Here is a 71777-nt window from a genome sequence, read left to right on the forward strand (position 1 = left end):
ATCCCAGAGCGGGTCGCGCATGCGCGATGGCGACTCCGCTTTCCATAGAGCGGAGCGGGAAACCGAAAACGGTCTACTAAAACTCTCTAATGCTTGGACAACTCGGATACCGCTTGCCCGCCGGAACTTCCCGATGCACTCAACACTCATACTGTGCTTGTGCGTGCTGTGTGTGTATTCCGCGCATCGTGTTTGGTGACGACGCCTGGACGACCGTGTGCGCCACCGGAATTACCGCTGCGCTCACCACTGGACTCTACAAAGTATCTCGCGCGATGTCCTTAGCCGTTACAAGCGAGAGATCGTCGCTATTTCAGACCCAGTCCGCCTGGGTGTGAAGTCGCGACTATCTCTCGGTTGTAACGGCAAAGGGCATAGCACGAAATTCTTTTTTATAGTCCAGTGGTTAGCGCAACAAGAATTCCGGCGGTGCACCGCCTGGGTCTAAAATTGGGGATGGGACTGCGCGGTTCCAGGCTGGATACAAACTGGTGCCCAAATTTTGGGTCTAGTCGGAACCGGAATTTTTCATTCCTGCTTATACCTGACATTTTCGTACGGGGACGTTTGCTGCGAGTGACCAGATTAAGAAATGAATAGAAAAATAAATATAGTTAATATCAAAATGCTCTACCGGAATATAATAATAGGCAAAAAGAGGTACGTGATAGGAGAACAATGAATCTTGTCAGACGATTTGTGCGGCCTCCTGGGCGAGGGGCAACTGCTCAAAAAAAGGTTCGGACTTAGATTACACAGCGATGAGAGCCGACCCACACGAAAATGTGAGATCGGAGCGGTTCCAGTTCGGATGCGCGCGGTTCTAAACTTCTGGGCAGCTCCGACCCGCGCGATTTTGTTTGTGACCAGTCAGATCCAGCGAGACGAAAAGCACTGGAATCGCTCAATGACGGGTGGATCCGATCCGCTCCCTCCTTCCAGTAGGGTCGGCTCCCAGTTAGCGGGCGAGCACCGGCATGACTGGAGGAGGGGAGGGAGTGGTGTGTGTGTGTGTGGGGGGGGGGGGGGGGGGGGGGTCGGCTGGGAACTTCCGCGGTCTCTCGGAGGTCACGTGTTCGAGACAGGCGCATCCGCTACGCAGGCGCTGCGAGCGGGTGTTCTCCGCGCGCGTACCTGGCTTTTATCAGTTGCAGTCGGCGGCAGCGCTCCAAGAATTTAGGTACTTCTTCGCTCTCGTCGGACTGTCGGTCGGCGCTCGCCCGGCGGCGATGTTCGTCCTACGGGCGGACGGATACTGACGCGCCCATGGTTCCCTGGATGGATACCCACTGACCTCGACTTTGAATCTTTATATCGTGTGAAGCTGCCGACCCATTGCACTTTGTCTCGTCATCTGGATGCGCTTAGCGCTGGTATGCTTGGTGGCAATACATGGACAACTCGGATACCGCTTGCCCGCCGGAACTTCCCGAAGCACTCAACACTGATACTGTGCTTGTGCGTGCTGTATGTGTGTTCCGTGCACCATGTTTGGTGACGCCGCGCCTTGCTTTGTCTTTTGCTGTCGGCGGCAGCGCTCCGAGACTTTAGGTTCTTCTCCGCTCCCGTCGGACTGTCGGCCGGCGCTAGCCCAGCAGCGATGTTCGCGCTGCGGGCGCACGCATACTGACGCGCATATCGTTGCCCTGGATGGATATTCACTGACTCGGCTTTGAATCTTTATATAGTGTGAAGCTGCCGACCCATCGCACTTTGTCTCGTCATCTGGATGCGCTTGGCACTGGTGTGCCTGGTGACAATACTTGGACAACTCGGATACCGCTTGCCCGCCGGAACTTCCCGATTCACTCAACACTGGATACTGTGCTTATGCGTGCTCTGTGTGCGTTCCGTGCACCGTGTTCGGTGACGACGCCTGGACGAGCGTGTGCGCCGCCGGAGTTACCGCTGCGCTCACCACTGGACTCTGAAAAGTATTTCGCGCGATGCCCTTAGCCGTTACAAGCGAGAGTTTGTCGCGATGTCAGACCCACACTCTAAGAAAAAATTGCGGAAGAAGTAGCAACGGCGCGTCTTCCTCCCTTCTACAGATACGCCCCCAAGCGGACACAAGAAAAAGGGAGGAACGAAACGTTTTTCTCCTTCTCCAGGCAGACTGGAGCAAGTGTTCGTTCTCCCGACTCATTTTCTTTTGGTTTCGTTTTTCGAGCAGGTCGCCCACGTTGTTTAATAAATAGCTGTTGAGTTGATTTAGAGTATGAAATTTCGGCATTCAAAAACAATAGTAGGTAAGATCGAGAAAAAAAAAGAACTACCCTTTATTTTGCTGTTTAAGTATACTACGATTCCTGGAGAAACTGCCCCCCAAATGGCGCGCTAGGATGAGCCCTAGAAGTTTTCGGGCTCGCCTGGCGTAGTTCCGCACTCCACCGGTTTTTTCATTGTCTTCGATTTGCTTGAAATTTCGCTAAACTAACCAACAAACATTGCTAAAATAGTATCCCAAATATTAGGTCAAAATATTGTTTTTTCGCGACGTTATTTAATTTACCGTTTTGGTCTTCACCATGTTTTTCAAACTGAAAGTCTCTACTGGCAACAACAACAAAGTGACGCCAGTGGAAGGCAGGGGTTAACTTTTTGGACTACAGAAGTTGTTCCCAACGGATTTGAAGCAGTTTCTTGGTGTCAAATGAGTGCTTTGGAAGCTCGCTCCCGTATCCGCGCTCCAGCAAGGAACAAATGATTGGCATATTCTATTTTTAGACTACTTGCTCGACTGGCAAGCCTGCCCTGCCACTGACGTCACGGCACTGAAAAGTGCGCGAATATTTGAATATTGCTTTTTGCACCACTTTCATTTGCCGATCTCACAATACCTATTATGAATTTCGCGATGCTAAATAGCATACCCTAAAGGCTAAATGCCGGGGAGTCAGAAAATATAGTTAGTTGAGGTAGCTCCAAAAATCGGTGAAGTACCCCTTCAACACCTGCCGCAAGTCGCGGCTTTTACTGCATTAAAGTTGATCGAAAAGCGATTTCTCAGCCCGTGAAGCCTCACTTCCAGCTGAGTGAATATCCGCTCTACAGAGATTAATTCAAGAGGGCAATTGCAGGTTTGTGCGAACAGCACAAATAGAAAAACCAATAGAAATACAGGCTACGACGTGCCGTGTGGGGAAACAAACTCATGGCTTCGAACCGCATTGGAGCGGCTTGATTTATTGGCTTTCAAATAGTTACGGCATGAACGGTCGTTTACTTTTTAATAAGAGATTCATCCCCTGAGCCATTCAAAATACTCTCAGAGGTATAACATTGCTAAGTAAAAATAAACACGCTGGGAATATTTTTCATTGCTTAGGGAGTCACTGAAAAGTTCCGTACGTTCAAAACGACCAGTATAAAAGACGGAAACGCAGAGCACGGGTGTAGTGTTGGGTTAGTGGGGTGCTCTGATGTAGTGATATTTGTGTGTGCCGTGTATGTGGTCAATGTATGTTCACCTGATGCTTGTAATATGCATAATGTGTGTATAGTAGAGGATCCTCAAGCGCAGTAGTGGCCTGAGAAGCAAATTATTTTTTGTAGAACATGAATCGGGCGGTACCTAGCGCCAACTAGCCTAGCTACTTGCAATTACTCTGCTTGACCCCGCCATCTAGTGGCTAGCGATTTAACCTTCTTTCACGCTACGCTGGCTACGCGATAAACAGCGGCTTCGAGTTTGTTCTTTCAAAAGCGGCTTTTGGTTTCGCGGATAGGGTTTGCCCTTCTCCGTGATGTGCGGTTGACGATGGAATTGTGACTCGAGGAACACCGACGGTAAGACGCAAAGTCCGCAAATTAACTGGGTAGGGGGGGTTGTCTCCGTTTAACATCGCAGTGCTGTCGACGCTAAGTAACTGCTTTCGAAACGCAAGTTTCTGTACCTGTGGGGAGAATCTGGCTTCGGAAATAAACACAGTTTGCGGAAAGCTCTTGTTACGCTTTTATTTGCTGCTGCTCTCGTCCCGTACAAGAGACGTAGCATCCTCGTCAAGCCTTATTGGGCTCGATTTGCTCGATTCGGGGCCGCCATATTGAAATGCAAGCGACGGAGGAACGTTTCTCCCCTGCTTCAGGGACGAAAGTTTCTCCCATTCTAAAGGAACATAGGTTACAAGACTCTTCCTCCCCCTAAGGGAGGACTATCCATACCCTTTTTTCTAAGAGTGCAGTCCGCCTGCGTCTGAAATCGCGACGATCTCTCGGTGGTAACGGCATGATATTCATTTGTATTGTCCAGTGGTTAGTGCAGCGGGAACTACGGCGGTGCACCGCCTGGGTGTAAAATTGGGGCTGGAACTGCGCGGTTCCAGGCTAGATACAAACTGGTGCCCCAATTTTGGGTCCTGGGGGAATCGGCATTTTTCATTCCGGCCTGTAAGCGTCATCTTCGTACAGGGACGTTTTTTGCGAGAGACCCGTTTGAAAAATTTATAGAAAAATAAATATAGTTAATACCAAAATGCTCTCCCGGAATATAATAATAGGCATACAGAGGTACGTGATAGAAGAAGAAAAATGAATCTTGTCAGACAATGTGTGTAGATTTCTGAGCGAGGCGCGGCTGCCCAAAAAGTGTTTCCAACTTAGTCTACACAGCGAAGAGAGCCTACGTTTGTTGCGAGAGACCAGATGAAAAAATTTGTAGAAAAATAAATATAATTAATATCAAAATGCTCTCCCGGAATATAATAATAGGCAAACAGCGGCACGTGATAGGAAAAATGAATCTTGTCAGACGATTTGTGCGGCTTCCTGAGCGAGAGGCAACTGCCCAAGAAAAGGTTCGGACTTTGTCGCCACAGCGAAGAGAGCCGATCTTTGTTACAAGAGATCAGATTGAAAAATTTGTAGAAAACTAAATATAGCTAATATCAAAATTTTCTCCCGAAATGTAATAATAGTCATACAGAGGTACGAGATATAGGATAAATGAATCTTGTCAACCAATCTCTGTGGCTTCCTGAGTGAGGGACAACTGCCCCAAAAAAGGTTCGGGCTTAGTCGCCACATCGAAGAGTGCCCAAGTTTGTTGCGAGAGACCAGATTGTCAAAGTACCAGTTGACGACGTTAGACCTCCAAGCATGTTAGACCTAACGTCAGGCCAGCGCATACCCGTGTACTACCCTCCCGTCAAACGCCTGCGCGTACCGGTTGACGACGTTAAACCTCAAAGCGTGACGTACCTTACGTTAGGCCTGACGTCAGACCACCGCATACCCGCCACCCTCTCCCCCCCCCCCCCCCCCCCCTTCACCCTTACCGCTGCGCCGCCAGCAGTTTGGTTGGCTCCTTCGCAACGATGACCCCGTCGCTATGAGCCGCACGACGCGTCGCACCCATAGGGACTTTAGGTTTTGTTACACTCAGCCAATGTGAATTTAGGTGGCGTCTTTCGGCGGCAGTTAATGCTTTCGCAATAGTACTTATTTAATCTGTTGAAATTGTAAATATTCGCAATATTTTTCGTACCGGAAATCCGTGCAGGCCCAATCGTATCTTTTCACGCTGTTGCAAGCTCTCGATTATTACGGAACTTTAGACCTCGATAACTTAAGATTGAACGTGAATTTTGAAAATTATTTCCTGGTATCAATTAAAGCTAAGATTAATAAAATACGCGTATTTGACATCACGTGTCTCTGGCGCAAAGATTTTTCCCGTTTTCTCGAAAGCGAACCGTAGGTTGAAGTAAAGTATTGTCCATAGAAGAGGGAATTCTAGGTCACGTGACTGGGAGAGCAAGGCGCCGAGGGAGGAGCAGTACCTACAAGCAAAATGGCCGCGACGTCGCTTAATGAGGGCTAATAGTTCTTGAATGTGCTGAACATTCATTTCGATCCAGCTGTTATATTAATGACGCACCATCAACCTATTAGCACGTCAAGCAAAGCGGTAGCTCAGAGGGACTACTAAACTAACCGACGGCAGCATTCCGCGAACGCTTCGTTCTTGAGCAGTCCGGGATCCAAGAAATATGACGGTACATAAGCCTTGCAAGTGTTTTTATGGTGAGTGAAAAAATGTTTTGCGAACGAGTGTTGGTATATATTTATACTAACGCGTTTAATTTGTTACACTATGCACGCCAACTCGTGAGCAGCGATTACTTTGCGAAGAAAGGGGCTTATCCCCGATAAAGTCTTCGTTCCGGGTGAACAGCTGAGACATTGTACTGTTTTTTTTGTTCGCAGTGCGGCGACAGTATGCCGACAGCATCGAGGTTTCTACGGTATCCCCGGTGACCACCAATTCAACGGTGACGAGAAGCTTAGCTTCTCGTCACCGGTGGATTGGTTGGGCAAATGGAAGAAAGGGCAAACAGTTGAGATCTGCAGGAATCGCAGAAACGTGCGTCGCAATGAACAAAAACGAGACTACAGCACCGGCGTTGCCAGAATGGAGGGCACACGGGAAAGTTATGCGTTGTTTATGGCGAAACATATTGAAGGAAATGTTTCCTACATTTTGAGTATTCGTCAACAAACGCTAGCATAGCAGCTAAAATTTCTTCGTACCATCTGACGCAAATAAATTGGTCTTCAAGTACAACATTACTATATTTTGACTTAAAATACCATACTAGATCAATAGCAACCAGCGGAAAAAGAGGATAAACAAAATGACTGGCTTGTTTCACCGATAGATGGCGCATCTTACTGCCCAATCAAAAATAATTATTGTTCTATATCCAGCCGTTCATTACAGTAAATACTTTTTTTCTTTCTAGGCACCGTGGTTTACCAAAATGGGTTTACCATCGCTTCGAGAAAACCGGCCCTGGGAAGTAAATGTCATGGTCTCTTTTTTAATGGGGGTCTATGGGTACCGGTTCATTGATTCAGGAAGAAAATATGATGGTCGTGTGGCATTGAATTTCTTAAAATAGGCCGGTCATTACCTCAATATTGTAATCATCCGACTGCAAAATATTGGTGGGTTCTTTACTGAATTATATTTTTTGTGCCCATTGAGTTAAGCTGGGGCGCTGATGTGATTGCCGAGAGATGGCGTAAGTTGTAAGCAGCAACTAGAATTCCTGTATAAGCTCCCTACGCTAGCCGGAGTTGCGCGTCTGTTTTCCACGTGCCGCCGCGCCACTATTAGCCGAGATCCGATCACGTGACAAGCCGGATCAAGTACCGTGCAGGAAAGTAGACGTTGCACGCGACCCGGCGTACGTTCAACACCTACCTCCTTTTAGCGCCGAGATGTTTCTTTGGCGCCCTCTTATGGTTTCCATCTGCGACATCACGACTGGGATTTGCCTCGCCGTGACGTCACCAGTTGTAGTCCTGGCTTCTTAACACCAGGTGCGACGACGAGTTCGGTGGTGTGTTTAAAAAGCACAGTGGAAGCTAGGAGCCATTGCAATCCGAAACTAACACCGTCAAAGTTGACAATCTGACAATGCTCATATGCCCATGGTTTGGCCAATCATGAAAAGCTGACCGCAGCGACGCTTTTGGTCGCGCACGGGGATCGGTGGCCGAGTGGGCTAAAGCGCACACTGTTACGATTCCGGGCCGAGCATGCTCTCACTTCCAAGCGTCGTGGACTCCGGAGACACTGAGGAGCGTTAACTGAGACGAAAAGACGTTTATATACAGGCATATTTACATCGTAATCTTTCAGTTTTGGTGTCTGAGAAGGGAAGACCCTTTACGAGTCCGAGCACCGGCTAATGTAGCCTCCTTGAAGTGGCGAGGGAGTCGCTGTCCAAGGTCCCGCGAGGGGAAAGGGCACTTTCGTCACCACGGGACGTCTCTGCAGTCTCCCGGGACGCGGACCTCCCACGTGGTCACACCACGGACCAAGCATCCCTCTCGTCCCGTCTCCCAGAAGAACGCGGGAACAGGCAGCTCTCCCGATCACACGCCCGAGACCCAAACGTCTCCACTTGTCTCCATCGTCCGTAAACACCCGGTCCGAAGGCCGAGGAAGCGGGCCCCCCGTTTCTCAGCGGGGTGTCAGGGGGGTCAGCTCCCGCTGTGCCGGGTGGCCCGCTCGGCGTCGCCCGGAAGCCGCACCCCACCCACGCCGCGTCGGTCGGCATGTTCGGCGGCGCCAGAATGCCGAGCCCGAGACTCTGGTCACTCGAGGGGTGGCCGATGGCGCTGCCAGGAAGCCGGACCTGCTCTTTGGGTGGCCGATCATAACAGCTCCTCCGCCGTCGGGTAAGGGGGTCGAAAGGGTTGCAGCCCACGTTGCATCCCGAAGAACCCGTAGTCGCTCGCCGAGTGTCTCTCGGGGACTGCAGCAGTCACATTCTCAAGGGAGCTCGTCAGTGCACCAGATGAAACAAACAGCGGTCTGGCCGCACATTGCCCAAGGTCGCAGGTCCGCAAGTGCGCAGCCAACCTTGGGATCTGCCAGATTCCTATAAAACTGACACAAACTTTGTCCTTTTAAAGTAGACAACTTAACAATAAACATTGTCACTCAAGAGAACCCTGAATTAATGAATACATTTTACACAAATCGAATTTCTACAGAACACAAACATAACCCTTTGCTTATGAAGCGCCCGGCTTCTAATTTTGGTTCCGGAAATCTCTCATAACCAACGAAATGGCCAAAGTGTGTGCGCGACCACGCACATACAGCGGAAACTGCTGAAGCCGAAAAGAAGTATACAAATAATAAAATAGACTTCCCTCTGGCTCGTTTAGGCTGAAAACCCTCGGCTGAGACCATCCGCAATTCCATGGAGCTGTCCCTTCTTATATCTGACTTCAAAATTGTACTTCTGGAGTGCTAAGCTCCAACGTAGCAGTCGTCCATTCTTGGAAGACATATTGCGAAGCCATGTCAAGGGGCAGTGATCGGTCTCAATCAAAAAGTGCGACCCTGCCAAATAGCACTGCAGCTTCTGGGTTGCCCAGACCAAGCAAGCGCACTCCTTTTCGGATACACTGTAGGCCTGTTCCCGGGTAGTTAACTTTGGGCTGATAAATACTACCGGGTGCTCATTGACACCCTTGTCCACCTGGCTCAACACTGCGCCAAGGCCACGGTCGCTAGCGCCGCACAGGACAACGAACGGCCGGGCGTAATCAGGCGCACGCAAAACTGGTTAAGAGGGCGCGGTACCTCTATTTATTCGTCCGTTTCAGCCACCAGATGGCGCGCGGCTCGAAACGTGGTTGAACGCGCAACTTCTAGGTGGCGCCAGTATCGAGGTGTGAAAAGGCCCGCGTTATCCGCTGCGTGAAATAGATCCCGAAATGTGCCGTGTTCTCCCGGCGGAGGAAGTTTCTCCCTCCCTCGCGCGCGCTTGGTATGTACGCGCGGTGGCCGAGTCCGGCCTCTGCGCTATGTGATGCAGTGGGTGGCGCTCGTTTCTGTTCGGAGGTAGGAATAAAAATGCCGGTCCCCTTTTTTACGACGCTCGTTTCTATAGCTTGTTTTTCTTCTCTTTTTTTTTTATCTCAAGTGACCTACAGTACCGCCTGTTCGAAATCGTCCTTTGCGGTGAGCGATTGAGAGTCAGGTTAGCATTTTATTTGGGTCAGCACTACACGTTCAATGGAAACCTCGGGCGGCGATGTAAATATGCATTGCTCCCCAAAGTGTGTCCAAGGTGCGCAATGACAATTGGAAAGGGTATTGAAGGCGCGCGACCGTCGGTTGGTAAAATACGTGCGTTAGATTCACTTATTCAGTCTAATCATTTTTGCCAACGTCTTTTATCTGTTTCGACAAATGACATGGTCGAGTCTATTGATAACCTTTGCTAGATTGGACGTACGGAGTGTCCGCGCTTTAAATAAATTTGCTTCGTTTATGTGAATGAATAACTGTTTTCTCTTTTCCGTGCTTGGTGCTATGCAAAAATCGCTGAAATGTTATGGTAGCTCAGTGTGGCGGCGTTTTGCACGCTGACTCGCTATTGCATTCACTGTGCACAATATGTGTTCAGATGGAATGTGCCAAATCGTATTTCCGATCGATATGATAGATTTACTTTGCTACAGTGTTAATTATATTTTCCTGATTTAAACTGGTTCGTCCCTGATCTGAGCCTAAGTTCAAATTCGAAGGGCAGACAGACTTAGCGTCGTAACAGCCGTAATGCGCAGAAAGAAATTAGTACCGTGAAAGTAAAACAAAAGGATACGAGGTGGCTCAGTGTTATACAAGTAATGAGTGTGCAAAAAATGCCATCGTACGTGTTTTTTTTTGTTTTTTTTTAACTCTCCGCATCGCTGGGAAACGCTCAAGGTACCAGCAAAGACAGCGAGCTGGCGTGAAATTTCCATCGAGCGGAAAACGAGTGTCATTTTTATTTCATCATGCGCTTTCATTTTGATATGGCTCAAAATGGGCGCGAAATAGTAACAGGTAAGGCAACAAAATTTAGATGTTAGGTCTGGAGCACCGCCATACCCAGCCGTGTTGGGGGCATCTCTCGCGAGTCAATACGGCAAAGGTATTGCGCGTCGAACTGTACGTGAGAGTTATCCATTTCAGCGAAACCTTGATTTCGCAAAACTATTGTGGCTCGAGTCGTGGCTTCCAGTACTTGGAAGCCACGAGCGAGAAATAAATGACAGTTGATTTTGAAGGACAATCGCGACGTGGAAACCCATAAAAGAGAGTTCCAATAAGACGAGAGCTTCCCCTTCTCTTCAAGTGCGTGGGTTACGCTCTCAATGCTGCATCTGTGGTAACACTGCAGGCTCCTAAAATCTCTTTGAAAACGTTCCTGATCGCAACAACTTTTTTTTTTTTTTGTCGAGGCGCTATTTCATTTTTTTTTCTTTTTGTCTACCTTGATACCCCATCAGCACAAAAGCTACCAATAACTAAAAAAAAAAAAATAGTGGGCATACAACGACAACGCACCCACTGGGACCCGAGTCAAGGCAAGAACAACTAACTACTAAAAGGGGAAAAAAATCATGTTCGCATACACGGACAGAACGCCTCCATCGAAAGAAATGAATCATGCGCTTGTTCTGCCAGTCTCGTTGTGCGTCTGTCAAAAGCCACAAAGGAGGAAGACAATCAGAGCCTACACCACTCCCCTCCCCCCCACCACCCCTAAAAAGAAGAAAAAAAAAGGTTTCTTGGGTGCGCGCGCGGTCGCCCAAGCGATGACCTTGGAAGGGTATGCGATTGTAGCACGTTTGTCCCCCGGTTGTGCCCCTGTCTCAAATGCCACGGTCCGTTTCTCCCAAGTGCCCGTCTTATCTTCCCGAGTATCAACTCCGCAGTGATTCTGAATCATTCCGATGCTTTCCAACGTTGCAAAACTGTTAGACGAATATTTGCACAGAAATATACACTGTTCGCAGAACTATCTACGGCGCCAAAATTCAAAAGCGCCGTGTTGGATTCGGGAACTCGTGTAGGTTTAGCTCATTGTTGGAACATTCTTATTCGCTCGATGAACTCCATAAAACGTGTAAATATTAGAATGAACTTTCCAGAGAACGATAGTTGTTGTCGGGGTTCCAGGCGACCGGACAGGTCGCAATTATTGGCTGATTAAAAATTTTATTTCATAATCACAATCGTATCATCAAGGTCACGCCATTTCCTCATCACTACTTCTACGAAAAGAGTTGCTGTATTCGTAGCACACACAGACGGAAACGGTTGAGACTGTGCCCAAATAATATCTTCTTTTGGCAGGTACTGCGCAGCGATTACACACAATACCTCTAACATAAACATGCTGCTCCACATGTCTATTCACAAGATGCGATACATCGTTCTCCCAACTTTGTTGAAATGGCAGTGAAAGCGCGTAACCGTCACTTTTTTGAAGTTCTACTTAGAGGTGAAGTGTTTACCGTAAAAAGTCGTTAATTATTTATTTTTTTCCGTTCCACTACAAAGCTCGATTCCCTTAAATTTTTGTTTTTATATCGTCTCTACAGCGTTTTTACGTCGTTACTTTCGTGCATCACATAATGTGCGGAAAAAAAACAACAAAAAAACGGTAGGATCGATGCTGCATAGCCTTTTTTTTTTTTTGTGGACATCAAGAAAAAAAAAAAAGATAGTAGTTGTCTTCACTTCGCACTGCATGTTTTAGCACGGAAGTTCCTATTTGGTTATGATGTCTTTACTTTCTTAAAAATTGTATACAGTAATTTAAATTACCGAATTACAAAAACGTCGAAATTGTATAATTGCTTTTCGTTGGGACGCCATGACGACAGCGACACTCGTGTTCCCTCGTGGCTTTCGCCAGCCTTTCTACGATGAATTGCCAGGATCGCGAGATGCAACAGCGTGACACTCCGTCTTCTGTGACGTCATTTGTTGCACTTCGGAACCACTTTTGATGTATGGCCAGCATAAGACGCTAACCACATCAGTCGGAGACGCGCTGCAGGTGCCATAGTACTGCTCCTAAAAGTAGCTGTCACGTGCTTTGCTCCGCGACTGTGATTCCCTCACAGCAGCCCTGACTGAGCGTTGCCAAATTACGGTGAAACGGAGTATAGACAAAACAAACCGGAAACGAGCTGCCAGCATACGATAGTCAAACTCCAACAAAAAGGATTAGTTTCTTCCCAAGCTGGACGACATTTACCGGGCATCTTTAGAGCTGCGAAGCTCAAAATCACGCGTACTCATAAGATTTTTTTTCTCTCGCGTGTTTGTGATTTTTATGATGTCCTGCAAGCAAGAAAAAAATATATATGGTGAAGTCACTCCGAGGGGGTACCGATAACTGCGAGCCACGAACATGAAGGATTCGCTAGCATCCGTCAGGAGTGTGAACGGTAAATCGTCACGCAAACATATTCTCACAAGCTGCAAATATTTATTTGGCTTAGCAAGTAGAATACTAGTATACTAACGACATGTGATTATTGTACACAAGATACCATTTCTCGGTTCTTCAAAACCATTTCCCTAGTCTGAACGGTCGCGCTACGGGCCGCGGCTAGCCGTGCCCTCGATAGACTACGGAGCTGCGTTATGTCGTCTGCTACTGTACCGCCAACAGGAGAGCGATAGCTCTGTGTGCTCCACAGATGCGTGTTGCGGTATAACTCTGTACGTCTGTCCTAGAGGAAGACAAAAAGATAGGCTCTGTGACCCCCTCCTAAGCTAACAAAAACAAACAAGTATACTCGTTTGGACTGAAAGGTTTACAAAATAGTGACCAGACATTGGAAAAGCATATGTCACAGAACTTGGTTTATGAAATGGCATCATTGTTTCGAGCAAGAAATCACCTGCTCACCACTGGGACGATGAAATCGTCACTATTTATTGCGTCAGGTATATTTGCGCTCATGAAGAAAAATCTGAACACATCCTTCTCCCAAAGTCCTATGTCGAATAATAAACACTTTCTTAAACATCTATGCACAAATAACTCATTTTTTTCTACACTTGTATATACACGTTAATTAAACGACGTCAAACCGCATTTTTGATTAGATCTTGATGTCTACACCAACTACATTCATATTTTTTAGGGCTTTATTGAACGATAACTTCAACTATAGTTAATGGAACACGATGGCTCGATCTCAACAAAAACCTCAACGTGCGAAGCTTCCACAGACGGTCGCTTGCGAGTATTCTCACTGTGAGACTTCAGAAGCTTTCGCTTGCCATATGGAGCTTGCTTTCGACTACAGCACTGCACGGGCCCGGAAAGCGCGGAGCGCGCTGCTGTAGGGAGAGGTTGACTTACAAGATGACGTGTTACGTGGTCACGTAAGATGGCGTCATTTCGTGCAGCGTGATCACGTAAGATGACGTCATTTCGTGTAACGAGATCATGTAAGATGACGTGTTTGTGTCACGTGATCACGTAAGATGACGTCAGTTCGTATGAACTGACGTCATCTTACGACAACGCCAACAACATTAGTGCCGTCCGGAACCATTGACCTTAGAAACGCGCCTCTTCGCTTGAAGAGCTGATATGCGTTGATTGTTATTTCTTTCTTTTTCAGACCATTCAAAAACTCGCCTTCTGGGTGCCACCAACTTCGTCTACTGGGCTGTGAAGCGCGTTCGAGCGTGCGCAATACCTCTCTAGGCCGAAAGATTGTACACTGAGTATGCGTTCACAGCTCAATGACTTAGGCATTTTTCGTCAGGATAGATGCTCCCACGAGAAGAGCGTAATGGATATGTGAATAGAATTGGAAATTTGAAATGTTCTTGTCCAATCGCATTTTCCTTTGGTTATCAACGCTTTTTAGCATCATCACAAGACGTTCAACCCATAATACACTGGTGATTAAAAAATAAGCACCGAAAAACATGCACCGGTTTTCGCTCAAAAATAAACACCGGAAAAAACATACCGTAATCATTACCCATGTCACCTTTTTGGGTGATATGTGAATTTCCAGAAGAACAGCGAGTTATCACCCTCCCCTAGGAATACCCTGACTACAGAGCAGGCGACCCGTTTTTCCCCGCGTTAGATTGCGGTGACCACGAACCATACGGAGGTCACAGGACGTCCGTGAAAAATAAAAAGGAGGAAAACAACGATCTACTCTGTGCACGCTTCATCCCCGATTTCCACGACCCCAAGGCCAAGAACCAGGAAAGCAAGACACGCACACTGACGCCTCGGCGTGCAGAATGAAACAGGATACGGGCGCGGAATACGGCCGCGGAAAAACACCTCGCACAGTGCCGATCCGGCCGATCTCCGAACGGACGATTTCGCATGGATGGATGGATGGATGAATACGGCTGAGCCCTTTGGATCGGGCGGTAGCTTACGCCACCTAGCCATTTTGTTTTACCATTTAAGCTTAGAATATTTAAATGTGAAATCTATATTCACTCCGCAGTGCAAAGAAAGTGAGGCTATGAAACCCCCTTGCCATCAGTGGATAAGAAAATACCTAGTTTTTTCTTCTAGGCATTTCGTGGACAGCGAGCGCCACCGCACGGGAGAGAGAGGTACCTTAAAAACGACGAAAACAAGCACCGACACCTTGGTTCTCTATATTTGCTGTAGTTACGAAACAAATCGACTTACATGAATATTTTGAATATTATTCGATTCCGTAATAAATTTAGAAGACATTAAGCGCAATATTTCTTATGTTTGAATTTAGATAATTTTGTAAATTCGCTCCGAACGCAAGAGTGCCGAATTAGCCGATTTTGACCATTTTCATGATTTTTTAAAGAATATAATTAAATTTATGATGAAACATTTGTTGCGCTTAGTGACTCGATAATGACTTAATGTCTTTAAAGCCGAAATTTTCAAGAAGATCCGCGCAGCCGTTATTATGTGAGAATTTTTTTAATTTGGTGAAAAACCTCATGTATTCTTTATGGGGCTCTGAGGTGCGCCCCCCTTAAGTAAGGGCCGCCTTAAGAGCGCGAAACGACCTTTACTTCGGTTCATCCCAAACCAATTTAACTGGTTCACCTTCTCGCAAGCTGTCGGTTAGCGCACTAGCAATCTCAGAGTAGTTCCGAATGTAGTGTTGATAGTACCCCGTGAGCCCAAGAAATGAGCGAACGTCCGTCTTCGTGACCGGCCTAGGGTACTCCGATATCGCTGCGAGCTTTACCTCCAATGGGCGCCTACATCCTCGACCGAGCGTGTGCCCGAGGTAATCTACTTCTGCCTTCCCGAATCGGCACTTTTCCGCTCTCACCGTCAGCCCCGCGTGCCGCAAGCGTGTCAACACCTCTCTTATATGGTTGAGATGCTCTTCCCAACTGTCCGAGAAAATGGCAATGTCATCCAAGTAGGGTAACGCGAAGTGATCCACTCCTCGCAACACGCGATCCATTAAGCGAGAGAAACAAAAGGGCGCGCTCTTCAAGCCAAAACTGAGAACTAGCGGGCGAAAAGTGCCCAGCGGAGAAATAAATGCGGAATATGGGCTCGCCTGTTCTGTCATTGGGACTTGCCAATATCCGCGAGTCAAGTCAAGCGTGGACACATACTCCGCACGACAGACTGTCTCAACCCTTTCCTCGAGGTTAGGAATAGGGTAGGCCTGATCACGGGTAACTGCATTAAGTCTCCGGTAGTCGATGCAAGGCCTCGGGTCTTTGCCCGGAACTTCAACCAGAATAAAAGGTGAAGCATACTCGCTTTCTGTGGGCACGATGACACCCAACTCTAACATGCGATTAATCTCGAAGGTTAAGATCTCCTTCTGCCTTGGCGACACTCGATACGGCCTGGAACGGATCGGTTCGTCTGAAGTCAACTCAATATTGTGCTCAACTAGGCTAGTTCGGCCAGGTCGGTCAGCGAAGCTCTCATGAAACTCCTGCAGAAGCGCCCCGAGGTCTTGTCTTTGTTGTGGACTTAGTTCCGAGTCAGCCCTGATTCGCACAAGCGCGTTCTCCAATGAACTGTAACAGCTTGGTCTGCTGGGCAAGTTGGTAGTGGACATTCATATTAAAAATAGCGCAAAAGAGACGGGACAAAAAGACGAAGAAGCACACAGGACAAACGCTAACTGGCAACCAAACTTTATTGAAAGCTTCCAACTTTGCTATCGCCATGCACGCGCTTACTCTCGTTCAACAGAGACAGGGCGTACCGCCAAATCCGCACAATCATACCACCCACCGGCTGTTCCAAAAAGTCAGCAAAACAGCTGCATCACCCCGCCGCACAATCCGAACGAGAAAAGAATAGAAAAAACGCCGCGTTAATATTGTCAAGTTAGATAGTGTTAATGAAACTGTACTCTTTCTGCTGCATATACACCGATGCGACGCTTATGCAAACGGCTTTGTCGCAATCACGTATTTTCGCCGCCTCCAGCAACTCTCGTTCCCTCCCTCCTTTGTTTCGTCCCTCCACCTTCGCACCGTCCAGCTTGGGGGGAACAACCACAAGTTCTACAATGCCCCGGTAAGTGGGAACCGTAATTGTTGCCAAGAGAAGCCGCATGCTCTCGAAGTCGATCATTTAAGCAACGTCCCGTCTGACCTATGTAAACACGACCACACATTAGAGGAATCCTGTAAACCACCTCAGTGGCACAAGGTACAAACTTTGTCACGTGTTTCTTGCTACAAACAGGTTTCTTCACTTTCGGCCCGCTCACCTTAGCGCACAATTTTGACAATCTGCACGGGGCAGTGAAGACAACGTCCACGTCGAACTTTGATGCTATCCTTTTCAGATTGTGCGACACCTTATGAATATAAGGTAGCACTACAAAATTCTTTGGTTTCCTCTTAAATACAACGGAAGAGCATTTAAACTTCTTTAGAAGGGATTCCGCAACTCCCTGTATTAAAACCGAGGGAAACCTGGAGTGTTCCAAGCGAAGTGTCTGGAGGTCAAAACCTTCACTAACTACATGCGGACAGGACTTCAACAGAGCCGACCGGAGGCAGAGCGATGCGATCGTGTGTCACACGACCGGCTAGGGCAAAAACTAGGGCGGTAAAGATGCTGGAGGAGTTGAACCTCGAGGCTTTGGCGAAGCGTGCAAGAAATTCCAAACTGGATGTCCTGAAGATGTTCTTTGCGGCGAAGACCCACAAAGTTGAGTGCCCTTTCAGAGCCATCGTCACAGAGAGAGAGACAGCTGGCAGGCCCAGGTGAGCAGGTTTCTGCAGCTGCACCTGAGTAACCTCATCCCAGAAGACCCTTACAAGGTGAGCAGTTCGGACCACCTCATCGACGTACTACGGGAGAGCCTATCTGGAGTCAACAACGCTTTCTCCTTGGACGTTGAGGAATTGTTTTATTCGGTTCGACACGACGAACTTCTAGTTGCTGTTCGGGAACTGATTGAGATATCGGGCGTTCTTGCGTTTCAAAACGCGTGTGGGGTTACGGTTGATGCCTTCCTGGAACTGTTGGACTGCTACCTAAACTCAACGCTTGTTTGCTTTGAGGACAAGGTGTATGTGCAGAGGCGTGGCATTTGTATCGGGTCTAGTGTGGCGCCTGTACTATGTGAGATTTTTCTTGCAAAGTTTGACCGCTCGGTTTTGCATGAGTTGGTTGACATCCCCGTTGTGAAGGTTTGTTTTACGTCGACGATTTTATTATTTTTGTTAGTGTTCCTGCAGAGCGAAGCCTGGTCTCTTTAGTCGAGACTACTCTGGAAGTTTTTAGCAAATCTTCTAAGCATTTACATTTCACCTACGAACTTCCGTTGGAAGTTTTTTTACAGTTTTTAGATGTCCGGTTGTCTTTTAACTCCCTTGACCATGTGTGCTGGATGCACAGGAAACGCACAAAAAAGTCCCTTTTAGCCTTTGACTCAGCCCACTCTAAACTGATAAAGAGGGGCATCGCATCGCTCTGCCTCCGGTCGCCCTATTGAAAATTCCATCAAGGTACGTAATTTGGGACACTGACTGCCAGTCAGCAGCCTTGGTGGAACGTGATGGACCATCAGACGTCATCTGATGGTCCACCAGATGACGTCTGACTGCCACTGCCAAGGGAATTTCATCAACAAGGGCAGCATTTATATAAGAGTAAAGCTATACGCACTCATAAATATCGCCAATGTGCCAAATGCCCCGAAAAAACAAAATGTTCGAGAAAAAGTAAAGAAAAAAAAAGCAGGACCACAGCGGATCGAACCCGCTACCACTTGCGTACAAATCGGACACCTTAACCCCTATGCCATGCCACCGCTTAGGAAACTCGATTTGACGATTCGTTTTATACGAGATGCTTCGGCTGCAATTGCAGTTAAGCCTTCAGCATGTTCTGCAAAGCACTCGTACATCACTCACCGTACTTCAGTTCTACTCCCCTGCCATGTAGAGTACTTTCGCGCCGTAGAACGATCCTTTTGTTCGCGCGTCTCCGGCCCAGTAGACCTGCTACACCTTGCCGTCTTCAACTACACCGCTAAAGTCCCTTACATCGTCGGAACTCGCAACAGGCTGGGTCTTGTCGAGTAGAAATTCTACTAAAACATAAGACATTGTAGAGCACGGGCAGGATCGACAAGTTGGAGCAAGCGGGCAAACAAAACGAGTCGAGAGCGTTCGTTTATGAAAGCTCGGCGAAGCCTCCATGGGCGAAGCGAAGTCAGCGAAGTGGCGTGTTCGGCGGGCTTCTGATCAAGGTTGTCGGTCGGCTGCGTGTCATATCTCTAACAGCAGCGGTTTTATGGGCTCACGTCCCGAAATCGTTTTCTTGTGCATAGATTACTTTTCGTATTCATAGATTTGACGAAATAGTGGCATCCGAACGAACTTTACGTTCTTTGACCGTACGTCTGTCTGCACGTCAAAGCTTTCTGACGTACAGTCAGAGACAATAGATGTACAATCAGCATCGCCACCAAGACATCTTGATGGCATTTCGCGGCGGCCGACTGCCACCAGGAAACCATCAGAAAGCCGACAGGTGGAGTCTGACTGGAGTTTGACTGTCGGTCAGAGTAACTTGTTGGCCAATCAGACATGCTTAACGTACAGTCAGGCACAGTCAGCGGTCCACTAGAAAACATTGACTGCCAAACAGGGTTACATTGATGGATTTTTCCTTCGGGCGGCTCTGTTGAAGTCCGGCCATTCCGCATGTAGTTATGGCGATTTCGAGTGGTCAATCACCGGCGAGACCGAGCCGGCGGAACCGGCAACCAGAAACGCGCCGGCGGCACACCACGTGACCCTCACCACCCGAACACCAAACGCCAGACGGTGGCAGTTTACTTCGCCTCTTGCACGCGCGACAGCGCTAGCGAGGTCGCCACCTATTTCCCAACGCCTTGGATTGACTCGAGTAGTGGCTGCAGAAGTGACTTCAGATCAGTTTCGTTTTTTCGTCCATTTTTTCTCACTGACCTTCTCTCCCATTTCGGAAGTGACGACACCGGATACAGTCTGGCGCCTGCCCGCCCGGCCGTTTGGAGCTCGGGCGGTAAAAGCGCCGGAAAGTTGCCGGTGCTTGCCGGAGAACCACCACCCGAACGGTGCGCGTCGGCCGGAAACTGACCACGCGAACCCTATTGCCGGCTTTCCGGCAAAATAAGTTGCCGGCGACTGACCACCCGAATTCGCCATTAGTGAAAGTTTTGATCTCCAGACACTTCGCTTGGAACACTCCGGGTTTCCTTCGGTTTTAATACAGGGAGTTGCGGAGTCCCTTGTAATGAGGTTGAAATGCTCTTCCGTTGTACCTAAGAGGAAACCAAAGAATTTTGTAGTGCTACCTTATATTCATAAGGTGTCGCACAATCTGAAAAGGATAGCATCAAAGTTCGACGTGGACATTGTCTTCACAGCCCCGTGCAGATTGTCAAAATTGTGCGCAATGGTGAGCGGGCCGAAAGTGGAGAAACCTGTTTGTAGCAAGAAACACGTGACAAAGTTTGTACCTTGCAAGGTACAAATTTTGTCACGTGTTTCTTGCTACCTTAGTGGCACATGTGCCACTGAGGTGGTTTACAGGATTCCTCTAACGTGTGGCCGTGTTTACATAGGGCAGACGGGACGTTGCTTAAATGATCGACTTCGAGAGCATGCGGCTTCTTTTGGCAACAATTACGGTTCCCACTTACCGGGGCATTGTAGAACTTGTGGTTGTTCCCCCAAGCTGGACGGTGTGAAGGTGGAGGGACGAAACAAAGGAAGGAGGGAACGAGAGTTGCTGGAGGCAGCGAAAATACGTGATTGTGACAAAGACGTTTGCATATGCGTCGCATCGGTGTATATGCAGCAGAAAGAGTACAGTTTCATTAACACTATCTAACTTGACAATATTAACGCGGCATTTTTTCTATTCTTTTCTCGTTCGGATTGTGCGGCGGGGTGATGTAGCTGTTTTGCTGACTTTTTGGAACAGGCGGTGGGCGGTATGATTGGCGGTACGCCCTGTCTCTGTTGAACGAGACTAAGCGCGTGCATGGCGATAGCAAAGTTGGAAGCTTTCAATAAAGTTTAGTTGCCAGTTAGCGTTTGTCCTGTGTGCTTCTTCGTCTTTTTGTCCCGTCTCTTTTGCGCTGTATTTAATATGAATCTCCAATGAACGATTGTTCTGATTGCTTGTCGGAAAAGCGAACTCGACATCAGCTTCCTCGGGTACATTTAACGTCAGATGAACAACGGCCTGGCGTTCGTGATACGGCTTCATTAAGTTGGAATGATAAGTTCGCACCTCCTTGCGCTTTCCCTGCATTTTAAGAGCGTAGTTGGTGTCAGACAACTTCTCGAGAACCTCTGCAGGCCCCTCCCACTGAACATCCCATTTGTTTTTCTTCGAGGCTGCTAGCAGCATTACCTTGTCCCCTGCCGAAAACGTGCGCTGACGGGCCGTCCGGTCATAGTACAACTTAGCTCGGGCCTGAGCTGCCTGCATATTTCTCTCCACAAGTCCCCTACAGCACTGAAGCCGTTCAAGCAAGCCTAAGACGTACTCGACAACAGTGGGATCCTCGCCGCGCCCTTCCCAAGCCTCTCGCAACATTCGAAGTGGGGACCTCAGGGACCTCCCGTACACAAGCTCGGCAGGGTTGAACCCAGTGGTTTCGTGTGGAACGGAGCGCAAAGCAAACATAGTTGCGGGCAGGCAAGCTTTCCAATATCTGCTATGCTCGTAGCACAAAGCCCGCAGCACTTGCTTTAGGACTGAGTGCCACGCCTCGACGCTGTTGCTCTGTGGGTGACGAACGGAGCTGTGCACGATACGAATGCCGCACTTCTGAAGGAACGTCGTGGTCAAGGCGCTGGTAAAAACACTTTCCTGGTCACTCTGCAACTCAGCAGGGAATCCAACGCGGGAAAACACTGACAACAATCCGTCCACGATTCCAACGGAGTTCAATTCCTTCAATGGCACCACTTCAGGAAATTTTTCGCCGGACAAATCATTGTCAGGATATACCAATACCCAGAGTGGTTCACCGGGAGCGGTCCCACAACGTCCACAACCAGGCGGCGGAAGGGCTCACTTATCAGCGGTACCAGCCTCATAGGGGCCTTCCTCTGATCCTTAGGCTTTCCAACTCTCTGACACGTGTCGCAGGTCCGCACGAATCGCTCGACATCCTTGAAACAGCCGGGCCAGTAAAACTCGCGCAAAAGCCTGTCCTTTGTCTTATTGATGCCCAGATGGCACGACCACCCGCCTCCGCGAGTCAAGGAAAGCAGTTCGTCCCGGTACTTGCTCGGCACTACCAGCTGATCAAAGTGCACCCCCCTTGAGTCTCTGTACCGCCGATACAGGACTCCCGCGCGACACTGAAATGTTGCATTTCTCTTAGAGAGACCATCTTTAATATGATTGTTCAAAATCTTAAGCGATGGGTCACGTGCCTGTTCCGCCAACAGCGTTTCTGCACTCACTTTCAGCAGGCCTGAAAGACCAGAGCAGTGCGGCGGAACCAGAGATGTCATTGATTCAAGCGTTTCATCTGGACAATTAGGCATAGTCTCTTCTGCCTCGTGAACGGCACACAGATCTAACTGCGGCTCCGGCGCAGCCGGCTCCCCCATGTCCTGCGCCCCAACTGTGCCTGTATCTTATGAATCGTTACAAAGACCTCCGTCCGCGCACGTCTTTTGCGCTGCGAGTTCACGAACCTTGGATCGGGTAAGTGCATGGACGGTTTCCTCGCAAAATTTTAAACCCTTGTCTCTCAGCATTCGATCTGACCGGTTGGAAAACAAATAGGGATGCCTCTTGGAAAGGTTTTGCAACACCGCTGCCTCTGTGCACAACATCCCGAACGGCCCCTCTACCTTGACACGGGCGATAGGCAGGCAGACACTGCTCTCCTCCACGACCTGCCTAATCCAGGCGCACTCTCCAGTGAAATCATTCTCTCCGACGTACTCAGGTCTAATGATATCCATCTTCGCCGCAGAATCTCTGAGAACTCTGCATACTTTTCCATTAACAAGCAAGTCATGGAGGTAGGGCTCGAGAAGGCGCGCGTTCTCGTCATCGTCATCAACGAAGGTAAAAACCACCTTCGGTTTTCGGCAACCCGCACTGATAGGTCCGGGCTCCTGACAGCGAAAACAGACTAAAGGTTTTCTTGCTTCTAACGCCCTTTTTTTCCCAAAATCTGTCCTCCCTTCGCTCTCTTTCTTATCGGACATCTCCCCACTTTTCTCACTCTTTTGTCCTTGCGACCCGGCATTTTCTTTTCCGTGCGCACCAACTTTCTTGGAAGGCTCCCCGCCTGCGTTTGCCCCGAGACGAACCTGGCTTCTCTCAGCATCGCGCCTTAAAGCAAATTCTTCTGCCAGGTCGGCGGCTCGCTCCAACGTTTTAACCCCCGGTCTGTCCTGCACCCACAGGCGGGTTTCCTCCGTCAAGCAGTTATAAACAGTTCGAGACCGATACACTCGACCACCTTGTCGTGGTCTCCCAAAGCTTCCTCTCCTTTCAGCCACTCTACGAGATTGGATTTCAGGTTGTAAGCGAATTCGGAGAAGGAATCATCAGACTTCTTTCTCTCAGTGCGAAATCGGCGACGGAAGGCGTCGGCGGAAAGGCGGTACTTCTTCAGGAGAGCCGATTTGACCTTGTCATAATCGTCTGCCTCCGCTCTTTCCAGCCGAGCCACCACGTCGGCGGCCTCGCACGGCAGAACTGTCAAGAGCCATTGCGGCCAGGTGTCGCGCGAATAGTCCATCTTCTCACATGTTCTTTCGAAATTTACAAGAAACAAGCCAATATCTTCTTTAATTTTAAAGGGCTGTAGGAGGTCTTTCATTTTCAGCCGCGGTGTAGCCTGACCAACAATAGAGCTCGGTGTCTCTCGGCCTGCACGCTCTGCCTCCACCTGGGCTATCTGAAACTCTAACTTTTTCCGTTCCAGCTCCCTTTCCTCTGTTTCTCTGCAATAAAGACGCTCTCTCTCTCTTTCTTGTCTTTCCTCCTCTTTCTTTTCTCTTTCCTCCTCTTTCTTAATCCTTTCCTCGATTAGCTCCCAGCACTCCCAAAGCTCCACGTCGTCGGCACCACTCGCCCGAATAGCCTCGATTATGAAAGGTTTTCTCTGGACTCCCCCCAAATCGAGCCCCAATCCACGTTTTGCGAAAATACGGAGTGCGCATGCGCGGTATCTCTGCGCGCCGGACGCCCGGGTTCGAGGGTATGTTGGGAGAGACGACAAGCTAGCGAAGCGTGAGACCATAGCAAGACTACGCGACTACGCTACGATTTCGCTGTCGCATTCCGCGGGATGCCGACGAGCTGCGTGGCCTTTGGCTGCCGGAGTTGGCACCGGCCAGGAGACAAGAAAAGCTATTTTCGATTCCCTTCGAAGAAACTGTTCCCTCATCGAAGAGCGGCCTGGATCCGAGCAGTGAAGCGAGTGCTCCCGTCAGACCCAAACAAGGCTTGGGAGCCAAGTAAGGAGTCGCGAATATGCGAGGATCACTTCGTAACAGGTAAGTCACCTTCATCGTACTTTCGAGAAGCACCGGAAATGTAACACTTCCACTTTATAAAACAGGGGAACCATCACTGGACAACAGCCACCCTGACTACGTGCCGACTGTATTCACTTACGTGAAGAACCGGCCGTCGGTCCTCGGCCGCTACGAACGGTGGAAACATCGTTTGTCGACGGGGGGTACGTACTACGTCGTGTTTAGTAATCTCGTGCTGCCTCTTCAGCATGCTCGCACGATTTGACTTGTTGACCGGGCTACGGGTACTGGTTTCGTAACATCCGCTGTTGATGGGGACGGCGTTGGTAGCTGCCAGCGTCCGCGCCGGCGGCAGTGCATACATCGTGAGCTCAGCTTATCACCACGCTGCGCGACTACCATGTCAGATCGCCGTCAAGTTTCGAGCGTAATACAGTTGATGCGTGTGTATATGAGCCTGCTGGTGCTTCCCCAGGTTTCTTGTTTCCTATGCATTTTTTTCACTGCACTAGAGAAGTAGCTCATGCAGACCAGTTTGCCACTGCCTTCCCTCTTTTCATTGCATGATGTCTAAGCGTTATGATTAGAGAGGAAAAATTATGACACTGTGTAGAGTCGTCAGATTTATAAATGGTCATAGCTAGGTGGAGATTTTTAGTGCACGTCATAAGATTTCCAAGTAGTGGAAATTATTCTCGTCCAACGCTGAGACGTGCCAGATGCCCTACGTTTGTTTGGCATCTACTACCCCGAGATTTACATTTTGCAGGTTTCAATAATAGTATGCATTGGTTATGCAGCACCAATATTGTGTGTTGCGATTGTGACCCTGCAGCTGCTGTCAAAAAAAGGATTGCGGCCCAAATAACCGCTCCAGTTCCTGCAAGCACTCAACATGGGGCACCTCAGCCAGCAGCCGGTTCTTCTCCAGCTGCAGCCCGACCTTCCGCAGCTGCAGCCAGACCTTCCACAGCTGCAGCTGGACTTTCCACAGCTGCAGCCAGACCTTCCCCAGCTGCAGCCGGACCTTCCGCAGCTGCAGCCAGACCTTCTGCGGCTGCAGCCAGACCTTCCGCGTCTGCAGCACGACCTTCTGCGGCTGCAGCCAGACCTTCTGCGGCTGCAGCCAGACCTTCTGCGGCTGCAGCCAGACCTTCCGCAGCTGCAGCCAGACCTTCCGCAGCTGCAGCTAGACCTTCTGCGGCTGCTGCCGGACATTCCGCGTCTGCAGCCAGACATTCCGCGCCTGCAGCCATACATTCCGCGCCTGCAGCCATACATTCCACGTCTGCAGCCAGACCTTCCGCAGCTGCAGCTAGACCGTCTGCAGCTGCAGTCAGACCTTCTGCGGCTGCAGCCAGACCTTCCGCAGCTGCAGCTAGACCTTCTGCAGCTGCTGCCGGACCTTCCGCGGCTGCAACCAGACCTTGCGTAGCTGCGGCTCGACCTTCAGCTACAGCCGGGCCTTCGACAGCAGCAGCAGCTGGGCCTTCCAGAGCAGCAATCCAACTTGTGGCACAAGCAAGAGCATCCCTGGTCGTTGGTCCCCTTACAGGAGAGACCAGCATCCCGGAACATTGTCCGCCCCTCCTGGACAATGGGCATGGAGCCCAGACAAGCACTCCATGTGTCCAGCAAACCATCGAAGGTGCTCATGCTTGCTGTTACTTGTGCAGCAGGCAGCTGTCACAGTTCATGTCGCTAAATCATTCGGCATAACTGCTAATATACATACCTGCATGGTTTGTAGTTTTGAACGAAGGAACCTGCTTTATGGTGTCTAAACAGCATACAAATGGGCTGTTACGCAAGGTAGACAACCTTTTCAGAACTTTCATCATAAGCAGTTAGAGTAAAGCTGAGCAAAATGGTGCGCAAGTTTTATTTAATCTACTACTTCACTATTTTATTTATCTACATGCATTTATCGTTCCGACATTTGGATGGGTATAATAAAATATTGCTGGCAAGCAGAAAATGGCCAGTAATTGGAGCCAAAATTCCTCTGTGCTTGAGTGCAAGGGGCTTATTTCAGAAATCTGCAGGAATAGCACATATATAATTATTCAGCATAAGAAATAGAGACAAAAACTGTATAATTATGAATTCATTTATGCATACTTCTATTTTACAGAGATCGAGCACGAGGACAATCTTGGTCAGTCCGTGATGTCTGGGACGCATGACGGGTGCAGACTCAAGATTGCACAGATGCAGCAGCGGATCTTGAGTTTGGAAGCTGACAACATGCGCCTCCAAGTGGAGCTACAGCACCACGAGACACGGCGGCTATCGGTTGACTTCATCAGACATGACCCCAAGCAGTGCATTTATTACACTGGGCTGCCCGAGTTTGCTGTATTTGAAGCAGCATACGATTTTTTTGCACCTCGGGCATCCCAGATGCAATACTGGTCGAGCGGTCGAAAGAGTAGCGGGATGAAAGGCCGCCCCCGGGAGTTGGAGCTCATTGAGGAATTCTTCATGGTACTTACTAGGCTGAGAACGGGAATGGCTGGCAGGGAAATGGCCCGCAATTTTGGAGTACATGAAGCGACGGTGAGCAGGCTGTTTACAACCTGGATAAACTTCCTGCAGCGAGAGTTGAGTACACTGACACGGCTTCCATCTCTGCACGAAATTCAGATGTATTTGCCTCATGCCTTTCGCTACTTCGTAAACACAAGAATAGTTCTCGACGGAACGGAGGTGCGCATCCAGAGGCCCTCTTCCCTGGCTGCCCAGAGGCATACTTTTTCACCTTATAAGCATTTTAATACTTATAAGGCGGTCATTGGCTGTACCGCTGATGGCTACGTTTCATATGTTTCCAAGTTATGGGGAGGGTCAGTTTCAGACAGGCTGATTGTAGAGGAGAGTGGGTTGTTAGGGCTATTGGAGTCAGGTGATGCCATTATGGTGGATAAGGGTTTCAAGCTTAATAACATACCAGCAGGGGTTCAGGTGCACATCCCTGCTTTCAGAAAGCCGCAAGAGCCGCAAATGCCAGAGGAGGACGTTGCGCACTCCCGCCGGGTGGCTAGTGCCAGAGTAATTGTTGAGCGTGTGATTGGGAGGGTAAAACAGTTTCACATTTTGGATCGTCCGTTCCCCATCACAATGATCGGCATTGCTAACCAGGTCTTTCAAGTTTGTTGTTTCTTAAGCAATTTCCGGGAGCCACTGACTAGGGATGACTAGTGTCACAGTCAAAACATGTAAACTTCCCTGTGTAAATACTTTAAGGCAATGAAAAATTTTGCGAAAAAACAAATCACTTGCACGACTTATTTAGCATGCACGCTGAATGATGCATGTTAAATGGATGCGAAACAAGATTTTGGATCTCGTAAAACAAGCCAGGTGCAATAGGCGGGACATTACAAACCCCCATAACATCACTCGTACCGCAATATTTCGAACGGATGGCCGTATTTTTAGGAAAGAAGGGAGCGATTGAACGACGAAGGCAGGCAAGGCCTGTCATGTTCAGATCCTCATTCCCCCTCGAGGAGGTAAACCGAACCGAGGAGCAGAGAAGGACGTCCGTTTTCTCTTGTTCTCAACCGTTCCCAGAGAATGGCTACGTCGCATTCTTTGCTCAGTCCTGCCCTTTTTGTCCAAAAACACGGCCATCGGTTCGAGATATTGCTGTACGAGTGATGTTTTGGCGTTCGTAGCGTCCTGTGAACACTTCTGCGGCCTTATTTTGTGAAATCCGAATTTTGGTTCAGCATTCCTTGAAAGACCCTGTGTTAGTAGTCATTGTGCAATCACTAAATTGTTCCTCTATGATGTGGACCAGTGTCACCACGGCAAAGCCAGTCCGACCACTCTCTAAACATTAATCTACGACTACCGTACTTCGAGTTTTTCACAACTTTGCACCAGGCCCATCCGGTATGATGTATTTATCTTTTTTTAATCATGTTATGAGGCAATCAATTGGCTGCTTACATTATAACTTCATCACTCTGTCCAACCACGTTAGACCTATTGTTTGTGGCACTTTCCCGATTTTAGCAATCATATTTACTAGAACATACATAATTTCTGAATGTAGGCCGACCCTTGTATTAAAGAAAAAGAAATATCTGAGGCGAAATACAAACTAATTAAATATAAACGGACAGTCTGGCCACATCAAGCTTCCTACCACTGCTCTGCGCACACATAAAGCTTCACCGCTTTGCATCTGTGTGCTTGGTAGAAGTAGCCGACTCGCGTGGCATACCTCAAACAGCTTTATCCTCTCCGAAATTTTGCTCACTATTACAGGTCTCTCATTGTTGCAAATATATTTCTCATTAACACGTGATTGTTGATTATATGTAAGCCTGAAGTTATCTGGAGATGTGTGCTTTGTTGGAATAGGTTACTGATGACCAGAGTTGGAAGTTTCCTAGACTTGGACACCTTGGCTTTGAGCAGGCACGTGCGATTTTTTGTTGTATAAACAGTTGAAAGAAATGTAAATATGTTTGATAGCCTGTTCCAACTAACCTTGTATACCTGTTTGCCAGCACATTAGGGGCTGTTGATTTCAATAAAATACAAGCGCTAGCTTCGAGACCTGGTTTTCTTTTATTGCGTATTCATCAAGACATGGCAGATTCCTGTCGGGACGAGGTTGGCGTAAACAAAGCGTTTAATTCGAGTTAACGATACGTTACATGGTTACATGAGCCCGCACGTCAAGTCTTCGTGCGCCCGTCGTGTTGGCGTTCTCCGACCCAGACTCTCGCACTCGGCCCTCTCGCTGGCTTCTTTGTCGTCTGGCTTGTGGCACCCTCTTCGTGCTGTGGCTCTCACGACACCCCCCTTTCTTTGAAGACTCCCAGCACCTACAGGTTGAGGCGGCTTGGAGGTCTTGATTTTCGTCCACCTCTCGTGACGGTTATTCCAGGCTGCCAAGGTTGCAGATGTCTGCTCGTGCAATGAGTGATGCCATTGGCTGTGTTCACCGCATATGACCTAGGAGACTGCGTTGATTGCAGCACTGTCCCACTTGTGGCTGCTCCTGACAGAATTTGCACAGCTGTATGTGGAGGTATATGGTCTCGTTCTTTGACCCTATGACGGGCATCGTAATGTGCACTCAGCTTTGCTTTGTATGCACGATCCTTTTTCCGAAAGGGCTCGTTGTTCCACCGAGGCTGGAACGCTTTGGACACAGCTGGAACATTTGTCCGTATCTTTCTTCCCATCATGAGTTCCGCAGGGGAGTATCCTTCAGTTGCAGGGGTATCCCGATGAGCAAGCAGCGCCTTGTGGATGTTCGGCGACTTTTTAAGCAGCTGCTTTGCCGTCTGTATGGTCCTTTCCACCGCCCCATTGCTCTGAGGATAATATGGGCTACTTGTTACATGGCGTGATCCCCACTCCTTCGCAAACCTTTCGAATTCGGCAGAAGCGAATTGGGGCCCATTGTCTGATCGAATGATGGCGGGTGCTCCAAAATGGGCAAACATCTCGCTCAGTTCCAGTGTGATGTCTTGGGTTGTTGTCTTTCTTAATTTCTCAAGTTCAAAGAACCTCGAGAAATAATCTACCACTACAAGGTAGTTCTCGCCACTTTCGTTAAAGAGGTCCGCGCCTACAACTTCCCATGGGTGATTCGGGAGTGGAGTGTGTAGTAGGGGCTCTGCGCCAGGCTTTCGGTGTGTCTGACACACTGGACATCTTGAAACAGTCTTCAACACTCCTGCTGATGCCAGGCCACCAAACTGATTGATTGGCCCGAGCTCTGCAACGACCTACGCCCTGATGACCCGTGTGCAGGCTTTCCAGCACCTCGTCCTGCATGCTTGGCGGGATGACGATGCGACTTCCCTTGAGGAGAAGTTCTTCAACTACCGTGAGCTCTTGGGACACACTGGCATATTTCTGTACTGCTAGTGGCAGTGACACGCCCTTGGGCCACGTCGTTGAACAATAGTTCCCAACAGTCACGATAGTTGGATCTCGCTTTTGTTCTTCTTTGATCCTCTCCAGCATGTTGGTGGAGGCCGGTAGGAGTTCTACGCTGAGTAGCTCGTATTCTGTCAAAGCTACTTCGAGACTTCTTGGACTGCTGCTGTCCGTTGTTGCTTGCGGCTTCCGTGAGAGTACGTCAGCTGTATGGATCTCCTTGCGGGAATATGGGAGATTGTGTAGTCAAATTCCAGCAGTCTCATTCGCAGACGCTGCAATCATGGACTCGGCTCGTCTATGCGCTTTGATGACAACAGAGGCATGAGCGGCTTATGGTCGGTCTCTATGTGGAATTGCAGACCGAGCAAGTACTGGCGGAAATGCTCGCATGCCCATGCGATTCCCAGCGTCTCCTTTTCTATCTGGGCGTAGCGTTGTTCAGTTTCTGTGAGTGACTGTGATGCGTAGGCAACAGGGAGTCGCTTTCCGGACATCTCCTGAAGGAGGACAGCCCCAAGGCCGTACAAGGATGCATCCGCTGAGACTGTGAGATGACTTCGAGGATCGTAGTGTACCGGTGTGGTCGTCAGTGCTTCTTTGACGGAGTCGAAACTTTTTTGTTGAGGCTCTCCCCAGCACCAATCAGCGTCATGGTGAAGCAAATCGCAAAGCGGTTTCGTGAGTTGAGAGAGTCCAGGGAGAAATTTAGCCAGGTGGTTTGCCATACCCAGGAACGACCTGACCTCCGATACATCTCCTGGCGGTGTCAGTTGAGCGAGAGCCTTGATCTTTACTGGATCCGCACTGACCCCGTTGGCCGAGACGACATGTCCGAGGAATTCTGCAGACTGTTTGCGAAGAACGCATTTGTCCTTGTTGAGAGTTATGCCCGCATCTTGCAGGCGCTTGAGTACCTAATGCAAGTGTGAGTCACGTTCTTCTCTCGTTCTTCCAAACACGATGATGTCGTCTTGAAGGCAAGCTTGACCTTCGAGACCTTCGAGTACTGTTAGCATCTCACGCTGGAAGAACTCGGGTGCAGTGGAGATACCGAATGGTAGTCGGAGGAACTGAAATCTACCACATGGCGTCAAGAAGGTTGTATACTCCCGTGATTCTGCTGCCAGTGGGGCTTGCCAGTAGCCCGCTCTGGCGTCGAGTTTGCTGAACCAGGTTGCTCCAGCCAGTTTTCCAAGGCATTCGTCGACAGTTGGCATTAAGACTCATTCCCTCAGGATGCAGCTGTTCAGGCCACTGTAATTGACACAGATGCGTAGTTCTCCGTTTTTCTTTCTGGCCACAACCATCGGTGCACACCACTCAGTTGCGTGGTCTACCTTTGCGATGACTCCGAGGCTCGCCATCCGCTCCAGCTCCTGCTTGACACTTGGAAGAGGGACGCGCCTCGGGTACGTTACCGCATACGGTTTGGCGTTGGGGTGCAGAGCTACCTTGTACTCGGTGTTTAGTAGTCCGAGACCCGCAGTCAGCTTGGGGTAGTCACTGAAGATGTCTGCTGTGTGTGTCGTCTTCGTCTACCTCGGATCCCTCGACTACAGACAGGCTGCACAGGACTTGCAGAGACTTGATTGCTGGATGGCCAAGAAGCGCGTCGTGAAGGTTGTCCACTACGAACACCTGCTCCTGGCACGATCGTCCATTCCACCTCAGGGTCGCCTTGAACTGTCCCACGGTGGGAATCTTGGCTCGGCCGGGCCCCAGGAGTGCCTTCGTAGGTCTGCTGAGTGGTCCCATGAGTGACTTGTTGTAGACCCTGGACGGGATGGCCGTGACGTCAGCTCCCGTGTCCACCTTGAACTCTACGGGCGAGCCGTTGACGCAAGCTGTGATCCGCCAGTGTTCTGATCCGAGTTGACTTGTTACTTTACCCAGGTAAACCTCTTCGAGTGCGGCGTGGCGCTGACTCTGGCTGTCTTGAGTTTTCTTCTTTGTGGACAGGCACATTGACACGAAGTGTCCTTTTTTTCCACACCCATTGCATGTCTTGTCGGCAGCAGGACACTTGGCACGCAAGTGTGGGCGCGTGGAGCCACACCATCTGCAAGCTTGGTTCTGTTCTTTGTTGCGGACTGGTAGCTGCTTCTTCTTTTTGGCCCGCTGCGCGGAGAAGTGAAGCTCGTCTACGATCGCGTTCGGCTGTGCTTGTGGTCGCAGTTCCTTGAGTTGCTGCTTCACAGTTTCCGAATTTCGAGCCTTGGAGATCGCCGTCTCCAACGTTAGTTCAGGGTTGAGCTGAAGCTGCTCAATCAGCTTGACGTCGACGAGTCCCACGACGAGTCGGTCTCTAATTAGCTCTTCTTTTAAGTCGCCGTATGCACATACCTCTGCCAGCTTGTAGAGATCTGTCACAAAGGCGTCGACCGTTTCGTGCGCTTCCTGCACACGCCTGTTGAACTTTAAACGTTCGTAGATGACATTCGTCCGAGGGACAAAGTGTCTGCCGAAGGCGGTTGTCACTGCATCGTAGTCGTGTTTCTGGGCATCAGTCAGTTTCAGCGACGCCAGGACATCTTCTGCTTCGCGTCCCATAGCGTAAACTAACGTGTTCACTTGGGTTTCCCCGTCTTGTTTTTTCAACCCAGAAATGACCCGGTATCTCTCCCATCGGGTGAACCAACGCTTCCAATCATCGGGACGTCGAAAATCCAACTTTTCTGGCAACTCAGCGACGTTGAGCGACGTTGGTTGTTGTGCAGCTTGTTGCCCAGTGGCCATCGCTTACCGGTCGGCGTGGTCGTTGCAGACGTACCTTGGCGTGGCGATGCAAAGTTTCGGATTCCGAGCGTTCCGCCGACGTACCTTGTCGTGGCGACGCAAAGTTTCGGATTCCAAGCGTGGCGGTGCAAAGTTTCGGATTCCGAGCGTTCCCGTGCCTTGCCTCCCCGGAGCGGTTGCTGTTGTAGCTAGTTGACTTGTCTTCCACAGCATCCCACCGCTGCCACCATGTCGGGACGAGGTTGGCGTAAACGAAGCGTTTAATTCGAGTTAACGATACCTTACATGGTTACATGAGCAGTGAGCCCGCACATCAGTCTCCGTGCGTCCGTCGTGTTGGCGTTCTCCGACCCATACTCTCGCACTCAGCCCTCTCGCTGGCTTCTTTGTCGTCTGGCTTGTGGCGCCCTCTTCGTGCTGTGGCTCTCACGACAATTCCGACACACACAAGGGCCGTTTTGCATTTGTGGTCATTCAGTCTCCACTTCACTTCAGTTTTCTGAATGTTTTCTTTAAGCCAGGACCGTCCTCCACCCTGTAGGTTCCCTCACGAAACTTCTTGAAGGAGACATACTTTCCCCTAGCCAGGTCCTTGTGTCGCTGGATGCGTTTAGTGATCACCTCGGGGAACAGAGCATGCTCGGCAAAATACAGCAAGCCAGGTAGCAGCTCCTTACTGACAAACTCCTCGTCTAGGGTGATTGTCTCAATGTGCGTCGAATTGGCGTCAGTGGTGTTGTTCGTCCAGAAAACAAAATCGCACCACCTGTGCCCAGTCACCATCATTTGTCCTTGCACCTGGTAGTAGAACGCGTGCTTGTGCTTCAGTTGCACGGTTCCGTCGATCAACTCGCAGCAGAACTTCTCGTCTCCGCAGGCCTCCTCGGGTGTTAACCCAATCTTCGAGATGGGACACTTCACCTCAAGAAGCCCTACTTCGCCGTTCTTGACGATGATCCTGTCGGGCGACGCTCCGAGGAAGCTGTAGCGCGGATGTATGTGTAGCCCGGTCTCATACACCTGTACTGGGTCGTCCCTGCAGTTCATGAGCGCGACGTAGGCGGCAACAGCAACGGGCTCCTTCATCCTTCCATAATGCAGTGCCTCACTCTTTGCTTCTGGGCTAGGATACATGATCCGTTTCACAAGGTAGTCAGGCTCTCTGCACTTAATCACAGCAGAAAACTGTGATGCCGTTATCCTCCCAAGTCGCTCACTGTGCCACCTCTGGTTGCAGGCTTGACCGATCGTTGAGGTCACAATGCCAGCCCTCTCTTCGGCAGTCAGTTGTGGCAGTGTCTGCATGTGGTGCTGTACAAGCTTCCGGGCCTCCTGGCTCCACAGATCCTGTTCATCGTCGATTTGAGGGATCGCTCCTGTGTGCCTCGCTTCTTTCACTGGCATGACGTTGCCATACCTCAGGCAAAGAAGATTTGGTCTTATTTCAGCCAGCCTCCCATAGAACTTCGTGATGTCCTCGTGCGACGGGCCAGGCACTCCTTCACAAGGGTCATACGAACGGCTTTTCTTCTGATGAGTCGGCTTGTTGATCAGGAACTTGCTGAACGTAATATCTGCAAGCGGTGCAGGAGCTGCGGGCTTCTTGGCTGCAATGGAAGAGAAATAGGAGATTGGGAGGAGAGGGGGGGAGGCGTTACTGATTAATAATTGTACCAGTTTCCCTCATTTTTATTATTCATGTCCCATGTGGTTTCAAAGATGTGCTGACAAACACCTTGTCAACGCAGCTCTTTGTGGCTTCCATGTTATTAAATACAAAATAACACCTGAATGTGAGAAGTTGTAGGCCTCTGAAGCCACCAGAGACCCTCAATCTGAACCAGAATTGGCTCTCTATTAACTGAAAAATGGCCAGAGTTGACTTAAAAATTATGACGTAGAAAGGCATATCTTGAATGAGACAGTGAGAGCAACAATCTTCGTATAATACACCATTAATGATGTAGTACTCAAACATACGTAATGTGCAAGTGCAACACATTTTACGGAAGCATTTGTTCCATACACACCTTGAGCTGGAACAATCCAAGAACAGGGAACGTCGGTGCAAGAGGTTGCCGTGGTCGTGTTGCAGCTCTCCTCTGCACAGAGAAGTAGCGCTACGATGTGCTGGCAGCACCCGCTTTTCCTAGAAAACGACAAAATACAAAATGAACCTCTTATGACTAGATAGGTTGCTATGCTAACGGGGCGCTAGCGTGCGAACTGCGTGCACGAGAAGTGAAAGCAAGGAGACTTCTACAAGCTGTGTGTAGATGTTTACGAAAACGAGTAACTAATCTGGGTGGAAATAGTTGTATCGATCACACAATAAAACGTTCGGTACGAACGTTATTTAGTGCTGTGGCGCACGTTTTATGCGGGCACTGGAGCACTTAACCGAAGCGTTCGTGCTCTCTCACGTGGTGCGGGGCTACATAGACATAAATTATTATTCAGAAACGTAACGGGGTATTACTCACCCAGCAACACAACTGCAGATGCCGCCTCTGACGGTGCCGGTGTCCCTCGTAAACCACGCGGAGACAGTATACGGTGCCTTCTTCATGGAAGGCAGGCACACGCATCGGACAAGGCACGTCCGAGAATCGTCCGACAGGTTCCACCGAACATTGCGTACGTAGCCTTCCTCCTTGAAAGCCCAACCGCGATGGGCCTGAAGCAGGGTGTCAGGCTTGGCTTGCATGTACCGCCACACTTCGTCTTGCGAGAAGTTCACACACGACGGAGGCCTCTCGACCCAAGCGTCCGGAGGAAACGAGAACGGGATGTTCTCGTCTTCGGTCATCGCTACCGTTTAGATAGCCGCGGAACGAAATAAACCAAACAGAGGGAAGAAAACCAGCGTGCCGTAACGTGAGAAACACGCCTGCCGGGTCTGTGTGTGATCATCCGGAAAAGCCTCGAACCCAGCTCCCCAGCTTTCTAGGAAGCTTCCAATTTTTTCCGGGAGGTGGCAGCACATATGTCGCAAAACGTGGATTCTTTACTCAAAAGAATCAGATCTGGTCTGCGTAACTTGTTCAAATCCATGGTTGTTCTCGAGTGACAATCTTTCACCTTACTCTCTGCCGGGGAATACCCAAATAAAGCCAACTACACCGGCAGCTATATCACCAAGTTTAAGCAAACTTCACCATCTACTCAAACCTGGCAAATCCCAAGAGAAAGCTGAACACTCACCAACACAGCAAACAGGACTCTGCACAGACCATCCCACCTCTGCGATCCAGTTGTTACGATTCCGGGCCGAGCATGCTCCCACTTCCAAGCGTCGTGGACTCCGAAGACACTGAGGAGCGTTCACTGAGAGGAGAAGACGTCTATATACAGGAATATTTACATCGTCATCTTTCAGTTTTGGTGTCTGAGAAGGGAAGACTCTTTACGAGTCCGAGCACCGGCTAATGTAGCCTCCTTGAAGTGGCGAGGGAGTCGCTGTCCAAGGTCCCGCGAGGGAAAAGGGCACTTTCGTCACCACGGGACGTCTCTGCAGTCTCCCGGTACGCGAACCTCCCACGTGGTCACACCCCAGACCAAGCATCCCCCTCGTCCCGTCTCCCTAAAGAACGCGGGGACAGGCAGCTCTCCCGATCACACGCCCGAGACCCAAACGTCTCCACTTGTCTCCATCGTCCGTAAACACCCGGTCCGAAGGCCGAGGAAGCGGGCCCCCGTTTCTCAGCGGGGTGTCAGGGGGGTCAGCTCCCGCTGTGCCGGGTGGCCCGCTCGGCGTCGCCCGGATGCCGCACCCCACCCACGCCGCGTCGGTCGGCATGTTCGGCGGCGCCAGAATGCCGAGCCCGAGACTCTGGTCACTCGAGGGGTGGCCGATGGCGCTGCCAGGAAGCCGAACCTGCTCTCTGGGTGGCCGATCATAACAGCACCCAGCTCGACGCGCGTGGAGCGAAAGCTCGCACTACGGAACCCAGGGATCCTGGGCTCGAGCCCCACCCCTTTCCGTTTCGATCTGGATAAGCATCGTACTGGCGTGCGGTCGTGTATCAGTATCACTACTGTGTAGTGCACGTTAAAGACCCCAGGCTAGCGGTTGTACTGCACTGGCTAAATTGCTCATCTCCAGCGAGTGACTCGTCGCAAGTTTAAATGGCTGACCAACTACACGCTGTATAAATATCCCCACAAAACAACCAACCTCGTAGAGAAGAAGGCCGTAGTGCTCCGAGTGGTCCCGTCACAATGTCGGAGAAAAGAGAAGGTCATGGCGCAACTACGTAAGAAAATCTAGTATCGACATTAAAAAAAAATGTTTCTTCTTGATCGGCGCGGTGGTGTTCGTGCGCGCTCATCCGTCATTAATATGCGTGTTAAAAGCGCAGTTTTGCACAATTTATTATATATATAATACAAACGTAATATACAACGCGTTACCAAGGTTGAAAGTGCCAAATTTCCCGTAACCGCGGGACTACGTGCAGTCCCGCAGCTCCACAGACTTTTCGAATGAACCGGCTCCGATCATCTTCCCTCATATGGGCTCCGATTATGGTAAGTTTACGTTGTGTGTGAGCTGCTGACTGCCCGAAAAGGAACGCTGAGACATTTCAAAAGGGAAGGAAACCGAAGCAAAATCCAGTCATCGCCGCAGGGAGCGCGTTCGAGCAAGAGATGGGCCGATAAAGTTAAGCTTTTCGTCGCCGCTGCTCTCGTGTGTGGTTCCTTTGAGACTTGTTTCTGTCTTCGCGTCACTTCTCTGTCGTCACCGCATTCTCGGGTAGTTCTTTATTTATTTTTTTTCTTCGTTTGATACTACGGCATTTACATGGATTCCTGGAACAAGTCCTGCTACGGTTTGAGTGATATGTGTGGCAACTAGCCAACGATGGCACTGGTCGATTATCGATAGACCTCTCTCTTGATTGAGAGAGACTTCTTGGAGTTTGTGTTCATATGTTTCCGTCACAGATATTGTGGGACGTATGGATACGATCGGCAGGTGAGAAACAACTTCTTTACGGGCTTTCTTGGTCATGTAGGACGCGAGTAAAGTGCTGCAGGATATTTTTTTTGGCTAAATTTTTGTGAAAAAGAGGTTTGGGTGATTAATAAAAGTGCGTTGTTTGTGGTTAAGTGTTCATTTATACTAATGTAATTTTATTGCCTTTACCGCGTTTGTACTAGAATATTAACTGTATTATGTAACAGTATTATTGTATACAAAATAAGTTATATTTTGTTCTAAGGCAGCTCGAGCCCATAGGGAGAAGTAAATTAGTTGAGTGTAAATAGTAAGTTTTGTACCCCTGCCACACGGAAAAGTTAATATATTTTCATTAAATGATACGGGACTTAATCAGCTCGCGGTCTTGATTGAGTATACGAGCGCCGCAAGCGGATTTGGTGATCCCATAATGTAATTCGATCAAAATTGCATCACGTTTGCCATGCGGCTGGGGTATGATGCAAGACTTCAGTGACTGCACGTGACAACATCGCTTACATGATAGTAGTTCACCCTTGTCTAGCCGTGTTCGCGTTGACTACGTCTACCTCATTTTTAACTGTCATCTGTTTTGCTGTGTTCAATCACTGCGTGTCTCGCCATTTTGTCCAAGTATTTCTGTATGAAATATGCAGTGCTAGAGCAATAATTGCGTGACTCAATGTTTTCGACTTAAAACAATCACATTTTATATAGACGTCTTCTACGCATACCTCGTGCAATTTCGTGCCGATTATTTAGCGGTGTAATATTTTGCCCCTATAATAATTTTTTTTTTCTAAACCCGTTGCGGTCAGCTTTCATTATAGATAATAAAACACGCTTATGTGACTAAAATCGCGTCACGACGGTCGATCCACGCGGGCTGCCTTCCCTTCGACGCGCGCCCCCGGTGGCTTTCCTTTGCAACGTCACGAGGAGAGCACTACGGCCTTCCTCTCTAGGAGGTGTTGGTGCGTTCCAGTGCTGCGGAGTTGCCACTCCTGAGTTGGAATGGGAATGAAATGGCGGCAACGTTGAAGGGAATGGAATGGGAATGGAATGGGAATGGAATGGGAATGGAATGGGAATGGAATTAGATGCTTTTTACCCGTAATGGAATGGGAATGGAATGGGGCCCGGCTCTTTATATTTTTTTTACTTTTTTATGGTGTTTTATTTATTTATTTATTTATTCATTTATATATATATATATGTATATATATATATATATATATAACTGAGAAGAAAAAACCCTTAGTGAAAACAGCAACAACGGACGATTTAGTCTTCGACGGATCAGGATCTGGTCAACTGATCCCGGCTAATTGGGGCCTTTTTAAGCAGGCATCGCTTCTAGCATATTCTCGTCTCGAAAGTCTCACAATTGACGAACTCAATCATCTTTTAACCGAGCGCATTATCACAGCAGCCAAGTTGTCCATCCCGCAGACATCTCAATTTCTTCCTATGAGGCCAAAGCCCTGGTGGAATTCGGGATGTGAAGAGACACGCAAGAAACAAAATCGGGCTTGGGGTATTCTGAGACGATACCCCACTAGAGATAACCTCATATCCTTTCGGAAAATGAAGGCCCGTGCACGCCACGTCCAAAGAAAAGCCAAACGGGAATGTTGGCAAGGCTATGCTTTGCCAACTTCCCGTCTGGGATCTGGTCTGGGATCGAATACACAAGATCAATGGTTCCTATCATGCATTTAAAATCCCCCTGCCTTTTAGGAATGGAACATGCCCAGACACACTCGAGGAACAAGCTGATATTTTTGGAGAACATTTTGAATATATATCCAGTTCACATCATTATTCATCTACTTTCCTTCGGCACAAGCTGAAGGCTGAGAGCAATCCCTTGAAAACCTCAGGAGGTGAACAGGAAGAAGATTCATGACAACATTCAGCTTGCACGAGCTTCTCGCAGTTCTTCATAACACAAAGCCCTCAGCTCCTGGACCAGATGGTTTACATTATTCAATGCTACAGCATCTTCATCCTTATACACTCGATGTCATTTTATATCTTTATAACCGCATATGGCAGGAGGGCTATTTCCCTTCATCTTGGAAGGTAGCACATGTCCTTCCACTTTTGAAGGCTGGTAAGGATGCTTCTTGTGTTTCCAGTTATAGGCCCATTGCTCTTACCAGCTCTCTCTGTAAGACACTGGAACGAATGATTAATCATTCGTTCCAGTGTCTTCTGTAAGAGGGTTCGTTCTTAACTTTTTCAGCTGTCTCTGTAAGACGGTTCGTTTTTAACTTGTGTTGAATGCAAGTTCAGTTATCACTTTGGTGATTGTTCTGAAACCAAAACAACTAAGGCAAGGAACGCAGCCGCCAAAAATCCTTGGGTATGCCCAACTTGCAAGATCACTAAAACGAGAGGTGGACAGGCACCGGAAAAATCAAAACAGAGTAAAGAAACTAAAGATCACGAAGAAGGAAACATGCTGGTGGAAATAAAGAAAAAACTTGATGCACTTATGGAAATGAAAAGCACTGTAGAGAACTTTGAAAAAAAAGTACAGGATGTGTCAGACAAGTATGATGGGCTACTTGCTGAGATGTGCAGTCAAAGACAAGAAATAACAGACCTTAAAGAACGCATACAAAGGGTAGAAAACACTGATAATGAAGAAACAAAACAGCTGAAGCGAAAACTTAATGACCGACCTCGAACAATACAACAGGCTACAAAACCTTGAAATTCATGGCCTACAATATTCGGTGAATGAGAATTTATTGCAGAAGCCGAACGACCTAGCCTTAGAGCTCGACCTACCGCTAACTGGACAAGAAGTGGATGGACTACACAGGTTGCCAACAAAGCCCGAAAGAACACCAGCTGTGCTGATTCGTTTTTCTACGCGAGCAACAAGAGACCGTTGGCTTCAGAAAAGAGGTCAGCTTCGGGGAAACGGGGCGCAATTCTATCAAAATCTGACGGCACAGAACAAAAGGCTACTGTGGCTGGCGAAGACGGAGGCCAAAGAAAAGGGCTATCAGTACACATGGCAGAAGAACGAACGGATATATGTGAGAAAGAAGACTGGTGATAGAGCTATCAGGAGAAACAACTAAGACGAACTGACAAAGATACGTTGAACATTGAAAACTTTTTTTCTTTTTTCTTCTTTTTTACTTTCTTACTAATGGAAAAGTCAACCACTGATTGCTGTTATTACAACTGTGAAACATTCAATAAACTTATGAGAAATAAAGCACTAGATAACAAGCGAAAAATGTCCTTATTTCACCTAAATGCAAGAAGCCTTAGAAATAAAAATGACGAAATTGAACTGTTCATGAATATGCTGAATCATAACTTGACATTTTGGCATTTACGGAAACGTGGTTTCCTGGGATTGGCGATGCTGTTAGCTTCAACAATTATACCTGCGAGGGAATTTATCGTGAAAACCGGAAAGGGGGTGGGGTGTCGCTATATTTTCGTGACGGACTGACATATGAAATTGTTTCAGAGGGAGCAGCGCGACGGCCGCAATGGCTTACGAACCTTGTTTCTTCGTACCTCAGGTCCTACTACCACTCCTGGCTTACTGCGCGTCCCGGTATAATGGTTTCGCCTTCGACTTCATCACCATGGATTCGCTGCCGCAAGTTCCAGTCGGCGATTTCCGCCGACATGATGACGTAAAGCAGGCCACCTGGATCTACGATTCGCCTCGCTTCATCAAAGAAAACCCATCGACATCGACGACGTCCGCAGCGCCAGATGTAAAAGGCTGGCAGTTCAGTGAATTCTCCAGTGGGCACGGGAGCAGCGCGACGGCCGCAATGGCTTACAAACCTTGTTTCTTCGTACCTCAGGTCCTACTACCATTCCTGGCTTACTGCGCGTCCCGGTATAATGGTTTCGCCTTCGACTTCATCACCATGGATTCGCTGCCGCAAGTTCCAGTCGGCGATTTCCGCCGACATGATGACGTAAAGCAGGCCACCTGAATCTACGATTCGCCTCGCTTCATCAAAGAAAACCCATCGACATCGACGACGCCCGCAGCGCCAGATGTAAAAGGCTGGCAGTTCAGTGAATTCTTCAGTGGGCACGGGAGCAGCGCGACGGCCGCAATGGCTTACAAACCTTCTTTCTTCGTACCTCAGGTGGGTATCCACATTCCTTTGAACCTAAAAAACAAAAACAAACGTTTGCTATTGCTGTTCCCGAGCCCACGGGTGTTTCTTAGTGTGATATTGGAGTACTTCAAAAATTGTCTTCTTTTATTGATGTCGGGTGACGTAGAGTCTAATCCCGGCCCTTTCACACGAACCTCGTCGTCACAGTCCACCAAAGGAAAAACTAGCCAGCCCATGGTTAGTATGACAGAAGATAATACTGAGGGAACGGTTGCACTGACCCAGGCAGAGCAAAACATAGAAATTTTGCGCATGTTGCGCGATCTTCAAAAGCAATCAGCTGAAATAGCAACAGGTAATCAGGAATTAAAACAAAGCATCACTGAAATTAGAAACGGTCAACAAAACATTGAATCTACGCTTACAAATATAGGCGGTAGATTAACAGCTGTCGAAGAGAAGCTAGAGGTGCTACATAGTGTTGAAGTTGATTTGCGGAATACTTCCAACACGGTAGAAGGTCTTCAAAGACAAAACCAATTATTGCAGACTCGTATTAACGAACTAGAGGACAGGTCACGGCGTGACAATTTGATTTTCCACGTAATTCCAGATATTCAGGAAACGTGGCCACAAACAGAAGAAAAGGTATCAAACTTGTTGTCCAACTGGCTTGGTATTCAGCTAGCCTCGGTTGATATCAAACGCGCTCACCGTTTAGGAAAATTTTCCGGCTCAAGGTGCCGCCCCGTAATAATAAAATTTTCTAGTTTTAAAACTAAAGAAAAGGTACTTCAGGCCAAAGCTAAACTGAAAAAACACGACGTGAGTGTAACTGAGGATTTTTCACCCGCGACGCGCGAAGTACGGAGGAAGCTGACCGAATTTGCCAAAACGATGCCTAACAGTCCCTCCTTCCAGCTAAAATACAACAAACTGTCCGTTAATGGAAAATTATACACGTACGACCCTGTCTCCGATAAAATTTGTGAGTCAAGAATTCCGATTTCACAATCAGCTACTACCGATACACCAACAACTGTGCCCTCGAGACAACACGCTGCGTCATCCAGGCAACGTGATACGTCAGACACGTAGGGGTTACCGAGGGGCTGTGTTTATCGTGCATCTTTATCACAAGTCTCTATTTTATTTACTAATATCAGAAGCGTTGTCAAAAACCGCACCGAAATTTCTTCTGCTATTGATTCTTGCTCTGCCGATATTGTCGTCTTAACAGAGGCATGGCTTAACAGTAACATTCGTGAAAATGAAATATTCGATTTGTCCAATCAATTTCATTTCTACAGACGAGATAGGGAAACGAGGCAAGGTGGTGGTGTACTAATAGCGATTAAAAAGGAATTTGAGTCATTCGCACTTCATATTGCGTCATGCTTAGAGATTATATGGGTGTCTGTAAAACTAGCTCATTGTAGAATGGTTGTCGGGGTTTGCTATCGCCCCCCGAATGATTCCTCTACCTTTGTTACTGAGCTCTATGATGCCATAAACATCGTTATCACACGGTACCCAACATCCCCTGTATTCTTGCTGGGTGATTTTAATTATCCAGGAATCAAATGGTCAACGTCCCCCCCTTCACTAAATTCGTCCTCGTCTGTTTGCCAGGAATTTATCGAGTTATGTTCATACTTTCACTTTACACAGATTATTTCCGAACCAACCAGAGTTACACCGACAAGTGCGAACCTGTTAGATTGGGTATTAACTACTTGTCCCAAGTTATGCTCAGAAGTAACATACATGCCGAAAATAAGTGATCACTCTCTACTAAATTTTTTGTGACTATTCCTGTAAAAAGTTTTCTAATAGAACTAAAGTGATACGTAATTATCCTAATGCTGACTTGAACCAAATCAATGATGAACTGTTTTTATTTCTACAAACGTTTCTAAACGGCTTCGAAGCACGCTCAGTTGAATATAATTGGAAGCTTCTAAAAACGAAGATGACAGAGCTTGCTAACCGTTTTATTCCAGTTCGTGTAATCTATTATAATCCGCAAGCACCATGGTATAATTCATTTATCAGGCGCCTTTCCAATCGAAAAAAACGCATGTATAGAAGTGCAAAAACGTCTAGTGGCCAACATCGATGGTCTCTATATCGTACCTCGGCTGATGAATATAATTCTGCAGTCAAATCGGCGAAGGAAAATTTTCTAACCAACACATTACCAAATATGTTGCTGAACAATCCAAGAAAATGTTGGAATGTAGTGAACCCGGCTGATAGTTCGCGAATTGAACTAACGAATTTGGACGGTGAACCAATTGATGACAAACAGTGTTCAGATACGCTTAACAACGTGTTTTCCAGCGCTTTTTCGTGTGTTTTTTCTGACGTTTTGCCTTCATTTAGTAACCCTGAGTATTTACCCATGTATGCTGTGCAGATTGAGACTGATGGTGTTGCCAAAATTATTGACTCTCTCAAACCCTTCTCCTCCTCTGGTGTTGACTGTATTACTCCCATGTTCCTAAAAAACACGAAAGCCTATACCTCTGTCGCCCTCGCTAAAATTTTTCAGCAATCCCTCAATTCTGGTGAGCTCCCGCAGGACTGGAAAATAGGGAGGGTGGTTCCCGTGCACAAATCTGGCGACAAGCACTCACCCTACAACTACAGACCCATATCAATCACTAGCGTTCCTTGTAAAATTCTAGAACACATACTTTTCTCCCACATCGCGAACTATCTGGAATCAAATTCTTTTTTTCACCGCGCACAGCACGGCTTTCGCAAATCTTTTTCGTGCGAGACACAACTGGCTTTATTCACCCATAAGTTGCAATCTATACTCGATAACCGATCATCCGCCGACTTTATATATCTGGATTTCGCGAAAGCATTTGATAAGGTATCTCACCAGCTCCTGCTACTAAAACTAAAAAAAAAAATAGGTATTGATATTAACATACTAAAATGGCTTGAATGCTTTCTCACACATCGTCAGCAATTTGTAACCGCGAATGAAGTCAGCTCTCTCCTTCACCCTGTAATATCTGGCGTACCCCAAGGTACTGTACTTGGGCCATTACTTTTCCTTGTCTATATTAACGATCTACCAAACTGTGTATCATCTTCGATTCATCTATTCGCAGATGATTGTGTTCTTTACCGGGAAATAACGTCTATCAATGACGTGCATGCACTTCAATCTGATATTGACGCTATCACTTCTTGGTGCAAAACGTGGCATATGACACTAAATGTTAACAAGTGCAAATTCATGCGAATCTCTCGTTGTTCCGCTAACTTACCTTCATATCACCTTGATAGTAGTCTACTCGAAATTGTCGAATCATACAAGTATTTAGGCATCCATATTACTTCTAATCTTAGCTGGCAAATTCACATCGACTCCATTACTAACAAGGCTAACCGTATGCTTGGGTACCTAAAACGCAACTTTTACTCGGCCCCTACTTCTATTAAATTACTGTTCTACAAAACAATTGTGCCTCACAACTAGAATATGCTTCAGCGATATGGGATCCTGGCATCGGAACTCTCGTTAATCAGTTGGAAATGATTCAAAATAACTCGGTTCGATTTATATATTCTAACTACCAACGAGCTGCTAGCGTATCCTCCATGAAGTCTAACCTAGGTCTTTCTTCCCTAGCGTCACGACGCAAAAGCGCACGACTTTGTTTGTTCCATAAAATTTTCCACAACACCACTTTACGCGGTGAACTGTTAACATCACCTTCATACATGTCGTCACGGATGGATCACCCACATAAAGTAGGAGTCATTTCATGCAACACTAATTTCTTTTTTTATTCCTTCATCCCACGTACGTCTAGTGACTGGAACCACCTTCCCTCTCTGATAGCCACTATTGCTAATTAAGATTTGTTTCAATCTGCCTTAAAAAATATATCTGATTGATTATTTAACTGTATTAGTAGAAGACGTTGTGTTTGCCGGTTTCAGGCTAGTGGACTATATAGTATTAAAAAGTGTTTTAATCATTTGTAACCATTGTTTTTTTTATTTTCTTTCGTGTATGCTTTCCCAATTATTATTCCACTTTACTTATTGTATTTGCTGTAACACTCTCCTCTATAATGCTTCATGCCTTGAGGGTATTTAGAAATAAAATAAATAAATAAAATAAAAAATAAAATTACACTATAAACCACATATCCACTTTCTAAATTCAACAATAGAGTCTACTAGGGCACACAAATTTCTTGGAGTATGGTTTGAGGAGCTTTTAGGTTGGACAAATCATGTAAATAACTTAAAATGTAACATCTCACGTTCAATTGGATTGCTGCGCAAGCTAAGGGAATTACTACCAAACTGGCTCAAACTAAACCTGTTTTACGCTCTTGTATATTCTCGGTTACAATATTGTCTTTTAGTGTGGGGCACAACAACGAAAACGAACACTGAGAAAATATTCCTTTTACAAAAGAAGGCTGTAAGATTTATTGACAATTTAGGCTACATCGAACATACAGCATCCTCATTCGAAAAATATAAGTTACTACCAATAGAACATGTCCTCTCTCATAAATTTGCTATCGTAATTTTTGATCAGATCAAGCATGATGAGGCACATTTCCTCGATACTTATCTTCATAAACCTGCGGAATACGCTGTTAGGAGTACTAATTATACAAAACCAAATGTTAGAACTAACTATGGAACTCAAAAACTAGATTACCAAATTCCTAACCTACTAAATAAACACCCAAGCATTGTGCAAATAGCACAGCAGTGTAGAACAATCCACCCGTTCAGGAAAAAAGTTTGAGCATATTTCCTTGAAGCTGATCGCCTACCTTAGATTATTTAACGTGGCTTTTATGAGTTCTTATTGCAAATATAGTGCCTTTAATATGTCCTTCTTTCATGGTGTTATGAAGTGTTGTGATGTGTTAATATCAGACGTGCGTTGGATGATGTTGTTGATAATGACGATGTTAATGTCAATGAATACAGTTTTCTCTGATTTTTGTTTCATGATTTTTTTTTATTAGTTTGCTTCTTTTTTATTTTTATTATGACGCATTGCTTATGTTTATATTGATGATATTGATTGGAATGGTTTACTGATGCCTATGTTTATTTCAGTCGTGTTGCTAAATTATTGTATGCTGTCTCTGTTGACTGCTATGGGCAGGGGAGGGGGGGGGGGGGGGCTAGCGGCCTCGTCAGAGGGTTTTTTTGCCTTCTTTTGCTGCAGCCCCCCAGACGTATGTATCACACACGTATGTCTGAAATAAATTATTCTACTCTATTCTATTCTATTCTATTCTAGACTAATGTACTATTTGGAGCATGGTAAGGTACTCGACAAATTTCAGTGCGGCTATCGTTCATCAAGGTCTACAGTCGAACACTTGGTCCGTCTCGAAACTGTTGTACGTGAGGCCTTTGCGCACAGGCAGCACTGCCTCTCCGTGTTCTTCGATCTCGAGAAAGCGTACGACACGGCTTGTCGCTTTGGCGTTTTGAGGAACCTTTCTGACCTCGGACTACGTGGTCGCATGCTTCGTGCAATTCAGAGCTATTTAGACAGGCACACCTTTCGAGTTCAGCTAGGAAACACACTCTCCCGTGAATTTCTGCAGGAAAATCGAGTGCCACAGGGGGGAGTGCTAAGCGTCACCTTGTTTATAGTTAAAATGAACTCCATTGCTTTAGTAATCCCTCCGTCGGTTCAATACTCTCTTTACGTCGATGATTTACAAATTTCAGTTTCCTCCTGTAACCTCTCAGTCTGTGAACGCAGGGTTCAGCTAGGCATCAACAAGCTTACTAAGTGGGCTGACAGTAAGGGGTTCAAGTTCTCTCCTGAGAAGACTGCATGTGTTTGCTTCAGCCGCAAACGTGGAATCCTTCTTGAACCATCCCTAACAATCTGCAATAGTAATGTTAGTGTCCAACCTCAGCACAAATTTTTGGGTCTTACGTTTGATAGTAAACTCAATTTTATTGCTCATGTAAAAAGCCTGAAATTGAGAGCTCACAGATCTCTCAATATCCTTAAAGTTCTCTCGCACCGGTCTTGGGGCTCAGATCGATCGTGCCTCCTGCGGATCTATCGCTCTTTGGTACGCTCCCGACTAGACTATGGCTGCTTTGTTTATGGGTCTGCCAGACAGCCTGTTCTCAACATGTTGGATCCCATTCATCATCTTGGGCTTCGGTTGGCTACAGGTGCGTTTCGTACATCCCATGTGCCCAGTCTATATGCAGAGGCTAACGAGTGCTGCCTCGAGAGACGTAGATTCGCATTGGGCATGATGTACTCTCTTCGCATCCGATCTGTCCTCCAGCACCCTACTCGAGAAGTTGTTCAAGAAACACGCTCGGAACGACTGTTTCTTGCAAAACCTAGCGTAATCCCTCCGTTCAGTATGCGACTGAAGACCTTGGCCGAGTCTGTCGGATTTTATGTGGCATCTCAGGTAGTAGAATTTCCTGGTATCATAGCGCCTTGGGAGCACCCTGACATACACTGCAACCTGTCTCTTGCACAGTATAACAAGAAAAACACTCCAAGTGCTGTGCTTCTGCAAGAAGTTTATGAACTGGCTCAATTATATGAAGATCATACAAAGTTCTATACAGATATAACAAAATCTGACACCTTTGTTGGCTGCCCTGTCATTGGCTCTTTAGTGGAAGTTGTAAGGCAGATAAACACTGCCGCTAACATTTTGACAGCGGAGCTGTATGGCATCCTGGCTACGGAACACATAGCCCGCCACAGGATACCGCTGGCAGTAGTTTTCACGGACTCTCTCAGTGCCTTGCGAGCCATCTCTTCACTGCTGCCTACAAGGAACTCCCTTGTTGTTGAAGTTCAAAAGAAAGTTATTTTGGCAGCCAGAAAGCATTGCACCATTGTCTTTTGCTGGATTCCCAGCCATGTTGGTATCCCAGGCAATGGGGCGGCCGACCGTGCTGCTCGCACATGCGTCAGCAGGGAGGTAGACAAAAAAGGAATCCCTTACGTGGACTACCGCTCGTCTGTAAGATCTCGTATACAAGCCCAATGACAAGCCGAGTGGAATGAAGAGATCTACAATAAGCTGCATCTCATTAAGCCAAACCTGGGTGAATGGGCAACCGCCCGACACCGAGAACGGTTTTATGAAGTAATACTGTGCCGTTTGCGCATTGGCCACACGCATCTGACTCATGGCTACTTGCTCCGTGGGGAGGATGCCCCTTTGTGTGAACAATGCGATAAACCTCTAAGTGTTCTCCATTTTTTAATTGAGTGCCCTTTCTACGAACGGGAACGCCAATCTCACTTTGCACAGTTGTACAGAAATCACACTCCCTTACACCCAATGTTGTTGTTGGGTGATGAACCATTCGTGGCTTACAAGCAGGTTTTTAAGTTTTTAGACTCTATTGGTCTTCTACATCAATTGTGAATTTCAGTTTCTCACTCATGCACATTGTTGTTTGTAATTTAATCCAGTTTTATGTCTCATTCCTTTATTTTTAACCCTGACCACTAGAGTCCTTTCTTCTCGCTTACCCTCAATGCAATAGTTTCCTTCTTTGGCGCTCTTTGGCCTCAGCAGCCCTTGCGCCATAAAACCCCAATCCAATCCAATCACATTCCTAGGACCCATTCCTAGGAGTTGAAAGGAATGGAATTATCGAAAACTCTAAATTCCCCGGAATGGAATTGGAATGGAAGGGGGGGGGGGGGGGGGGGTGCCCATTCTGCAACACGGGTACGTTCCCCTGCTTTTGTAAAAGCTTGGTCTGCTGGGCAAGTTGGTAGTGGACATTCATATTAAAAATAGCGCAAAAGAGACGGGACAAAAAGACGAAGAAGCACACAGGACAAACGCTAATTGGCAACTAAACTTTATTGAAAGCTTCCAAGTTTGCTATCGCCATGCACGCGCTTAGTCTCGTTCAACAGAAACAGGGCGTACCGCCAAATCCGCACAATCATACCACCCACCGCCTGTTTTAAAAAGTCAGCAAAACAGCTACATCACCCCGCCGCACAATCCGAACAAGAAAAGAATAGAAAAAACGCCGCGTTAATATTGTCAAGTTAGATAGTGTTAATGAAACTGTACTCTTTCTGCTGCATATACACACTAAACATTATAACACCCATAATCGTGTAAAAAGGGTGTAAGTTAGGAAAAACACCCTTCTTACACTTCATTTACACGATATTTGAATATCGGTGGGTGTAAAAAGGGTATGCTGATGTTTTTCATCCCTTCCACACCCTTTTTACGACCTCGCTTATTGCGATGGCGTCTGAAATCGTTTAAAAAGGGTGTATGGGCGAATTATACGCCCTGTATTAACACGGTGTGAAAGGGGCGTTATGGTGATGCCAGTCTAATACACCCATGATTTCATATCCGTTAATGCTTATTGCTTTGCTGAAACTGTTGCTGATGTACGGTGGTATAAACATCCAGTATAATTAATCGCTACACGAAGTCGCGTATGGTTAGGAAGTGATGGAGTATAGTTTTTGCAACTCCGATCGAACTCTTCGTCCGAGAGGAGCCGAAAATTACGTGTCGCGTGTGCGTCAGTTTCATCAGTTCAACTTCGACTTAAAAACAAAACATCTCCACTCGCAAAAGATGAACGAAGACGTGTCAATATACAACCCAAACAGCACGCAGCATTGCGCCGATAAAGGATCAAATATGAAAAATTGCGCCGTTACCATTTTGGTCCAGCCAATATCTGTGAAAAAAAGGATGGGTCGCGGCGACGCCATCCTGACATACCGTAGGCGATGCCGTTTTTGGATGAGCGTCAAGATTCCCGCATGAATGGCCTATGCCGGCGAGGTATGTCTATTTCTTAACCGCCTAAAATCCGACGTTAAAAAAGAAAAGAAAAACAAGATGAAGCAAAACGGAATCTGCTTACTTTTAACCAGAGAAAGACCTCCTGCGCTGAACCACTGAACAAACTATGGGCCGTGGCGCCCTCATTTCGTGTATTACAAACTCACCTGACTGGCCCTCGCACTACTTATAGCACCTTCACTGAGATTTTATTTTTGTGTGTAGTTCTAACGAAATAATTCCGCAAGACAATCGAAAGTGCCGAATTTATGACACCCCGGCTATAGTACGCGATCCTTAGTTGACACCAAAATATCTAGCCTCCCGACACTTTTTTTTCCTTTTTTTTTCTTTTTTCTTACGGGTGAAATTGCATCTCTTGTTTCACGCGTTCGAATTTGTTTTGTGTTATTTATTTCGTGATTTCGCGGTCGGAATCAGAGCACGCACGCCACTGCGTGAAGCAAGTCCTGACGTGTCCCATTTTGCGACCCTCCTTGGGCAGCCCAGGTGGCTTATACTAAGCCGCAGAGGGAGATTAGCTGCTTTGTCCACCCCTCTTTGACCTCGTCTTCTGATAAGCCTCCACACCTTTTGTGTCTTCGTGTGGCTGTGAGCGAGTGCGAAGGCCGCTTCTAGCAAATCAGAGAGGTACTGTGTAAAACGTGACCGTTCTCCGTGGGACAGGGACGCTTGGACTATAATATGTCCCGTGACTCGCTCCGACGCGCTGATGGGCTCACTGGGGCCGAAGTCTTTGCCGTATTCCAAATTACGGTGAGTGTAGGGGCCACGTAGGTCCGGTTTCTAAAAAGCTTCCGTCAGGCGTCAGTGTTCTTCTGTTTTTCGTGCGTTGCAGTCGCAGCCGTGGTTTTTCGTCTTGAACGGCCGGAATACGTTCATACTAATTTTTTGGTAATATTTGTGAATTTCGTCGGAGTCCATAGAATTATTGTGCTGTGTTTGTTGGACGCGTTTCGACAAAGAACTAACTGCTCGTCGGCGCTCGTGAGACTTCCGCTGATTGTGATCGACCGCCTTCATCCTCGACATTGTGTTTGCGTAGTTTTGTGCTGCCCTAGTCGGATTGTGCATCTATCACGACAGAGAGCTGCTCATCGGTGACGGCGAGAGTTCCGTTGAATGTGAGCAACCGCCTTCATCCTGGACGTTGTGTTTGCGAATTTTTCTGTGGTGCCCGAACCGGATTATGCAACTATCACGGATTACATGAGATCGGTGTTTTATTTGTAAGTACTCTGCAAGCATGCTTCTGGTAGTAGTCCTGCTTCCGTCTCAATAGACCATTTTGCTGTTTACAAGCATGAACTGCTGCTTACGCCTCAATCAACTCCCGGTCGTTCCGTCTCTGCGAGCCTGTCGAGTTTTGCCTACGTCAGCAGAGCTAGAAAGCTTTAAAGTAGGTTTAGGCGAAGGAAAGCCTTATTTAAAGTTTGAGTGCATTTATTTTAAGCCTCTAAGAATTTTGTAGCTTTGTCACAAAAACTTAACACTAGGTCACAAATGCCAGCATTTGAGGTTTGACATGGGTTTCTCGCGAATGCGCGAAAGAAGATGAGGTCCATGCACGTTTTTTCTGGATTCAAAAAATAAAGTGTTCCACATGTTTCAATTTGTTAGCAATCATTTCTCCGTAAATACTTTTTGATGAAGTGCTGTGTTACACATTTAGTATAACTTCTTGTAGCTGAATGAAGTGAGAGTTACTGCGGAGGCGAGCTGGTGAAGGATCATGGTGAAAAAACCCAAGACTAGGACAAAAAATCGGGACAGCACAACACGTCTCAAGACATTTTGAGGCAGTATTGTGTTTTCCCAATTTTTTTGTCACTAGTCTCGGGGTTTACCCACCATGCTCTTCTAGCTGCAGTACACGTTTTTGGTAGGGTGTACTGCTGCCATCACACCCTAATAAATAGGTGTAGAGCAGAATCACTCCTTTCTGTGTAGGGTGTAAGGGATTACACCGGTTTGTGAGGGTGTGCGAAATAACACCATTTTTCTAGGGCGTTTTTGTACACCAATAAGGGGGTGAGTTGTGACCCATGCCATTTACACCAATAAGGGCGTGAAAATGTTTAGTGTGTACACCGATGCGACGCTTATGCAAACGTCTTTGCACAAGCACGTATTTTTGCTGCCTCCAGCAACTCTCGTTCCCTCCTACCTTTGTTTCGTCCCTCCACCTTCGCACTGTCCAGCGTGGGGGAACACCTCAAGTTCTACAATGCCCCGGTAAATGGGAACCGAGTCAACAACGCTTTCTCCTTGGACGTTGAGAAATTGTTTTATTCGGTTCCACACGACGAACTTCTAGTTGCTGTTCAGGAACTGATTGAGACATCGGGCATTCTTGCGTTTCAAAACGCGTATGGGGTTGCGGTTGATGCCTCCCTGGAAGTGTTGGACTGCTATCTAAACTCAACGCTTGTTTGCTTTGAGGACAAGGTGTATGTGCAGAGGCGTGGCATTTGCATCGGGTCTAGTGTGGCGCCTGTACTATGTGAGATTTTTCTTGCCAAGTTTGACCGCTCGGTTTTGCATGAGTTGGTTGACATCCCCGTTGTGAAGGTTTGTAGGTACGTCGACGATTTTATAAATTTTGTTAGTGTTCCTGCAGAGCAAAGCCTGGACTCTTTAGTCGAGACTACTCTGGAAGTTTTTAGCAAATCTAAGCATTTACATTTCACCTACGAACTTCCGTTGGAAGGTTTTTTACAGTTTTTAGATGTCCGGTTGTCTTTTAACTCCCTTCACCATGTGTGCTGGATGCACAGGCCACGCACAAAAAAAGGCCCTTTTAGCCTTTGACTCAGCCCACTCTAAATTGATAAAGAGGGGCATCGCATCGCTCTGCCTCCGGTCGGCTCTGTTGAAGTCCTGTCCGCATGTAGTTAGGGAGAGTTTTGACCTCCAGACACTTCGCTTGGAACACTCCGGGTTTCCCTCGGTTTTAATACAGGGAGTTGCGGAATCCCTTCTAAAGAAGTTGAAATGCTCTTCCGTTGTACCTAAGAGTAAACCAAAGAATTTCGTAGTGCTACCTTGCATTCATAAGGTGTCGCACAATCTGAAAAGGATAGCGTCAAAGTTCGACGTGGACGTTGTCTTCACTGCCCCGTGCAGATTGTCAAAATTGTGCGCTATGGTGAGCGGGCCGAAAGTGAAGAAACCTGTTTGTATCAAGAAACACGTGACAAAGTTCGTAACTTGTGCCACTGAGGTGGTTTACAGGATTCCTCTAACGTGTGGCCGTGTTTACATAGGGCAGACGGGACGTTGCTTAAATGATCGACTTCGAGAGCATGCGGCTTCTCTTGGCAACAATTACGATTCCCACTTACCGGGGCATTGTAGAACGTGTGGTTGTTCCCCCACGCTGGACGGTGCGAAGGTGGAGGGACGAAACAAAGGAAGGAGGGAACGAGAGTTGCTGGAGGCAGCAAAAATACGTGATTGCGACAAAGACGTTTGCATAAGCGTCGCATCGGTGTATATGCAGCAGAAAGAGTACAATTTCATTAACACTATCTAACTTGACAATATTAACGCGGCGTTTTTTCTATTTTCTCGTTCGGATTGTGCGGCGGGGTGATGTAGGTGTTTTGTTGACTTTTTGGAACAGGCGGTGGGCGGTATGATTGTGCGCATTTGGCGGTACGCCCTGTTTCTGTTGAACGAGACTAAGCGCGTGCATCGCGATAGCAAAGTTGGAAGCTTTCAATAAAGTTTAGGTGCGAGTTACCGTTTGTCCTGTGTGCTTCTTCGTTTTTTTGTCCCGTCTCTTTTGCGCTATTTTTTATATGAATGTCCCCTGCTTTTGAGCGCGGCGCCGCTATTCGCCGAATTCAGTACGTGACGAGCGGGATGAACATGCCGTGCAGGAAAGATGGCGCTACAAAGATGAGCGCGCAACTCTGGCTCTCGTAGGGAGCCCATACAGGGATCTAGCAGCGGTGTGTCCCGGATTCTTGGGGTTGTTTCTATGATACACGCGGGAGTGTTTAAGCTAATGAATTACTCAAAATATAAAATAAAATTGGCACGGTAAAACAAGATGGAGACTGAAAGAGCGACTGAAGGAGTTTCTTTCGGGTGCGCCGCCTCAACTCCATTCCGGGAGCCGGGAGAAGCCCCCGGATTGGCTACAAGTGAAGATACGAAACCAAACAAGTGTAAATCAAGACATGCAATCAACCAGCGCCCGCGTACATACTAAACATTCTAACACCCATAATCGTGTAAAAAGGACACCGTACGCGACGCAGTTTTTGGTTGAGTGTCCTGCGTCAATCGGCTATGCAGACGAGGTATTTCTATTTCTTGACCGCTTATAATACCAAGTTACAAAAAGGAAAACTAAATAAGAATAAGCAAAACGGAATCTGCTTACTTTTAACCTGAGAAAGACCTCCTGCGCTGAAGATTTGAACAACCGTGAGGACCTCATTTTGGATAGTACAAACTCACCTGAATTTTATCTTCCTGTGTAGTTCTCAAGAAAGAATGCTGCAAGACACTCGAAAACGCCGGATTCCGGATTCCTAAGGGTACGCGATTCTTATCTCTGCGTTTCGACACACACACACAAAAAAAAAAAAAAATAGCCTTCCCACGCTTTTTTTTTTTTTTTTGGGGGGGGGGGGGGGGGGGAGTAATTTTTTGGAACGCGTGAAACCGCGTCTCTTGTTTCGTGCTCTCAGCGTCTTAGCTTTGACCCGTGCTTCGACAGCGTTCAGATTTGTTTTTGTATTTATTTTCTGGTTTTGCGGTCGGCTCAAGAGCAGGCACGCTTCTCTCGCGACCCTCCCTGGGCAGTGCAGGTGGTCATACAAAGCAGCAGAGGGAGATTAGCTGCTGTGTCCAGCCTCCATTGACCTCGTCTTCTGATAAGCCTCCCTACCTTCTTTTGTGTCTTCGTGTGGCTGTGAGTCAGTGCGAAGGCCGCTTCTGGCGAATCAAAAAGGGTGGAGCGAAACACGTGCCCGATTTTTGTAGGACAAAAAAGGCTTCGAGGAAAATTTGTCACACGACTCGCTCTGCTCGGACGCGCTGATGAGCTCACTGGGGTCACAGCCTTCGCCGTTTGCCAAGTTATGGTGAGTTGTGGGGGCCACGTAGGTCCGGTTTCCAAAATACGCGTTCTCTTGTTTTTCGTGCAAGCAGCCTGACGACCTGCACAGTCGTCAGGTCGCCTGCCCGAAAACCACGGTCGCGAAGACCGTGGTTTTTCGGGCAGGCGACTGTGCTTTCTCGTCGTGAACGGCCGGAATACAGCCATGCCGACTTTTTCATAATGTCCATTTATTTCGTCGGGGTCTATGGAAATTTTGCGCTGTGGTTGTTGGACGCGTTTCGACAAAGCGCTGCTCATCGGCTACTACGAGACTACCGTTGAATGTAAGCGACCACCTACATCCTTGACATTGTGTTTGCGAATTATTCTGTGCTGCCCGAATCGGATTATGCATCTATCACGGATTACATGAGATCGCTCTCTTATTCGTAAGTACTCTGCAAGCGTGCTTCTGATACTAGTTCTGCTTCCGTCTCAATAGGCCATTTTACTATTTACAAACATGAACTGGCGCCTGCGTTTCCAACAACTCCCGGTCGTTCCGTCTTTGCAAGGCTGCCGAGTTTTGCTTTCGTCACCAGTGCTAGAGAGCATAAATGCTGCACGAAAAAAAGAAGTTGGAGATTTAACTAGCACCATCGGTTGTACAGTTTAGAGGGGCGGTGAAACAATATCAAGTAGTGGAATGTTCATAATCTTACGGAGGCGTACTGGTCCTAGTCTGTCCCATACTGGCACGGGCCGCCAGTCACTGAGAAGCACCTTGGTCGTGGTGAAATCGCGACAATAAAAGGGAACTATTTCGTCCAGTCTTGCTTTCGCCAAGCTTGATGAACCGCGCGTGAACGCAGATTTGCCCTTTGGCAAGCCTGTAAATGCACACACTTGCCCGCAGAAGCAGAGACATGGCTGCGACCCGAATCTTGATCGAAAATAAAAAGTGAACCAGGCATGCTTCGGGTCCTTTGCAGTCATTTATTCATGCAGTTTTTTGGGTGATTACACCCTATCTTATGGGTTTCTTAATTGCGCGTGCCGTTTTTACATTTTTTTTGTCGTTGGTACTCCCTATATGGAGGGCGTACTGCGCAGTCATAACTCTCTAATAAAAAAGTGTAATGCGGTATCACACCCTACTTTGAGGGTGTTCGGAATAATGTCTTCTTATAGGGGTGTTGGGGATAACGCCCTTCTCGTTGGGCGTTTTGCTACAATGGAGAGGGTGTTAGTTATAGTACGAGCCATTTACGCCCTGAAGGGTGTAATGATATTTCGTGTGTCGGCTGTAAACGTTCGTAAAAAAAATGAACTCTTTGTCTTTATACTCAGGATATTTCCGAAGTATGAATATAAATTCCGGTGTCTCAAACTAATCATGTCGGGTATACACGTAAAGAAAAGCTCCGGCAAAATTTTGGTAGTCACTGATTTGCCCCAAAATTGGTTCGACACATTGTTTGACGTCTCTAAAATAGTACGCCATAAGTTACCGTGAAACTTTTTGCGAAGTTGTAGACCCTATTTATGGCAAACCCCACCAGGCGGTGCTCCAGTCGTAGACGTCCAAGATCACTTCCGGTTCTTTACAAAGAATGCACAAAGCCCACATGAACACCGCTGCTTGCAATCTGAATAAAACATTTAAGAGGGCATAGTACCTCTAAACGCCCGAGAGAACACATGTAGTTTTTTGAAGTTTTCAGAAAATTCCTACATGAGAACCGCTTTTTGTATTTCGTTAAAACTTTTACGTTAGAGAGAATTATACTAAACTAGTGCATTGGCACAGATCATATTTCCCAGCATTTAATATATATATATATATATATATATATATATATATATATATATATATATATATATATATATATATATATACATATATATATATATATTCAATCGTCAAATCGACTGTAAACGGCTGTTTGACACTTTTGGGTTCAACGACGTTTTAGATAATCTACTAATTCTTAAAAAAAGCATTTGTGTTTGCGCCCGTGCCTCTACAATTTAATACGGAATCGATTGGTATAAATATAATTACTGTAGGTCAATCGGTTTCAAAACTACAGCGATATTTCCGAGAACCAGTTAATTTTTTTTTTCGGAAAGAAAGCAAAAATATTTTTGGTATGTTTTGTATTTTGCTTTCCTCCCGCTAGATAGCAGTCTCTGTCCGCAAGGACGGCAAGGACGAGACCGCCATCTCTCGTCCTTGCTCGAAGCGGAGACTCGAGGCCTGGTGGGCAGTACATTGTTGAAACTAGTGGACATGCACTCCACTTTCTAACCTTTTTTTTTAATTTTTTTTTGGCGTGTTCATTTTAGTAGACGCCCGATTCAAAGGGAGTCGCCGCATAAATACGTTCAAATACATACATACAGATGAGAGATCAAATAGTCGCCGTGTAGCATGGTGCACACATTTGTTTGTATTCATACACAGAGCTATCTCTCTCTTGTTAGCGATACAGTAACAGACGACACAACGTAGCTCCGTGGGCGAGGGCAGCCGCGGCGGCCCGTAGCCCGACCGTTCCGGACTAGGGAAATGGTTTTAAAGAACCAAAAAATGGTGTCTTGTGCTCTGTAATAATCACATGTCGTTAATATATTCTACTTGCTCAGCCAAATAAATATTTGCAGCTTGTGAAAATATTATTTGCCTGACGATTTACCGTTCGCACTCCTGACGGATGTTCGCGTACCCTTTATGTTCGTGGCTCGCAGATTATCGGTACCCCCTCAGAGTGGCTTCACCATTTCGAGAAAACACTGGTTGTTTTATTTTGCTCTATTTTTTTCTTGCAGGGCACTGTAAAAATCACAAACACGCGAGAAAAAATATCTTATTGAGAACGCGTGACTTAGTTTCGCCGCTCTAAATATGCTAATAATTTTTGTTGAAAGTTTGAATAGCGTATGCTGGCAACTCGTTTTCTGTCCGTCTTGTCTATGGACCGACACGTTGTTTACAAACAATGCCGCGTTTGCCCACACCAGGTGTGGGCACTGCGCGTGCGCAGAAACTCAAGTCGCGGGAAGTGAAGCGTCTGCGCATGCGCAGTGCCGTTGACAGCGCCACCGCAACTGCCTGACGTCAGGGCCGCGTGTTGGTCTATACTATATTTCACCGTAATTGGCAAACTTCAAAGGTCAGAGCTGCCGTGAGGGAATCACAGCCGCGGAGCAAAGCACGTGACAGCTATTATTATGAGCAGTACCCACCACCGTACGTTGTCAAGTGCCTCGCTCCGACACTCATTGCTTCACGGGAGTTTCAGCTTTCTCCGTTTTCCAAGTTTCTTTTTTTCCTTTTAGTAGTTGGCTGTTCCTGATTGACTCGGGTCCCATTGGGTGTGTTGTCGTTGTATGCGTGCTATCTTTTTTTGTTTGTTTTTTTGTTTATGTTACTTCTTCCGCTGATGCGGTATCAGAATAGACGAAAAAAAAAAAGAATAAAAAAGTGTGCTTCGTCCAACGAGGTAGAGGGGCTTAGAGTAATAAACCGGAAGTTCAGAAGTGGCACTCCCCCGGTTGCCGCCATGTTGTACGCAAATGTGACCACTCGTCACGTGACCTCCAAAGAGCCGTGACGTCACAGGTAAAATGGCAGCGCCCAGAGCTGGCGAAGGCTAGTTTGTTCGGTGCGCGGTAGCCGTGATGTGCAGCTGCTTTCTGACGACTTCGGGCTTGTTCGTGCTCGCTGACGCAGGTATAATGTGAAAAAAAATGAGAGAATGAGACTTTATACCGTTTTTGCGCAAAATCGCTCTGGATCATCTGGATATTAATGCCTGTGAGACAACATCAGCTCTGCATCGCCGTACCGGTGCTCGGATTCCGGGATGTGTTCGAGGATCGATAGAACTTTGAGTGCTTTTAACATGAAATTTTCGCATTCTCTTAGCTTTGTTTGAACGTTGAAATGTCGGAGAATCGACGCAAAATGTATGCGTCAGATGTAGGGCCTAGGGGAATTCGTTTCAGCCCTAGGTAACTGCATAATCACAGATACTTTTGCGATGAAGCTCCTGCGATTTTAACCTTTTGTGCTAATCGACGATTCTACATTGGATCGCTTTCCTTCCCTTTTCTTTTTTTTTTTTTTTTTGAGTGCGAAGTGCACACTTATTTTCAGCTACGAGGATGACGTTTTATTGAGTGTGGGGAAGAATAAATCGTTGCAGGCACCTGGTTCGAAGCTATTCGATTTCCTCTAAGAACAACTGTTTTGGTGCATGCAGAGATTAACTGCACATTTTTTCTCTTTCGTAGGAATTATTGCAGCAATACTCTTTTTCATCAAGAGAGCATTGTATTAGTCGGTCATTTATTTAATTGTTCTAATTACCTGGATAAGATTATTTATATTTGTGTTCATCCCTTGCCTGGAGAGCTTGTTGAAAAATGTTGACTATTATTCCTTTCGGTCTCTTCAATAGACTCTTTTCAAAAGTGTGGGCTGCCTATACTTCGCATCACCGTAACTTGGAAAAGGCCAACCGCCACAGCCCCCTCGAGCCAATCAGAGGGACGGAGTTAAGGTGTGTGACAAATCTGTGCAGACGAGCACTCTGATGATATGTTGTCATATGCGTCTTTCCAATGTCCGTATTGACTCACCGAGACTGTAGCCTTTGCCGTCCGCCAAATTCTGATGAAACAAATTACAGTAGGTACTACTTTAATTACCCCAGGCTTTCATACTTTGGGCATTTGTTCGACAAGAATGTTATGTCCGCCATCCCTGTGAATTCGTCTCAGCGCCTATTGGGCTTGAATGCTGCATTAGCGTTCAACGTGAACTGGGGCCCATTCGTGTGCTTTACGCCGCAAAAAATGGTGACACTTGTGTTGCTTGATAAGGTTCTGCAAAGGGTCTATTGTGTCATACGTATAGGAAGTGTACTGCTATATAACAATGCATCAACACATGCCATTAAACTATATGCTCAGAGGTGTTTGTTTTTGTAATTAACAAGTTACAGCAGTGTGTAGTTTTAAGTATCTTCTCTGCAATGCCTACGAAGGCCCCTGGAGGGAATAAATTAATAAATAACATTTTCACATCACTGGAGTTGGTTTTCGCATGCACCACATTTTCAGGAAAGGGTGAACAAGTGCAGCCCCATGCAACAAGTCTGCCACTCTGGTGTGTTCCATTAATTAATATTGAAAGGTCAGAGATGCGAGTTTCCTCGTAAGGTCCAGAGCGTGCAGTGAACACAATTCTCGGTGTATAGACTCTCAAGGCGTGAAGGCAAGCGGAAATATGTTTATCTGGTTAGTGTATCAAATATGTTTATTTCCACTTGATTACATAATTATTGACTCTTCGTAAATGGTTCCATAACGAGTTCCTTCTGCAACAATCTCGTGTCAGGCGTTCAGTCGTAGTACCTGTTGACCTTGTTGTCGGATGACGCTCCTGGCACGTCGGTGTTCAGTTTGGTCGAGTGGCAACTTTGACCGACGGATGCTGTCTTGTAATCATACATCATGTGCGGCCACTGACATCTGATGCACTGAAGCTGCAGGGCTGGCTTCTAATCCGCAAAGTTTCCTGGTAGTTTTCTGCATCAATGAAGCAAGCTCGGGCATGTATTGCTTACGTGGCTGTGCCATTTGCTGTACCGTTGACTTGATAGCTGGCAACAATGTTTATTTTCTATCCAAGTCTGGTGATGCTTGCAGTCCACTTCTGAGAGCAACCAACCATTCTATTCTTTCAAGTCACTCAGCGGCATTCTCCCTCAAAGTTGGAAATTGTGTGCTTCGTGGGGTGGACACAGATAATTGGTGTCAGCAAATTTTTAGGTATTGTCCTTGGACAACAACCGACACCAAATCCACTGTCACTGCATTGCCGCTCACCTGTTTTGTCGTGCTCACCTCTTTTTGAGGTGATGGACATCAGGAGCTTCGGGGTAATGTCGGCATCAGGGACAAAGGTCGCCGAAGGTAATCCTTAATCTAACGTGTTCGCTCCTCAAGACTTGATCGAGAATCGTTTGGCACAAACTCTCGCAGGCCAATTCATTGGTACGGGCAGCTCTGGTAGACATGGTCGGCTTCATGCAGTGGTAGCAAAGTGGTTTTCGATCGGCCATTCGCATCACCTACGTTTTCCTCGGTGTACTTTGTTGAGCACAGACCTCACACGATGTCGGGAATGCTTCGGCGTTGGGGTGTCTCATTGAATTTGCATTGAATACTAAGGGCCAGCCGGTGCTTTCATCGTGCCATTGTGGCGTAAGTTGCCCTCGGTTTGTCAGATGCCGCTTCGCTCGCAGAAGTCTCGCTTGAAATGCCTGTCAAACTTGTTCCGAAACAATCTCGGCAATCAAAATAAAAGCCGGGCAACTGATGGCAGGAAGTAGCTTCCTGATCTCCTCCCAGACAGCGTCGTGGATGATGTTGCGGATGCCTGGAGGCTGGCGTCGAAGTAGCAGCTGGACAACTCTAGTGTCGAGACGCCGGGAAGTTGTTTATAGTGACAGGCTCGGGCATGCAGTGCACATTCAATGTTGGAAGCCTCGGTGATATGAACATTTCGACTGTTGGTGGGGGGTTGTGGACTAGGCTGCCGAAGGTGTTGTCCCTCACATGAGGGACATGGGATTCTTAGGTTCTTGTCTTTTGTAGCATCAAGGTAGGCGTGGGCGTGGGCGCTCGATCAAGCGCAAAACGTCCTCCACGAGTGCGGTGACGGTCTCGTTGGGGCAGTGTCTTGGACAGAATCAAGAATGTGGCTCTCTCTCGTTGATGTTGGCTGACGAATGTGCGCTTCAGCTCGATCTTGCAAACTTCCCATGACGTTAACGAGAATCCATGGTTCTCAGACCAGCGCCTGGCAGTTTCTTCCACGAGAAGTTTAGGTTCTGCAGGAGCTGGTCGTCTGTCCACCGAATGTGGCAGGCGACACTGTCATATTTTTCAATCCAGTCCTTGACGTCTTCATACACCTTGCGTGAAAAAGCGTCGGAGTGTGATGTGCGATGGCATGCAAACAATGGTGGGAGGGGACGCGGTTTGCTGCTACAGGTTTGTCATTGTTGGCTTAGTCAGCTTCGGTTTTTCTGGCAGGAGACCGAATTCTGGTAGTTTTTCCTGGTAGCAGCAACTGGCTCGGATTTCAGGTGCTTCGTGGTGTATTTCCGAGGTTCCTCCTTGTGGTACTCGCTCGTCTTGCGGTTTTTCTGCCAGACTCCGGTTAGGACTTTGCTTATGGCTCGCCGGAGGTATAAGACGCAGGATAGTCCGTTACCCGTGTCCCATTATCGGGCAACTCGGCTGAGGAGCCGCCGGGTTCACACAGAGTGAAGGTACCCAGCACCTCCACCAGAACATACGGTGACAGCGGAGCATGACCTGCAGTGTTCCAGAATAGTGAATATTGATAGAAGATAGGACTGGAACAGGGATCCGTGACATTATAACAAAACTCGCAGAAGAGTCTATCCTGACCACTGAAGAAGCTGTGCATTGTTTTAGTGGCATTCTGTCCGTATAAATCCTCTCCTTCGGGGTTTGGCGACTGCGCTGGACGAACTGAACTGAAATGGATAAGGGTCCACTTTTCTGGTTATGAGCCACTGCAGACTGTTGGCGCAAAGCGGCGTGAGCTGGGTAGGTAACACGCTCGATGAAATGTCCGTACAGCTTGCAATTCGCGTAACGAGTGCAGATGAAACGTTTGTGTTGACGAAACGTGCGACAGACCAGCGGGATCAATACCAACTGCAACACTTGTGCTCCGTAAAAGTGCACGTCCACACCGGAACAATTTCGGAAGCAGCACAGCATCACCTAAGCATGGCACAGGAACTACCAGCTTGAAGGCAGCTCTTCGGTGCGCTGCACACCTGTGCTCCGTGAAAGTGCACGTCTATGCCGGAACAGTTTGGGAAGCAGCACAGCATCCCTTAACACGGCCCGTGAACTACCAGCTTCAAGGCAGCTTTCCGGTGCGCCGCAAAACCAAAGTGAGCCCTCCGTCATTTGACCGAAGCTGCACCACGATGGCACACTGCCAAGCACGAATCACGCAATTTCCGCCGCTAAGCTGTATCCAAATATATTGCACACGCTTCACTGCAAACCTCGAAGATTCCGATGGTCAACGAGAGCGCAGAAACTTCGCCTTAAATTTTATCCTAGCGGTATCCGAATTAATCCGAGGTCCGAGCAACGTAGGGCAGATTGTCTCTTCAGTGGCAACATCCCCGTCGGTCACCAGCGAAATGCACACCGTTCCTCCGTATTTTCACGTTATACCTACGTCAAACACCACGCTGAACTCCGAAGACGCTTTCCGCCGGCCTCATATGACGGCTTCCGCGTCTGAAATCAACTCGCCGAGACGAACGACAACCAACAAAGCATCCGACAAGCTGCGGCACAGCTGGGGCCAGCCGCTGCGTGGGCGCTGCCATCGTTCCTATGACGTCACGTATTTGGTTTGGTCATGTGACGAGTGGTCAAATTTGCGTACAATGGCAGCCGCCTTATGGGGGTCACTTTCGAGTGCAGACCGGAACCCCGGTTTATCGCTCTAAGCCCCTCTACCTCGTTGGCTTCGTCAGAACAGAGAAACAAAAGTTTGTTATTTTTGCGGTCAGGAGCTTTTTTAAAGCCCGGAGCACCTCGCCTTTCTTCTCGCGAGATGTCGCTCGCTTTCGCGTAGCACCCCTCGATTTTGAGGGCCATCGTGTTTTTCCGGCACCAAGGCGTTTTTGGGTGCGCGCAGTGTTACCAAAGGTGCAGGATTGAGAGCGTAACCAAACACTTGAAGAGAAGGGGAAGCCCTCTTTTTTTCGGGACTCTCTTTTATGGGTCTTCACGTCGCGATTGGCCTACAAAATCAACTTTCTTTTATTTTTCGCTCGTGGCTTCCAAGTACTGCGCGCAGCTAATGAGATAGGGTATTGTTATAGCTGATTAACACGATGCATATTTCTAACGCACAAAAGTTTTGCCAAATAAAGGTCTCGCTCAAATGACTAACTCACACGTGCAGTTCGACGCGCAATACCTTTGACGTATTGACTCACGAGAGATGGTCCCAACACGGCTGAGTCTGGCGGTGTTCCAGACCCAACGTCTAATATTTGCTTCCTTACCTGCTACTATTTCGCGCACATTTTGCGCCATATCGAAATGAAAGCACATGGTGAAAGTGACGCTCGTTTTCCGCTTGGTGAAATTTCACACCAGCTGGTTGTCTTCGCTGGTACTTTGAGCGTTTCACACAAATGCTGAACGTTCAACAAGAAAAAAAAAGAAACGTACGATGGCATTTTTTGTACACTCATTACTTCTACAACACCTAACCGCCTCGTATCCTTTTTCTTTTCTCATTGTACTGATTTCTTTCTGCGCATTACGGGTGTTACGACGCCAAGTCCGTCTTCACTCTCGAATTTTAACTTAGGCTCAGATCAGGGCCGGATCAGTCTAAATCAGTAAAATAGAATTAACACTGTAGCAAAGTGAATCTATCATATGGACCTTTGCAGAAATCGCCTCCTGCGCGCTGCCATCTTTGTCTGCTGGGCTGTGGAACGCCTTCCAAGCATGCGCTGTTGATTTGCTGTGCGGTATATCGGACGCTGCGCATGCGTCCACAGCTCAGTGACTCAGCATTTTTTGCGCGCTCGCTTCGTTCGAGACTGCCGCTGGAAAGGTCTATAGCATCGGAAATACTATTTGGCACCTTCTGAACACGTAAGGCCTGTTCACACATACAGCGGAGCGCTAAGTTAGCGCTACGTGAGCGCTGCAAGGAGCGCTCATGTGGCGCTTCCTAGCGCGTGACTTAGTTCTAACATAGCGCACGATTAGCGCTTCTGTAGCGCCTACTTAGCGCTTCAGTAGCGCCTTGTTAGCGCTTCAGTAGTGCCGTGTTAGCGCATCGGTAGCGCTTCCTGTACCGCGGTGCTGCGGATTAGCGCGTGCACTTCGGTTCCGGTTCCTGTGCTTGGGTGTGCATTAGCAGCATCATGGCGGACATATGGGACGCTGAAATAGAAATGCGACAAATGTAATTACATATGTGATTAGTGCATTGTGTGGACGGCTTAACGCCCAGAAGAGCCTTCTGGGTGCGCCAAATCTTTCGCCACCGAGGTACCGACGGGTACCCGGCAAACCTTGTTCCCATGCTGAGGGACCGAGACACAGAGCTCTTTTAAAGGATATTATTTTTAATTGCGTGTCTTTGAAACCACGATCACGCATATCGAATAGAAGGTGATGAGGTCGTACCCAGTCAATTAGTCGCTCAGAGTCCATGACTCTGGATCGCCTGTCCACGACCCTTTGCTTGGAGAGCGGCTGTTCTACTTTCTCTTCTTTCAATGCCAAAGGAAAAAGAACAACAAAGAAATCGCCGTGCAGGCGCTGTTCCACAGCAGCGAGCACGGCACAAGGAGCATGAGAGCGCTAACAAAGCGCTTCTGTAGCGCTAACAGAGCACTTCTGTAGCGCTAGCAGAGAGCTAACAGAGCGCTAACAAAGCGCTTCTAAAGCGTTAACCGAGCGCTATACACTCTCAGAAAAAAAGGTGTATTATTACACCCCTTGTCCCATATAATACACCCCAAAATTTCAATTCGACGTACAGCGCCCAATAATCGAACAGGCGGCCCCAAAGTTTACGAGGGGCATGATAGCCGTGTGGTACAACTTATTAAGATAGCTGATGTACGTATTATTGACTACAAAAAAGATTATCGGAGTTTCCTTGGCCGCACTGCAAAAGCTTCATGTTTTCTTTCTTTGGTCTTTGATACGTGCTTTAGCCATTTAATAAGTTATATTGCACCGTTATCACGCCCCTGGTAAAATTTCGTGCCGTCTGTTCGACTCTAGGGCGCTGTACGTCGAAATGAAGTTTTGGGGTGTATTATATGGGACAAAAGGGTGTAAGGTGATACCCTTTTTTTTTAGAGTGTACATCACGCGCTAGGAAGCGCCACATGAGCGCTCCTTGGAGCGCTCACGTGCCGCTAACTTAGCGCTTCGCTGTATGTGTGAACCGGCCTGTACTGTGCTCAGCGAATGCAATAGCGAGTCAGCGCGCAAAACGCCGCCATACAACGCTACCATAACATCTCAGCGATTTTTCCATAGCACCGAGTTCGGAAAAGAGAAAAGAGTTATTAGAGAGTTTTAGTAGACCGTTTTCGCGTTCTCGCTCCACTGTATGGAAAGCGGAGTCGCCATCGCACATGCGCGACCCGCTCTGGGATTTGAGCGTGAAGCGTCAGCTCCGCTTTCGTCGCCATTTTGAGAATCACGTTCCACTCTCAGTAATGGTTCACTGATGGTGTTTTTTCTGGAAAGGAATTCGAAATGAGTGCTCGTCATTTGAAATCATGCTTGGGAGCGCGCTTGACCGTTATGAACCTCGCTGCACTAAGATGGCTGCGCAGACTTTTTTTGAAACGGCGTCCTCCAGAAAACGTTTCACGGTGATCAAGAACCTCCGGCTGCTTCGAGAAATCGCTGGCCGCAATCCTTTCACGGCCCCTGAACGGTGGGAGGCCTCGATTTTTTTTTTATTTTTTTATGCGAGATGCCGAGAACGACGTTGAGAGGATGACAGACCGGGCGACGGCGGTTCCAAAATCTGAGCCCTGGGCCTCGGTTCCTCGGAGGCGGCAGCTTCTACTTTGGCTGGGCTACCTCCTTGGAGCATGATGCTTTGACCCCAGTGAACCCCAGTGAGCAACAGCGCCATCATGTTCTTGGTGCTCCTTCATGCACTGATCGAACGGCGTGCAAGATCCTCATGGCTCGCTGCTCACCCGCCCAACCCGCCTCCACGAAGTCTAGACTTCTGCGAATCGGACTGCCATCCTTCCCAATACCAACAACCCATGTCGTCGTCATCTTGCACGTATATACTCATCACATTACCATGTTTCCTAGACGCGGCACCGCGGGCCTCGGTGGTACGGGCTGCTTCCTTTCCGCGGTGCCGCGGCTCTCCAGAGCGAAAAATTAAAAGCTCAAAGACTAAAGGTTCAAAGACTAAAGCAGTCGGCAAACAGATAGATATTTTGTTTGATTACTTTAGGCATCAAGACAGTGAAAATTAGTGAAAATGAGTGCTCTATTTATATCTTTTTTTTCCCCAATAAAATGAGTCTTTTCTTCTTCGTATGATTCGGTTTCTGATAGTTTACCGTGGTGTTTATGTACACAACGCGACACTGTTAGCAGGCACAATCAATATCCTGTTTTTATTTTTCACCTTAAAGGGGTACTACAACGAAATTTCGGCGCTCATTTTTTGGTCTATATGTGTTCAAATGAGCAGTATCACATGGAACGTACCAATATCTTGTTAAGAAAGTCTCGAAAAGGAATTTTAAAACGAATTAAACGATTAGCAAAGAGCACCTGGTGGATGTCGCTAACGCCTCGTTTGTGATGCTCGTCTAGGAACCTTGACAGCTAGTTACGGAGGTTGTCTCGTCTCCGGCCACGACGAGAGAAGGGGAGAAGGAGGAACTCCCCTCTTCCCGAGAATCCCTTTTGTGTGCCGCAGAAGTCGCTATTGTCCCCCTAGAAGATTATAGAAGATTAACCCGTCACTCAAAATTCGTACAAAAGCAGCCGCTTCGGTGGCTGGAACGACTAGGCCATCCTCTCGACGTCAGCCTCGCCGTAGCTTTGCTCGTCTTGAGACGACCTACGTCGAAATTGCGTTGGATGTCACGTGCTCTAAGCTGGGCCTTCTCCGAGCGCTTGCCAGAGTGGGCCGTTTATAACGAATACAGCCACCAGAATCAAAAAACAAACGTGCGATTGTCATTTACGGATATTGTGGATCATATTCAACCTATTTTTGAACACGACGGGAATATTTCAAGTTTCGTTGAAGTATCCCTTTAAATTCGAGGGGCTGACATCAGCCTATTGGTGTGAAATAAAGCGCTCGTTTGCGGCACTAATCTGAGCGACAAAATTTCAGCTCTTTCAATAAAGTCAAAAAAATAAACTGCAAATAAAAGCGATTTTGTCGTTTTCGTATTAACAGTGGAGCGCAGCGGTATGTATCTGCCTTGGGGGGTGACATGAAAGCATTTTGCTTGACTAGACTTCTTTTAATTTCTTTTGTGTTTTTTTGAAAGTGCGTTTTTCAGCTTAAGCTCCTGCCTAGTTTCAGCCTTACTTGTGCTACGGCATTTTCTTGCAATAGAAGGGCACGCAACATAGGCTACTTTTACAATGCTGAATTCAACAGTAACACTGTAATTTGGTTAGATGCAATATTCACACGCACATCTGAGAAGTAAAATGGGAGTCGTTAGTAAACGTTTTTTTATTAAAATAGTTCTACATACCTTTCAGCCTAGTTGGACAGGTATTTCGCTCAGCACAAAAGCTTGAATATGATTTACTGTGATAATTTTATGCATTCTAATATTAAACAAACAAAAAAAATGCCCATGGTCTTTATGGGTTTCGTCCAGCCGTCAAGTTATGCAGTCTGCGCACATGACTGCCTGGTGCTTCACGACGAGCACCGTCATCTGATTTTTTGATGGACGGCATATGGGCATGTTGGGCGGTCAACAAAACCCCAACAGTTGTCCAAGGGTGCTCCCTTGTCTTTGACGGCCTAATAAAAAGAACAAAAAGGCACTCTTACAACACGGCTGTATTTAAACACTACCAAAACATGTGATATGAGACTTGTTACCCCTCTAAGATAAAGCGCATTTCCATTGTAAGGTTGTTAAAAACTGTGTATCATAAATTAACAAAAAAAATTTATATATATATATAGTTGATCCCTAATTCCGCTAAGCTTTGAGGCCGTCAAACTGTGCATGCGAAGCCCGCTACGCCGGAATTCAAAACGAAACTTTTGAAAACTGTTCTATCTACCACTATTGCTTAGAAGTCCAGGGTTGTGTTTGCTAAATTTTGCATTGTTTATGCCTGTCTGGTTTTCACCAGACAAACAATTGACGTGGATTATTCTTTCAACCCGTAATTGGTAACTCTTTTCAAAACACCACCGGGTAACATATTCCGCCGCCATATTTTGGGCATCGCTTTTAGTGCAAGACTTGTGACTAGAACCGATTTCATATTCAGTATTGACGCAGCATTCGTGTCTAATACATTTAGACTCGCATCCGCGACAAACAATGACGTAGCTCTCTTGCTCCCTAGACACTTGGCCAAAATAAGGCGGCCTCGAAGACTAGCGGTACCATGGGTTGCACTTCGAAAAAGGCTGCATTCAAGTTTCTATTATTTTCTAAATCTACCAAGGAAATCCAAGGCGAACATTTCCTGAAGAAAGTTAAACAATTCAAAAATTGCGAGCGAGTGTGAATAAATAAAGCTGAGAGGGGGGGGAATGGTTTCTTTGGTGCAGCTTGCGAGCGCTATGCTCGTGGTGAGCTTTCAGTGGCATTTTCGACAGGAGGGCGCGTGCACAGGTATAATAGGCGTTCAAGCACGTGCACCCGTACATCTGACTGCATAGCCATAGGACGTCCACAAAAACGCGACGACTTTACCGACGCCGTGCTGGTTGCAAAGTGATACTCGTTCACTTCGTTTATTATGCTATTTTGTGTTACATCGAACTCAAATCGAATGGTTTTTTTTTCGCGCGCGGGGCGTACGCTTTACTTCTTGATTCGACCTCTTTCAAGCTGAGGTCACGGTGAAAAACATAGATGCGTATTGAGTAAGTGCAGCCATCTTGATATCTAAGCGATCACGCCAAGGACGCAGAGGGCAGTCCGCTCTACAACTCGTGAATCGGAGCGCACGCTCACTCCGCTAACTATACGCTCAAACTGAGAGCGGGCCACGCATGCGCGGTGGGGACGATGCTTCTCGCAGAGCGTAAAGTAGAGCAAAGAGGGCTCATAAAAGTGGCCTACTAATACTCACATATTACGAGCGCGCTCGTAGTGACTTGTCCTGGCACTGCTCATGTACACCTTTGGCATATAGAAAAAAAGTAACTTTTCACCAGACAGAGCAGCTGTGCAATGGAAACGCGAAATTTACACAAACCATGCAGGGTCTCACCTGTGAGCACAGCTCCAGTTTCGCCAGGGTCAACCACGTATGTTTGTTCACGTCAGCGAGCAGGTGGCCGAACCTCTCGTTGATGTGACCCACGATTAGGTTCACAGAATTGAAGAACATTGACAAGTTCCGTCCAAACGCTCATCCAAGTACGAACAGACGGGTGGGATAGGCCAGTCGAGGAAGAACCATGCAAAAAGTCTCGCCAGATTGGCAACACCCTGCGCCGATGTGTCGGGTGCTGGTATTTAGAGGCCCGAATGCAGAGCAGCCAGGTCCTTCTTTAAGCAGGATAGCTTCCCAAAGGGTTTCTCTTCTACGTTGGAAGTAACCAGCAAACCGCGTTCGGAAAGGAAGCTTCGGCGCCTGCCGGATCTCCGCTGGAGTCTCCGAGGTACAGTGGAGAAGTCGCCACGATAAAAAATCTAAAGACACAAAATAAATAGCCTAACGGTCGTCGGCTGCGTCATAAGGCCTCGCCAAGTGCGAAGTATAACGGTCTTGTCATACGGTACGTATTGTGCATTCGTTATCTTCTTTTTTTTCTACCACGTCAAATTCTGACGCCATTACTCTCTGCCTCCTCCGTTCCAACGCGTTGTTTGTTATTAATTTAACAAATCAGCTTCAAATAAGAGTTGTGGCACCCTGTAGAGAAAAAAAAAATATTCCGAGCAGCCAGAGCAGCCGCGCCTCCTCTCATCAAAGAAGAAGCCGTCCGAAACTCCAACGGCTC

General features: G+C 47.4%; 2 protein-coding genes across 2 annotated transcripts; one reads left to right on the forward strand and one right to left on the reverse strand.

The window, feature by feature from the left end:
* The first annotated feature begins 24072 nt into the window (after nt 1–24072).
* On the forward strand, nt 24073–28874 carry LOC115320265. Its single transcript, XM_040502782.2, has 3 exons — nt 24073–24322; nt 24388–24507; nt 26439–28874. The coding sequence occupies exons 1-3, from the start codon at nt 24115–24117 to the stop codon at nt 27503–27505; spliced, it is 1395 nt and encodes a 464-aa protein (XP_040358716.1). The 5' UTR covers nt 24073–24114; the 3' UTR covers nt 27506–28874.
* Nucleotides 28875–33430: 4556 nt separating this feature from the next.
* Nucleotides 33431–35855, reverse strand: LOC115329934. Its single transcript, XM_029991613.3, has 3 exons — nt 35437–35855; nt 34984–35102; nt 33431–34560 (listed from the first exon to the last, which is right to left on the reverse strand). The coding sequence occupies exons 1-3, from the start codon at nt 35760–35762 to the stop codon at nt 33440–33442; spliced, it is 1566 nt and encodes a 521-aa protein (XP_029847473.1). The 5' UTR covers nt 35763–35855; the 3' UTR covers nt 33431–33439.
* Between the last annotated feature and the right edge of the window lie 35922 nt (nt 35856–71777).

The sequence above is a fragment of the Ixodes scapularis genome, unplaced genomic scaffold (genome assembly GCF_016920785.2).
Source record: "Ixodes scapularis isolate PalLabHiFi unplaced genomic scaffold, ASM1692078v2 ptg000045l_1__unscaffolded, whole genome shotgun sequence".
In the NCBI taxonomy this organism is placed as follows: Eukaryota; Metazoa; Arthropoda; class Arachnida; order Ixodida; family Ixodidae; genus Ixodes; species Ixodes scapularis.

Coding starts and splice junctions, on each gene's coding strand:
- LOC115329934 (XM_029991613.3), bottom strand. CDS start 35,762: ATGACCGAAGACGAGAACATCCCGTTCTCGTTTCCTCCGGACGCTTGG. Junction 35,103..35,436: donor ATCTGCAGTTGTGTTGCTGG/GTGAGTAATACC, acceptor GTCGTTTTCTAG/GAAAAGCGGGTGCTGCCAGC. Junction 34,561..34,983: donor TTGGATTGTTCCAGCTCAAG/GTGTGTATGGAA, acceptor CTTCCATTGCAG/CCAAGAAGCCCGCAGCTCCT.
- LOC115320265 (XM_040502782.2), top strand. CDS start 24,115: ATGCCGACGAGCTGCGTGGCCTTTGGCTGCCGGAGTTGGCACCGGCCA. Junction 24,323..24,387: donor CGAGGATCACTTCGTAACAG/GTAAGTCACCTT, acceptor TTTATAAAACAG/GGGAACCATCACTGGACAAC. Junction 24,508..26,438: donor ACATCGTTTGTCGACGGGGG/GTACGTACTACG, acceptor TCTATTTTACAG/AGATCGAGCACGAGGACAAT.